The sequence below is a fragment of the Diceros bicornis genome, chromosome 4 (genome assembly GCF_020826845.1).
Source record: "Diceros bicornis minor isolate mBicDic1 chromosome 4, mDicBic1.mat.cur, whole genome shotgun sequence".
In the NCBI taxonomy this organism is placed as follows: domain Eukaryota; kingdom Metazoa; phylum Chordata; class Mammalia; order Perissodactyla; family Rhinocerotidae; genus Diceros; species Diceros bicornis.
In genome coordinates, this window is record NC_080743.1 from 61645755 (window position 1) to 61717843 (window position 72089).

Here is a 72089-nt window from a genome sequence, read left to right on the forward strand (position 1 = left end):
GAGCGTTCACAGAAATACCGGAAATAGTCCCACATGGTACAGCTCTTGCCTGACTGGGTGATAAATTCTTCCATATGTGCTGAGATAAGCTGATGTTCTTACAGACGTTGATAAGTGATATTTATGTCCTAGTCAAGCATCTTTCCGTCTTTCCATAATTTTACCAAGAGCTCTTTTGCAATCATACGTAGCTGGCCAGACTGAGGTGATGGTCTGGCTGTGGGGGAGGGAAGGTGTAAGTTTTCCGTGGAGAAGCCGTGAACTCTCTAGTGACTCTGTGGATTTCTGCCCAGGGGAAAGGAGGCTCTCCTGAGTTCATCTGTCAGGCTGAGGACACTTGCCATCATTTGTCTCGAGACTTTTTTGTTTGTTTTTTTCTGTTTGATCGTTTGTTTGAAAGAACTTGTTTATTACTTAGATTGGCAGTCTTGTGAAAATAGCTTTTCACAAAGAATAAAATATAGGTGTTACTCTAGAAAATATGTTGTGAAAGACTTTTGCACCTAAGTGGGGAGTTTTTGAGGCTTCGGACACTACATCATCAATTACCAAAAAGTTGACATTCCCTCTGGGGAAATGGTTTTTAGCTCCATATGACAGTAGCAGGCTGACCCCAAAAAGGACCTGTGAGAATTTGTGTTGTGCATCCTTACACAGCTGCACTATCTGACAAGTTCTTCAAGTCCACATGACAATATTTTATTATCATGTTTTAATTTTTTGGTTTTGTTTTTTGGTTGGTCTTTTACAAATGGCCTCTAACCAGATGGGTGGAGGTGGCTGGGGGTGGGAGGGACTGGGCAACGGGAACCTCTGAGAAGGGCACTGTCAGCATCTGTTAGGGGCTCAGTAACCAGGAGCCCGGTTTTGAAATGATCAGTGAGGACTTTTATGTGTTTGCTTGGAGTGTACAGCAGTCCCCTTATCTGTGGTTTCGTTTTTCACGATTTCAGTTACTCATGGTCAACTGTAGTCTGAAAATATTAAATGCAAAATTCCAGAATGAAATAATTCACATAAATTGCCTGACATTCTGAGTAGCATGATGAAATCTCACATCATCCCACTCTGTCGGGCTGGGACGTGAATCATCTCTTTGTCCAGCGTATCCACACTGCATACACTACCCGCCCCTGGTAACTTAGCCGTCTCAGTTATCAGATGACTATGGTGGTATCACAATGCTGGTGCTCAAGTAACCCTTAGTTTTCTTAATAATGGCCCCAAAGAGCAAGAGTAGTGGTGCTGGCCAACGGATGTGCCAAAGAGAAGCCGTAAAGTGCCTCCTTTAAGTGAAAAGATGAAAGTTCTCGACTTAATAAGGAATGAAAAAATCATATGTCGAGGTTGCTAAGGTCTACAGTAATTCTTATTATAGTATACTGTTATAATTATTCTATTTTATTATTAGCTATTGTTGTTAATATCTTACTGTGCCTAATTTGTAAATTAAGCTTTATCATAGATGTGTACATATAGGAAAAAACGTAGTCTATATAGGGTGCGGTACTATCCACAGTTTCAGGCATCCACTGGGGGTCTTTGAACGTTTCCCCATGAATAAGAGGGACTATTGTATTTTTCTCAAGCTTCGTCTCAGTCATTCAGCACTTCCTGTGATGGAAAATCTTGCTCTGATGCTCGAACATCTGCCTATTCCCACTGACTCTTCTAGAAAACACTGTTGATGAAGCTTCTCTCCGGAGCCCTGACAGTCCTGCCTCACTGGCTGGCCACACAGCCACCACACGTCCTGCTTTGGTCACTTGAGTCCTGCACCTGTTATGTTTCCGCATCCCTGTATTAGTGGTCTGTGCAATTCATACACACCACACGGGGCGAATAGCTCTCAGCGGTCTTAGAGTAAGGACAGAAACCGAAGACTCTTTCTGTTTCGAGGCCGGTGACCTCACGAATGTGGCTTCAAGTCCTGCTGTGGATTGAGAGTCTGAATAGTGTCTGGTGGTCCCACGGGCCTTCCTGTAGGAATCCTGGCCCTCCGTGACCCCCTTCCCTTCCCTCCCACAGGACTGAGGGCCTAACTTATTTTTCTTTCCTTTTAAAGCTTTCACCAGCCATGTTAACTGGGGTTTTCTCTTCCCTTGACCCTGACTTTGGATCCAGCTGCCTTGTGTTTGCATGTTCCTGGGCCCTGTGTTTTCAGGGTTTTACTGGTCTTTATTCTGGGGATACAGACTAGGGATACAAAAATAGGCAAGTTATAAAGTTCAGGACTCCTACAGGTATAACCTGAGGCTTAATAGCTGCTGGGAGTTTTTGTGAAAACCTTATGGTTTTCATGCAGGCCCTGGGGTACATACCAACGTGAGAAAGGGGAGACTGGGTGGCAAGTCACAGCCAAAAGCCTTGGGGGTATTTTTCCACTGCTAGTGGGAGCTGGAAAGAGGGCAGAGTTTGTTTGAGATGTGAAGACAGTGATTACCAAAGGAAATCACTACGTTGGCTTTAGATTTTAATAAAAAATTCAGAAATCACTTAAAATTTTCTTTTGTTGGAAGAGAACAGTGAAATTGTTCCCTTGACACCACAGTGATATTTTCAGCATTAAAAATAAGTCTTTGAATACTATGCACTTAAAAAGTTTGATGTTTACTACTGAGTTGTTGGTATCAACCTATGTAATTTTCCAAATCACCTTTCATTTTTACCCTAATTATTTTCTTATGACTTAAATAACTTATCTAAATATTTCAGTCCTTCCAACTATTGAAATGTGAAAGTTTTAATGTGTATTATGTGAGAAAAAATGAGCAAGCTTCATTGGATTAAGGGAGTTCTCTTTATCATGGTTTGTTAGGAGTTTGAATATAGTGAGTGCAGTCAAAGCAAAACAAAATAAACTGAAAATAAAACCCAACGACAACAAATTTTTGCCCTGAGACCCTTTCTTTAAATCTTGATCCCAAGAACTTTACTGATTAGAGCTGTTTTAGTCAACTAGGGATACTGTGTTAGTTAGGGCTCTCCAGAGAAACAGAACCAATAGGATGGATGGATAGGTAGGTAGGTAGACAGATAGATAGATAGATAGATAGATAGATAGATAGATAGATAGATAGATGATAGATAGATGACAGATAGATAGATAGAAAGGGATTTATTATGAGGGATTGGCTCACTCAGTTATGGAGGCTGAGAAGCCCCACAATCTGCCTTCTGCACGGTGGACGCCCAGGAAAGCTGGTGGTGTAAGTCCCACTCTGAGCCACAGACCCAGAAATCAGGAGCACTGATGTCTGAAGGCAGGAGAAGATGGACGTCCCAGCTCAAGCAGAGGGCGAGTTCACCCCTCGTCCACCTGTCTGTTCTATTCAGACCCTCAACCGATTGGATGATGCCCACTCATACTGCTGAGGGGGATCTTGTTACTTGGTCTACCAAGTCAAATGCTAATTTATTCTGGAAACACTCTCACAGAACACCCAGCATTAATGTTTTACCAGCTATCTGAGCATCTCTTGGCTCAGTCAAGTTGATACATAAAATTAACCTTCACAGCTGCCGTAACAAAATACCACAGGCTGAGTGGCTTAAACAACAGAAAATGATTTCTCACAGTTCTGGAGACTGGCAGACCTAGATCAAGGTCCTGAAGGGTTTGGTTTCTGGTGAGAGCTCTCTTCCTGGCTTACAGAATAGGCTGCCTTCTTGCTGTGTCCTCACGTGACATGGAGAGACAGAGAGAGACAGGGACAGGGACAGAGAGAGAGAGAGAGAGAGTGAGTGAGCTCTGGTGTTTCTTCTTATAAAGGCACTAATTCCATCATGAGGACCCCACCCTCTTGACCTTGTTTAACCTTAATTACTTCATTACTACAAACACAGCCTCTCTGGGGGCTAAGGCTTCAATACATGAATTTGGGGTTGCACAAATATTCAGTCTTTACCATTCCACCTGCCCCCCCCAAGTCATGTGAAAAATGCATTCATTTCATCCTAACAGCCACGAAAGTCTTAACTTGTTGCAACATAAACTCTAAAATACAAACTCTCATCTACATATCATGTAAATCAGATATGGGTGAGATTCAAGGTACGATTCTTACTGAGGCAAAATTCCTTTCCACCTGTGAACTTGTGAAACCAAACAACTTATGTGCTTCCAAAATACAATGATGGGACAGGCATAGGATAGACACTCCATTCTAAAATGAAGAAATAGGAATGAAGAAGAGGTGACGGGAACCGGGCAAGTCCGAAACCTAGCAAGTTCCATTAGGTTCAAGAATAATCCTCTCTGGCTCAATGCTCTGCCCTCCAGGCCCACTGGGGTGGCAGCCTCACCCCCATGGCTTTAGGTGGGGGTCCTGGCCTCCACAGCTCTGCAGGGCAGTCCCACCACACAGGTTTTGGGAGGAGGTCATCTGGCCTGTTGAAACTGAGGTGATGGCCCTTATGACCTCTGAGTTGCCTTTGGGGTTGTTTTTCCTCTTCTGGAAGAGTAGCGTAGTTAGCAGCCCTGAGAGAGGAGGTGAATCTGGGCAGGGGAACTTTAACTTAGAGGAGAAATGACATGCAGGAAAACCCAGGTGAGGAGATGAGAGAGGAACACAAGCCAGAAATAGATTTAGCAGATGTGGAGCTCATAATCATTTTTAGGTGGTTTATCTACTGAAAAGATGTGTGTTATCACATTGTGTTATCACATTGATAACGATGAGGCTCTTGTTTCACCTCAAAATATTTTGGGGGAGGTAGCAGTATTTTCTCCCTTAGGCCTCCTTAGAGTTATAACCATTCATTTCTCCTGCATTATTTCTCAACATATATCACTTTATTTAACCAGTTGATCTTAACCTTAACCACAGATAATAAACTAGAAAAGTTTTATTGAGGTAAAATTGGTATATAACATTTTATAAGTTTCAGGTGTACAACATTATAATTCGGCATCTGTATATACTACAAAATGATCACCATCATACATCTAGTTCCATCCATCACCATACAATTGACCCCCTACACCCATTTCGCCCACCCTCTAATCCCTTTCCCTCTGGTAACTACCAACCTGTTCTCTGTATCTATGAATTTGTTTCTGTTTTGTTTGTTCATTTATTTTGTTTTTTTAGATTCCACATAACAAGTGAAATCATACAGTATTGTCTGTCTATGTCTGACTTATTTCACTTAGCATAATACCCTCAAGGTCCATCCATGTTGTTGCAAATGACAAGATTTCATTCTTTTTTATGGCTGAGTAGTATTCCATAGTATATGTATACTACATCTTCGTCATCCATTCATCCGTTGATGGATGTTTAGGTTATTTCCAAGTCTTGGCTATTGTAAATAATGCTGCAATTAACATAGGGGTGCATATATCTTTTGGAATAATGTTTTCATGTTCTTCTGATAAATACCCAGATGTAGAATAGCTGGATCATATGGTAGTCCTAGTCTTAATTTTTTGAGGAGCCTTCATACTGTTTTCCATAGTGGCTGTACCAGTTTACATTCCCACCAACAGTGTTCAAGGGTTCCCTTTTCTCCACATCCTCGCCAACACTTATTTCATATTTTTTTGATAATAGCCATTCTGATGGGCATGAGGTGATATCTCATTGTAGTTTTGATTTGCATTTCTCTAATAATTAGTGATGGTGAACATTTTTCATGTGCCTGTTGGCCATCTGTATATCTTCTTTGGAAAAATGTCGACACAGATCCTCTGTCCTTTTTTTGATCGGGTTGTTTGTTTTTTTGTTGTTGCATTGTGTGTGTTCTTTATATATTTCGGATATTAATCCCTTATCTGATGTAATATTTGCAAACATCTTCTCCCATTCAATAGGTTGCCTTTTTGTTTTTATGATGGTTTCCTTCACTGTGCAGAAGCTTTTTAGTTTGATGTAGTCCCATTTGTTTATTTTTGCTGTTTCCCTTCCCTTGGGAGTCATATCCATAAAAACATTGCTAAGATCGATGTCAAGGAGCTTATCATCTATGTTTTCTTTTAGGAATTTTATGGTTTTAGATGTTACATTCAAGTCTTTAGTCCATTTTGTGTTAATTTTTATGCACTGTGTAAGATACTGGGCTAGTTTCATTCTTTTGCCTGTGGCTGCCCAGTTTTCCCAAAACCATTTATTGAAGAGATCATCCTTTCTTCATTGTATGTTCTTGGCTTTTTTGTCATAAGTTAATTGATCATATATTTGTAGGTTTATTTCTGAGCTCTCTATTCTGTCCCATTGATCTATGTGTCTGTTTTTATGCCAATAAAACATACTGTGTTGATTACTATGGCTTTGTAGTATAGTTTGAAATCAGGAAGCATGTTACCTCCATTTTTGTTCTTCTTTCTCAAGATTGCTTTGGCTTTTCGGATCTTTTTTGGTTCCATACAAATTTTAGAATTATTTGTACTAATTCTGTGAAAAATGCCATTGGAATTTTAATGGGGATTGCATTGAATCTGTAGATTGCCTCGGGTAATCTTTGTGATTGGACATTTTCACAATTTTAATTCTTCCAATTCATGGGCACAGAATATTTTTCCATGTATTTGTGTCTTCAATTTCTTTCATCAGTGTCTTATAGTTTTCAGTGTACTAAACTAGAAAAAAATTTAAGGAGATAGACATGTAAAGTATTACTTGGTATCAGCCTTGAGTTTCTGTGTCCGCACCAAAGCTTCTGAGTGTTAGTAAAACTCGCCGTAGTGGTGAGTCTGAGTGTTGGACTCTGCAGTCCGTCTTCCTTCACAGGCACCAGCAGGCTATGAACAAAGGTGCCTAAGGTGCAGTCTGTGTTAACCTTTTGAGAGTAGAGCTCTTATTTGCCCCTCATATGGGTGTGTGCGTGTGGGAGGGTGGGTGGGTGGAATGTGCATAGAGGCTGAGGATGGACAGAAATGCACACGGGTTGTATTTAGGGAGGAGCTGAGACTTGGTTGTAGAAAGACTTGGGTTGTAGTTTGGCAGGAGCTGAAAGCAGAGAATCAGGAGACCTATTTGTCTCTCTGCATCCCCATTTCCCCTCTCAGCAGGGCTGAATTCCCGGCATCAAGGAAAGGTCCCTCATCACATGGGGGAGTTGGCCCACAGCCGCATGATGGCCTGCAGCCCCCATGCCTTCTTGGGTTTTGTAGCAACTGTTTTATGCATGGAAAGCCAGAACAATATGACCTGCCTGTGGCTGAGCCTTTGCAATGTATGTGGTCCTTCAGAGAAGAGAGGTCCACTTACATTACCCCCAATGCCATTTGTCACTTTAAGAAAGTTGACATATGGACTGGAGCTATTACTACTACCAATAGTGATAAATATAATTATATATAATGATGGTAATAGCTAATGTTTCATGAGTTCTTTCTATGTGCTGAGTACTGCTCTAAGCATTTTACTCATTCATCATTCATCAAGTACTTAATGAGCTCCTACTGCATACCAAGTATGATTCTAAGAGGAGGACAGGCAGAGAACAGGACAGACTCAGCCTCATGGACGGCCCCTTGGAGCAGGGCAGAGGGCAGATAAACAAAGAAACAAGCCTGTGCAACATGAGGTCATGCTATGATACGTACCACGAAGAAACTAAAAACAGGGCAAAGGGGCAGGGACTGATGGAGGGAGGGGCGATGTGTGGCATCATTTTTGGTAGAAGGGTCAGAGCCAGCCTCTCTCGGGAAGTGGCATCTGAGTAGAAATCTGAATGCAGTGCAGGAGTGAGCCCCACAAAACTCTGGGGGAGGAAGTGGGGGGCACAGCAAGGGCAAAGTCTCCCAGGCAGGAATAACCTGGACTGAAAAACAGCTCCCCCTCCCATTTAAAAATTTACTCTTCTTAGTGTATGGTCTGCGAGTTTTGACAAATATACACATTCATATAACCACCACCACAGTCAAGATAGAACATTCCATCAACCCCAAGAACCCTGTGCCCCTTTGTAGTGAACCTTTTCTTCCCCCCGGCTCTTGCAGCCACCGATGTGTTTGCTGTCCCCACAGTTTTGCCTTGTAAGAATATCATAAATGTGGAATCATGCAATGTGTAGCTTTTGAGAATGTCTTCTTTACCCTGGCACAGTGCATTTGAGATGCATCCATGTTGTTGTATATATCAGCAGTTTTCTCTTTTTTAAATTGCTGAACAGGATTCTATTGTATGGAACTTGTCCATTTTGTTATCCATTTCCCAGTTAAGGAATATTTGGGTTGTTTCTGGTTTGGGACAACTGTCAACAAAACTGCTAAAAACATTCACTTTCAGGTTTTGGTGTAAACGGAGCTATTCATTTTTCACTTGGGTAAATACCTATGTGTGGGATTGCTGGGTTGAACAGTAAATGTGTTTTTAACTTTATAGGAAACTGCCAAGTTGAGAAAGAGTTGTTTTTTAATTTTTTAAATCTTAGTCTTCACAACAACTGTTTGGGGTGGTTACCATCATTATCCCACTTTCCAGGTAATGGTACGGAGCCCTCTTGGGTTAGGCAGCTTGCCCAAAGTCACAAAGCTGTTCTGAGTTGGATCTTAGGAATTTGGTCTCAACTGTCTCCCCTGATATAATTGCTTCTCTCTGCCCATTGGCTTCTGTCTGTTCTGTCTCACTGGCTTCCTCTGCTTTCTCACAGTCTCTGCCCCTCCTAACACGTGCAGACTGGCCCAGGCCCAGCCTCTCTGTGGCACCTTGTCCATCAGGACGTGTTCTCCCCTGGTGGTGCCATGGGGGGCTGCCAGCTGTCTGCCCCTCATTGTCCAACCTGAAGCTGCCCATGTCGGGGGCAAGGTTGGCTGTGTGCAGAATGCCAGCTTCTGCTGCTGGCAAAGCCACTGGTCTCCAGCTGCTGCCTCCCTCTGCCCTCTTCCCTGTCAAGGTCCCAAGGAGGCAGGAGGCAGCTCCTCCGGGTACTAAGCAGTGTCCTGGCCTTGCACCAGCCTGGGGACACAGTGACACCTAGAGGTCACTAGTAAGAACTGCGGCTTCACTTCGAATTTCCTACATGTTAACAATAACAGCTCTGATGCTCCCCCATGCTAAATAGACACATTCCTGTATACAGGATACATGTTTCTGTTTAACAAGTCAACCAAGAGATGAAAGTATACAATAATAGTGAAGTATCTCCTCCCTATTGCTCCAATTTTACTCCTGCAATAAAAAATTTCTGTTTTTACTCATCTGGTTATTAGCACACAAATATAAATAGCGTGATAATACATGTAAATTATTGATTTATCAACTTTAGATAGTACCTGTTAACTATATTGTGTGAAAGATAAAGACTTTAGGGCATTATATGACCTTCTTTTCTTCCTGCCCCCTCTGCTTCCTGGTTTTGGTCTGTAATATTAGTAGGTTTTCTAGTGGTTAGATTTATACTTAAAAAGATGTACTTAAACCTCTATTTCTTGAGGTATCATCTTTAGCCAAAATCTGTTGATACTCCATTACACAGAACAAGGAAATTACTGCATATAGACTTCCCTCTGCTCTCCTCCAGAATTCTGTCAGCCATACCATCGCTTTCATATTGAGCATGTTTATAGTATTTAAATACTGAAGCAACCGTAATTAAGTGTTCTCTACTTTGGGTTGATTCTGAAAACTGAAAGCCCTTAAACAGTGTTTAATGCATTGTGATTATGTAAACATTATTCACTGCAGAACCAAGTCCTCTGATTAGACTCATGGAAAAGGAAATAAAATACCATATAATTAAACTTTGGGCACTCAAGGAGAATGTTCTATGAATGAAGCTCTCTTTTCTTCCACTCTGTCATTTACCCACAATTACCCCACACTTTAGTTTGCATCAAATTTGAACCATGAATTTCTTAGACTGTCTTGTTTTTCCCAGGGTTTCTAGTTGCCAATTTATTTGTTGTTTTTAGAGAATCATATATTTTCATTTTAATGTTTAGAATTGACTAAGACCTGCTTAGGATCTTTATTTTGAGTTCTTATTCATATAATTTGTATAGTAGAAGGGACTTGCTTCCTGAGCACCATCTTCACAGAGCCCTCTAACTGTCTGTGGACCAATTGCTTTCTAGGGCTGCAGTGTGGTTGTCAGCTTGGAACTTTTTTCATTGCCCACCTGAGTCCCACATTTTCTTGGATCTGGGGTTGTTTTCTATTTTGGATTTCATTGTTATTGCTGAAGTTTAGATTTGCTGGGGTGCATACTCCATCAGTATAGCACAACAATTAAGAGTTGGTCTCCTGAGCTGGAAACCTGGCTTCACCACATATTAATCTTGTGCTCTTGAACAACTGTGTGCTCAGGGCCTTGGTGTCCTCATCTGAAAAATGGGCAAATACAGCACCCACATTGGTTATTTCAGGATGGGATAACAGTGACCAATAAACAATAAAAATTAATATTTTGGTGGATTCTGGGAGGGAGAGGAGTAAATCGATGTGCTCATTTGGCGGCCCTGAAGCATGGCAGACAAGCATATTTCTGAAGTAGTCATGGAGGACCACTCTGCCACAGTGCTCTCCCTTGATGATCTCGTGCTGTCTTTTATGCCAAAGACTCCCACATGCGTGTCTCCAGACCTCCCTCCCAAGCCCTGACTCCCATCCCTGGCTGTCTCCTTGATGTCTCTGCTTGCATGTCCAATAGGAATCTCAGATGCAACTGGTTCACAACTAAACTCCTGATCTTCTCCCAAAAACTGGTTCCACTCACACCATTCTCCAGCTCAGGATGGGGTTGCCATTCTTCTAGTTGCTGAGGTCAAACATTTCAGAGTCATGTTAATTCTTTTCTTTCTCCCTTACTCCACATCTAATCCATCAGGAAATCCTGTGTACCCTATGCTGTGTATCCCACACTTCTAACCACCACCACCACCCTCACCCTTGTCTGAGCTGTCATCACCTCTCTCCTGGACCGTGCAATGGCCTCCTAACTGGTCTCCCTGCCTCCACTGTTGCTGCCTGCTGTCTATCCTCAGACTTGTCAGGTATGATCCTGCCTTACAGCCTGTGCCCTCTTCATGGTAGTCTCCTCCCTCAGACGCCCAACGGCTGTGCAAAGGGCCATGGAACCTTTTGTGCCTTTGCTCAGCTGTCTCCTCAGTGAGGACTTCCATGACCCCACTATTTATAACTGCAGCCTGCCCTGGGCACTCCTGATCCCCCTGATTCTGCTCTACTTCTTCTTCTTCTTTTCCGTGGCACACGCCACCCTCTAAATCACTACACATGTTACTTATTTATCAAGTTTATTGTTTAGTATCTGTTTTCCCCTACTAGAATGTCAGCTCCTTGAGGGCAGAGTTTTGACCTATTTTGTTCACGGATGTATCCAAATGCCTAGCACAGTCCCTGGCTAAATATTTGGTGAATGAATGAGTGAATGGCAGTGGGGAGAGCTGAGGTTCTCCCACATTGGCTTGCTCCACTAGTCCAGCTCTGTGATGTATAATACCTGGAGGGGTTAATGTGGTTAATAAGTCCAGGGAGCAGAATCTTCTTAAGGGTCAGAGTCACAGGGAGGTGTCTTGCAGAGTGCAAGAAGGGTAACAGGAAGCATGAGGGTTTCCCGCTCAAGCATTCACTCTACCAGTTGGTCTCAAGGGTTCTCTCCAGCTCTAACCTTCTGTGATCCCAGACCCTATGAGGTGCTGAGCTCCCTGGCCCTGGAGACATTCCAGCATAATCTGGATGATGTCTCAGTAAGGATAATGTGAAGCTACTCAAGCATGAGAAAAGTATCAGGATTGGATGATTTTCAAGTTCTCCTCTAATAATAAGATTTGATAGTTAAGTGACTGACCTCCCCCTGGTCTCTCCCATTCCCCAAAACCTGAGTCACAGCTCTGGAATCTCTGGCCTTTCTGGGTGCTCCTGAGCCATTCCCTGACCCTCCCTACACTCCTATTACTCCATGGTTATGGCCACAGAATCTCGTTTCCTTCCCACACAGAACTTATTCTATTTTTGACAAGGCAACATGAAGTGTCCTCGACTGAGAGAGGACAGCCTCCACAGAAGGAAGGAAGGCCAGTGAGGGACACCTGCCTCCCAGCCTTCCTCTTCCATCTCTTCTCCCAATTCTCGCTCCTTGTCACTAACATGTCTGCATGGCTGGCTCTGGACCAGACCTATCCATCCAGTTTACATTGTGGTTCTCCACGTGGAGAGGCAAGCGGACATGTGGGTTCACATGTGTGGAGCAAGCACGGGAGAGATCTGGATGAGCACAGTGATGACCAGATGGGAAGGGAGACTGGGGCTGGGGTGTGGAGAAATGGCCCTGAGGGACCTATCAGCCTGAACACTCTCATTTTATCTCTTTTCATCCTAGTCCTTGATCTCTTCAGCTGTCTGGTGCCAGGACACCTAGCACTGCAGGGTATACTGGGCCTCTGCCCAAGGAATTGGTATTTATTCAAAACCCTTTTGTGAGCAAATATACTCTTTTGTTGGGAAGAGACCTGGAAGAATGTGTCTAGGGAAATCATGCCTTTGCTTTTATTTCTTTGGAAAATGACCAAACAACACCCAAATCACAAAGGTCGATTGCTGAAATGCTAAACATATGTATTCTCACACCTACCACCTAATTATCCCACTCCCCTCATGTTAGAAAGGGTACCAAATGATTTTCCGTCATTTTTTTCTGGACTATCTTTTTGGCAATTCAGCAGCTGCTCCAGTGTAATGATGGGGTCGGGACCAATAAAGGTAAACAGAAACCATGGCAAACTCTGTAATGAGCATAGATACCTCACCACCTGCTTCTGGGACCAACTGCTCAGTGTTTATATAAACCTTCTTTCTTTCAATACGTAATCCAGTCAGCAGCTGTTATTATTTTTTCCTGTTTTACAGATGAGGGAACCAGAGCATGGAGAGGCTACATAGCGAGTGGTGGAGGCCCTTACAGAAGCCAGGCCTTCTGATTCCAAGTCTCATGTGCTCCTCTACTTCTTCACAAATGCCTCTGTCCACATGGGACTAGCGATCCAAGGGGGTCATTTGGTGAAGTTGCTAAGAGCATGGAGGTGGGTGCTGAACAGCTCAAGCTCCAACTTACTAATGTGTGGCCTTAGGTAAATTGCTTAATCTCTCTAAGCCTCGGTTTCCCCAGCCATAAAAGGGACAGTAATGGATACTCATTACATAGGTTTGTTGTCAGAATTAAATGATTTATACAGAATGCCTAGCATGATGCCTGACACTTAGTAATTCTTCAATAAATAGCAGCTATTCTTATGAGCTAGGACTCTGTTGAGTGGGCAGAATTGATTAGAGGGGTAGGAGGAGGGAAGACAACACGGTTGGCTGGTTGAAGTAGAAGGAGTTAAATCAGGAGACGTGCAGATCAGCCAGATATCAAAAAGAAAAATGGAGCTTGAGGAGGGATAGAGACAAAACAGACAGAGAAAGCAGGTACGACCTTGATGTGGTTGACATTCTTTGAACCACAAAGTGAGGGAGGCCAGGCAGGCACCTCTCCTCTTTGAGGAGACCCCCAAATAATACCCCTCTTCCCTGTCAGAGTTCTGAATCAACTGAGAAACAAACCAAAAGATTTAATGGTACCAAAAGACCACCTTAATGATTCTGATGGTGAATCTTGTGTGTCAATGTGACTGGGCCATTGGACACCCAGACATCTGTGTCTGTGTGGGTGTTTCCGGATGAAATTAGCATTTGAATTGGCAGACTGAGTAGAACAGATTTTTCTCCCTAATTTGGGCGGGCCTCATCCAATCAGCCAAAGGCCTGACAGAACAAAAAATGCTGACCCTCCACCAAGGAAGGGGGCATTTCTCCTGCATGAGTAGCTTCAAGTTGGGAAATCATTTTTGTTCCCACCTTGAACTCAAACTGAAATACTGGCTCTTTCTGGGTCTTAAACCTGCTGGCATTTGGACTATAACTACAGCATCAGCTCCTCTGGGTCTCCAGTTTGCCAAGTGCAAACTTTGGGACTTGTCAGCCTCCATAAACACGTGAGCCAATTCCTCATAATAAATCAATCTCTTTCTTCTCTCTCTCTCTATAAACATACTATTGGTTCTGTTTCTCTGGAGAACCCTAATGCAATGATCAATAAAGCTGAGGTGTAAGAGCCAAATGGGCTGGCTAATTGCCTACTCTCCAGGCTGGACCTTGAGACAGGCCACCTGAGGGAAATTTCCAGTTTTCAGAGAAGACATGTTTCTCTAGGTTGCAGACTCACACCGGTCCTGGGTAGTGAGGACAAAAGAGAACAAATCCCCATGCTTAGGACTTGGATAGAGTAGATTCACCCTAGTGAAGACAAGTGAAGCAATGGCTGTCACCCACTAATCAGGGAAGAGCAAGGGGGTGTTTGGGGAAAATGCTAATTTTCCATAGCCTTTTTTTCAGACCATTGTGCTCATCCATTAAGCCTGTGGTCGATTAGGGGTGAGCTCGGCAGAAAGAGAGCTGACCACCAATGTGGGACTGCTCCCCCAAACCAAATATTCTACTTCTGTGAATCCTCCTGGGAACACTGCTGGGCAGGTGAGGTTTTGTCCCTAGAGAGCTCTGAAATGTGTCAGAGCAGTGAACTAATTAGAGTCCACTCCAGATCACCTGCACCTGAAGCTGAGACCTTCCCCTCTGTTCTATTACCCATCCTGAGTTATTTCATCTATATTTTCTAACAGTTAATCAGAGGTTCTACAGTGAGAGTCAATGACATCATTTAGTCCTCCAATCGTAACACACCAGCACAAAGATACTCTGATGATGAAAATAAACTCCATTCCATTAGGAAACCCTCAAGGAAGAATGACAGCTCCAAGATTAAATCCGCAAGGAAATTAAAGCAAAATATTTTAGATTAAAAACCCAGTCATCGCCTTCAATGTCTTGCCTGGCTCTGTCCTTGGCCTGGCAGTTCCATTGTCTGAGCCAAGTAGAGTTCTTTCTGCACCAGTAGTGGGAAAGGGTGGCCCGTAAGATTGGGGGATGTTCTGTCGGCACCTCAGGGCACCTATCAATTCAACACTCAGTGTCTGAGGTGCTCCATTCTCTCTCACTCAATGTTTTAATTAAAAAATTTTCAAATTTCAGAAAAGTTGAAATAGAACAATGCAATGAACACTGGTCTGCCTTTCCTTGCATTCACCAATTGTTAATTTTTGGGGGGTTACTTTGGCCTCTTTTTCTCTCGCTACACACACACACATTTTAAAATTTTTACTGAATCATTTGAAAGTACTTCAAATATTTTCAAAAATATTTCTAAAGTAATATCAGATTATTGATTCAATAGTGTCAACAATATATAGTCCATATTCAACTTTCCCTAATTGTCTCCAAAATTTCTCCCATGGCTTTTTTTCTGGATCCAGAATCCAATCAAAGTTCCTCTGAGGTTGTCATGTTTCTTTAGCCTCCCTTAGTCTCACTGCCCTTGTGTTTTTGTCTCTCATGACTTTGACAGTTTTGAGGAGTATCTCTCCTAATGGCCCATGTTCTGAATTGTTTGTCTCCTCCCATAGGTTCTGGGTTAGCTTCTTTGACAAGAGCCCTCCAAGGGTGAGAATGGACTTGCACCCATCAGAGAGCACGTAGGGTCAGTGGTGCCTACTTCTAGTGATGCCATGTCTGATCACTTCATTAAGGCTGGCCTTACCAGATCCCTCTGTTGTAAAGGTACAGTTCCCCTTTTGATTAACATGTTCTAGCAGTGGTAATGCATTGAGACCGTGTGGATCTCCTGTGGCCAGAAACCTCTCCTCCAGTAATTTTAACATCCATCGGTGATCTTTGCTTGAATTAATTGTTACCAGAGGATTGCAAAGTGGTGATTTCCTAATGTCAGCATTCCTCCAAAATTTATTATCTGTTGTCTTCTGTAAAGAATAGATTTTGCCTGCTCTTTTTTTTGCTTTGAGAATAATTATCTCATGAATTCTTTTCAAGTTTAATGTGTTATAGCTAATTACCATCAATATTCTTTTTCATGCTCAGTTATCCCAAGGTTAACTAGTAGCTGATGTGTCTTACAGTTTGCTACATATTGAATGTTTGTGTCTCCTCCAAATTCATATGTTGAAACCTAATCCCCAATATGATGTTATTAGGAGGCGAGGCCTTTGGGAGGTGATTAGGTCATGAGGGTGGAGCTCTCATAAAGGGGATTAGTGCCCTTATAAAATAGACCCCAGGGCGCCCCCTTGCCCCTTCTGCCATGTGAGGACATGTCTGTCAACCGTGAAGCAGGACCTCACCAGAAACTGACTCTGCTGGCACCTTGATGGTGGAAATCCCAGCTTTCAGAATTGTAGGAAATAAACTTCTGTTGTTTCTAAGACACCTGGTCTGTGGTATTTTCATTATAGCAGCCTGAGCAGACTAAGACAGTATTTAAAAGAATCTAGGGAGTTAATAGCACAGGTCAGAGTATCGCAGCACTGGCCCTAGACTCACCCACTTTAGAAAAGAAGCCAATCTCAAGCTCCTGAAATAGTTATCCCAATGAAATTGTGTCCCCAGAGGCTAGCATTTAGTGTTGCCAGAGAGACTGGTGTCTGAATCATGGAAGGTGGATGGAAAAGGTCTTTTTAGTGTTAGTCTTGCCAGAATGACATCAATCTTTACATCTGTCTAGAGTCTATAATTTTAACTCAAGTGGAAGAAATCTTTCAGCAAGAGATGTGCTTTGCCACGATGCATTTACCATACCAGGGAAGGGGTGGGAATCCACCTAGGAGGAGCCTTTTTTTCCCATTGAGCAATTTTAAAATTTCCTTTTTGGAGCCTGCTGCTTCTGCCTTCTCACAGCTGCACTGGTTGTGAGCTTTTTTTGGAAATGGTGGCCTCCATTAATAGACTGGGAACAGAGGTTTTCCTTTGGTTGTGAGCTACTCTTCCTGTTGGCGTCTCTTGATTTGCAATTTGGCCTAAAATCCCACCTCCTGGGGAATGCTTTTCTCTGCTCCATCTTTGTGTTAGCTACAGTTCTGTAGCAGACACAGGGGCACGTCTCTCCCTCATGCTCTGTGAGGCAGCACCTGGCTGCAGTTCAGGCTCATGTCTCTGGTGTCTGGTTTCCTGTTTGAAAGACTCAGCTGAGGTTGGATCAGCAGACCCAGCTCTGCCTATCTCAGCAAGGACCCAACACATAACAGCTTGAAAAGCTCTATGACACACAAGGAGTCAGCTGCCTTAGATTAAAAGCAGAAAATATTGCCCTGGCTCCTAATATGTCAAAGGCCTTTCATGAACAGTTTCTTTTTTTATGGTTGAATCTTTGCCACAGCCATAGCTGTTCCAGAAAGCTACATCTGTTGAAGGAAAAGTGGGTATTTTTCAAGGCTGCTTGCTTTGCTGATGCCCTCTCTACCCCCTCCCATCTGCTGAGGCCCTTGACCCCCCCTCACCCTTGCTGAGGCCTCATGCTGGGCATCTGACTGTTAGCTCCCACATGGCCACCATTTGGCTGAAACACTCTGTAGCTTGAGGCCTATGGAACCTGCCATCTTAGCTCTGGTTCCCTAGAAAATAGCCTGAAACAAAAGCTCATGTGCTTACCCATTACGGCAAGTACAATCCCAGGGCAATCCCAGGAGTGAGAGGGGATGGAGAGGCTGGGAAAGAAGGAGGACACAATTGAGGGTGTGTGTACCTAACTTGGTCATAGCTTTGCAACAAGTAGATTGCTTGTTCTCTCAGGATGTCCAAAGGGATGCCACATAAGGCATTTGTATCTCTGAGTAGTGCATTGAGGAAGCCATTAGAGAGGAGAAAAGGAGGAAAATTTATCCACTGACTCCAATATCCCATTGTCTAGGTCAACTTCTCTGCACATCTGCACTTCAGCCCAAGAGAGGAGCCCCAGGGCGGAGGTGGGAGGTACATGATGTGTGTGTGAGGGAGGTGCTGTGAGGTCATGCCCGCAAGTGCCAGGAGGAACTGGGACCCTTAATAGGCAGGAGAAGCTGGCTGAATTCACAACCAAAGGAATAGTGCAAGCCGTATCTAGGGCCACTCCAGCCGAAGAGTCCAGGGCACCTGCTCACCATTGCTTAACGGTCAGTGTGTGCATCCCTGGCCCATAGCCCTTGGTCAAAGCCTGTCCAAACTCTAGAGGCTTGCCACAAAACACTACAGCCTAAGGTTTAGAGCTCCTTTCCCAGGTTCAGCAGCCAAAAACCCACTCAGTTCCGAACAGACTGGTGGCTCTCAGTCAATTGCCATAAAAAATTGCAGTAAAACCCACAGGACCTGAGCCTGGTAAGTACCTCCAAAGCATAAAGCCATCTGCCCCGGTTGGAGCAGAAGCCTTTGTCTCTTGCTGTGCATTTTGCTCCCCTGACTTATCTATTTTTATTTCTCAAGGTTTGAAGCCTCACGTGTCAAATATTCAGGTTGGGGTTATGCCTGTGAAACCATAACCACCCCTCTGTAAATGCAGGTCCTTTTCAAACTTAAAGCAGAGGAGAACACAAACTCCTGTGGGCTGCTTTTGGCAATCAGAAATGCAGACGGAGGGGTGGGACCATGTATGCCCATGTTCTCCTTCTAAACACACTAAACCTCACTCAAGAGTGTTACACTCCCTCCCCATGGGAGGAAACAACAGAAGTGAGGAAGAAGATGTTCCTCTCTGACATTCTCAAACTCCAGGGCACTCATGTCAAGATCTCTTAAAAGTTTTCTCATTGGGCTTTCCTCTGGAGGCCACTCCAGGAGGGCCAGTGACTTCCTGAGGCTCAACAAGTCTCCTTGAGTGGTGAGGTGCTGTCTTCCCTTCTCTAAGCAATTATCTAGGAGTCCTGTCTTCCCCTGGCTGGAGTTCAGATAGGAGGTAAAATGCCCAGCACCCCTCACTGGATCACCATCTCCTCCCTTATCATCCCCCTTGATGAACTCTAGACATCAGCTGATAAAAGATATATAAGGAGCCAGGGAAGTGCTCAAAGGTGGTGTGGCCACTTTTTAGTCAATCCTGTGGGGATGTGTCTAGAAGCTTCTCTTCAGAACATGGGGGTAACTATCAACTGTTGAGTTCAGCTTGGGGTTTCAAGTGTTATTCTGAGAAAACAGGAAATGTCCCATTCATCACCATTGCACATTCATTGTTTCACTAGGAATTGAGCATTTATGATTTACCAGGCCCTGTGCTGTGTGTTGGGGGTAATGTGAGGGGGGAGGATTATAAACTAGAACTAGTCATAACACTCAACCCTGGAGAGGCTTTAAGTAGTCCAGGGAGAGAAGCGCATACACACATGCACACACACACTTGCACGAGCACACACACACATACTCTTGTAAGGACAATAAGAAATGTAGATTCAAAAGGTTATGAAAACCCAGAGGGAAAAGTGAGGCTTTACTGAAAGGTGACATTTGAACTAGGTCTTGAAGGATGAGTGAGTTTGACAGAGGGGACAAAAAAGAGGAACGTCACTAGGAAAAGGTATAGCATGTGAAAAGCCATGTCTGCTTGGAAGGAAGTGGTTTGTCCAGGAAATGGAGAGGTTTGTGTGTCAGGAGCACATGGTATGTGGTCCTTTTGGTTAAGGGGAATATTGGAACATGAAGCTGAAACGTAAGTTGGAACTAGAACATGAAGACCCTTGTGTCCCATGATAGAGTCTAAACTCCAGAAAATAGAAGGTTTTCAAACAGAGGAATAAATAGGGTTGGATTTTAGAAAGATCATACTAGCAACCTTGTTGGGGATGGTTGTGTGAGGAGAGAGTCTACAGTTAGGGAAATCAGTTATGAGGCTACTACAATAGCCCTGGTGGTAGGTGGTGGAGGCCTGTATTAAGGCAGGGACAGTGGGGACAGAAAAGATGACGTGATTTGAGAAATATTTAGGAAATAAAGTTAACCGGATTTGACTGGGTGACCAATTCAATGTAGGGACTCAGATATGGCTATGTATCTTCTATCCTGGGTGACTGGGTAGAGGCTGGTAACTTCATCTAAAAGAAAGAAGGAAGAAAGTGGGGAGAGAAGGAAAGAAGGTGGGAGGGAGGGAAGGAAGGAAGGAGGGAAGGAAGGTAGGAGGGAAGGAAGGAAGGAGGGAAGGAAGGAAGGAGGGAAGGAAGGAAGGAAGGAAAAAGAGTGAATACAGGAGAGGAACAAGTTTTATAGGGACAACATTGGGTTTTATGTTGTGTCTGAGATACCTACATGCATATTTTGAAAAAGATATAATATTCATCTTAAACTGAGAGGTGGATTGGTAGAAATGATTTTACTGGTATTCTAAAAAACTCTGAGATCTCAGTACACGTATTGCACTTCTTTGGATTAAGAGGGAGCGGGTAAAGATATAGATGAATTTGTGGAGATAATGTTTATTCAGCAGGGGGACTTAATTGACATTCAATATGACAACAATTCATTGAGCACCAATTGAATGCCAGGCACCATGCTGGGATTTGCATATGCACAAATTGGACTTGGGCTTTTCTTTTAGGGAACTCTCAACCTCACTGGGGAAACAGAAATGCCCAAGTCCCTGTATCAGAGGAGCTGTGTAGAGGAAAGAATACTGCCCTGGGTGTTGGGAGTCCTGGGTTTAGTTTAGTATGGCCTTTGCCACTAATAGTTGTGTGATTTTCAGCTAGTTGCTTCTCTTCTCTAGTTCTTAATTTCCAACTACAAAACTAGAGAGTTGGCCTAGATAAACTCTAAGTTCCCTCCAAATATTAACCGTTGGTGATTCCAAGTATCATCGTGTAAAAGTGCAATGGGAACCCACAGGAGAGATGGATTAATTCTGGTAGAGGATGAGCTTTGAGTTGGGGCACAAAGAATGAGCAGGATTCCAGTGATGGAAATGACGAGGAAAGGCTTTCTAGGAACAGGAAGTGTGGAGAGGCTGTGTTAGGGAATGGAGCAGATCACCCTGTGTCTGGGTGCAGGGTGTGGAGGGCAACAAGGGTGGGAAAGGCTGAGGGGTAGGTAGGTGGCACCAGATGGAGAAGGACCTTGAATGTTATGAAAGATTTTATTCCAGTGCAATGGAGCTTAGAAATGATCCCTACTGAACAATCCACTGGAGGTGGAGATCTAGATAAGGTGTGATGGGCATCATAAAAGTTGTTTTATGGAACAAAACATCCCACAGCACAGAGGTGGGATAGATCAACTTTGACGGGAGAAGGCTAAGGGGTAATATACTTATTCATAGTATATTCCTTCCCTCTTTTCATGAGAAAGTATGAGGCCTGAGGTGGGGAAACAAAGATGGTGGCAGCTGCATTTCCTCCACCCAGGGTGGCTGATGAAACCCAGCACGTCATGGAGAAGTTCTCTGAGGAACAGCAGCTGGTGGTGTTCTAGCAGAAGGACAGCACAGGGAGCAGTGTGACCTGCATGAAGGGCCCCCATACAGTTAGGCAGTGGGCAGCCAGAGCTCACACTGCTTCTCCACAGGACTCTGCCAAGACCCACTGGGCCTTGGTACTCAGTCTGGTGCTGGGACCAGCAGCATCAGCATCCCCCGGGAGCTTGTTAGAAATGAAGGATCTTAGCTTCCACCCAAATCCACTGAGTCAGAGTCTGCATTTTAACAAGATCCCCATGGTGACCTGTAAGCACATTAAAGTTTGAGAAGCCTTCCCGCTTGCTGAACAGAGCTTTCCTCACTCAAACTCCTTCTCTTAGTTTATTTCTTACTCAGGGAAGACAGAAGAGTACTTCCTGGATTTCCTAGGGAGCACACTGGATCAAATGCCAGTTGGAGGGTAGGAATGCTTCACAATTACCCCTTGTATCTTCCTCATTCATTCATTCATTCATTCAATTAAATAGTAATAGAGCACCACCTATATTCCATTATGCATTCTCTCTGCATTCCTGGTCCTCCCGGCCATGAATGTGCTGGGTTACTTCTGACAGGATGGGAAGCCAGGGGTGTGAAATCCACTTAGTTGGGCAGGCAGATATTGGCACATGGGCAGGAGAGAAGTTATCCTGGTGTCAGGGGCTGACCTTAGAGTTTCAGATAGATGGGGGAGTGTGAGATGCAGTCCCATTATGGAGAGGTCCATAAGAAGCCCAGTGTATGTGCCTCCAGGGGCGGTGCTGTCCTGTTTGGCAGAGCACCATAGTAGCCCCACCAGGCTGACAGAGATTGAGAAATGGACCCACTGAGAGAGGATGTCCATAGCGGAGTTCAGGAGCAGTCCTCATAGAGGAATGGTGGGGGTGTGTATGGGAGTAGGACTCAGAATAGTGACCAAAGCTGAAGCCCACTAAAGAAGCCAGGGGACATGATGGGCCCTGGGTTGGAGCAACATGTCATCAGACAAAAAGACCACGAGGGGAGGGCTGTAACTTGGGAAACAGGCGGGAGTCCTGCAGGGCCCTGTCAGACTGAGGTGCGGGCACTTGACGCAGAGGCCACTGGATGCAGCATGGGGCAGTTTAAATCTTCCTACTTCGACGTCCCCTCTCTCCCAAGGATGGCTTTGGGGTGCAGAGGCTGAGACAGCAGTCAGGGAGCTCTGCAAACTCATCTATGAGGAGCTGAGGAAGCCGAGAGCTGGGGCCGAGAGGCTGGCGTTGCAGCCACCTTCACCTGGGAGTAGATGACAGAGGAATCCTGGGGGAAAGAGCACACAAGTGAGGCCAGAGGCTGGTGGGCCATGGTGAGAGGGCACACGGGTCACTGGACTCACCGAGTTCTTGAGAAGCCCTGGTGTGGAGGCCACTGTGGAAAGAAGGATAGTGTTCAGCTGTAAAAGGCCCGCTCAGAGCTCTCTCCTTGCATCTGTGCTGTTAGCCCAGCCATTGCTGTCTCTCGGGGCCCCCTTGCCTTTTGTAGATGTCAGCCATTTCTTTGGTCCCCTGCCTGTCCTGTCACTGCACCTTTCCTAAGATCCTGAGCCTCACGGCTTTGACCAGCTCTCTCCTCAACATCACTTCACACTTCATTCCCCACTCTGAGCTCCCTAGGGGCTCTCAAAAGAAAAATATAGCTTTTATCTTATTAGCGCTTTGATCGTAGATTCATAGTACTTATCATGGAGAGGCCGCCTGGCCTGGAGCAGAGGCAGGACAGTGGTTTAGAGAGTGGATTCTGGATCAAGACCACCTCAGACAGAGCCCTGGGTCAGCTGTGCAACCCTTGGGCAAGTCACTCAATATCTCCTGCCTTGGTTGTCTCATCTATATGATGGGAATTATAATATCATCTCCTTACAGGGTTATTGTAAATTGAGTTTATATGTGTGTGTGTGTGTGTGTGTGTGTGATTTCTAACAACTATCATGTGTTGAGGAGTTCCTACATGCCAGGTACACTTCTGAGTGCTATAAATAAACTATGAATATATATGTGTGCATATATTTATGGCATATATATTTATGGTGTATTTATTTACAGCATTCAGAACTGTACCTGGCACATAGGAACTGCTCCACACATGTTGATGTGATGTTACAAGTTATTATTATTGTTATATTGGCTTAAAACTGGAGTGAAATACGACATTCTTCAAACAGGGTTGTCTCCTTTTGGCTTGGAATGAGCTTCAAGGCTCCCTGGAGCTACACTGAGGAGCAGAGCTTGATTCAGAGCCCAGACTCTGTAGACAGACTGTTCTGCAATTTACTAGCTATGTGGCTTCGGGCCGGTCATTTAAGGTCTCTCTGCCTCAGTTCCTGTATCTGTAGAATGGAAATAATAACAATCTTCACCTCAAAGGGGGTTGTAAATATGAATGAGTTCATATGTGTTAGAGGTGGGCCATTGAACCAAGAATGGGGCACAAACACAATTCATTTGACTTTATATAAGATGGATCAGAAAACCAGAGAGGGAAGTCAAATGGCTAAAATCACATAGCGCTTTTTATAGAGCATAGTTAGGAAGAAGTCTGCCCCAAAGGCTGTTGTTTTCCTTTCCTGCTCGTAGCAGGAGGAAGTCAGGCTGGGATCCATCATCAAAGACCGTCTACCCTGAGTGAAGACTGACCACATAGCCAGACAACCAGCATATAGTCATCATCAAAGCTGCTTAATACTCTGTTGTTGTAATAGCATTTCCACATCTATTTTCTCATTTCATCCTCACAATAACCCTATGAGATAATGTGGTAGGCAGAATAATGCCCCCCTCCCAAAGATGTCCAAGTCCTAATCCCTGGAACTTGTGAAAATGTGATTTTAGATGGAAACAGGGACTTTGCAGATGTGATTAAGATCAAAGACCTTGAAATGGGGGGGGATTATCCTTAATTATCCAGGTGAGATTTTAAGGAGAACTTTAGAATCAGAGAACTTTTCCCAGCTGTGGTCAAAGGGAGATATTACTATGGAAGAATGGTTAGAGAGATGCAACATTTCTTTGAAGATGGAGGAAGGGGGCCATGAGCCACAGAAAGGTGTGTCCTTTAGAAGCTGGAAAAGGCAAGGAAATAAATTCTCCCCTGGAGCCTCCAGAAAGAAACTCAGCTCTGCCGATACCTTGATTTTAGCCCAGTGAGACCTGTCTTAGACTTCTGAGCTACAGCACAGTAAGATAATAAATTTATATTGTTTAATCCCACCAAGTTTGTGGCCGTTTTCCACAGCAGCAATAGAAAACTGATACAGATTGGAAAGGAATGATAGTTCTGTCTTGTTGTACAGATGCGGACGCTGAAGCTCTGAGAGGTTAAGTGACTGCCCAAGGTGACAGTTTTGTGACTCGGGTTATACTGAGGCATCTGTGGAGAATGGAGAACGCAGCACTGTGTGGTGGGCTTGGATCAACCCCAGCAGTGTAGGTGGGCACAAGTTAAGAAGACCAGGGACCCAGCATGGGGTGTGGTTCTGTGTCTGGCTGACCCAGACCTACCAAAGGGGTGGATACTGAGCAATTGGCTGGGCTGTCAAAACCAAAGGTCCTCAGGTCTTACCTGCATGTTTCTTTCCCTCCTGAATACTCCGGACTTCCGAGTATACCACGTCTCCTCCTTCAGGGTTTACTTGGAAAGAAGTTGAAGTTTGAGAGCATTCCAAGGTTCCTGCCTCTTGTCTGAGTTCCCCCCCTTCCCCCAGCTAAAGCTTGTTCTCTGGAGGGACTGGAGCCCTGCAGGCCCCTGCATAGGCTGGTCCTCATTTCCTGCCACCTCTTCCCAGGCCCACCCTGTGGTCCTTGCCAAAATGGAGGGTCCTTGTTCCTCACCATTGCTGTACACTGGTTGCAGTTCTATCCAAGCTGGTACGTTGTGGTAGGTGGGCTCTTGGGGGTCTGAGTTTGAAGGGTTCCTATGATACAGAAACGTTGATATTTCCCAGGAATCCTGACAAAGTAGCTATAATGATCATTCCCTATTAGTGAGTCTTTACCACAGGGTGGCTGCCAAGTCTGGAAACAAAGATAACTATATAACGAACGGTCCATTGTTATGGAATATTATATTACAAATCATGATAAATTAATATTATCTGTGTTTCCAGATTTTATGGCCACATGGTAGGTACCAGGCACTGTGCTAGTGCTTATAACAATATTAACTTGATTCTATTATTATCCCTATTTTATAGATTAAAAAAATGGAGTTTCCAAGAGGTGAAGTGACTTGCTCAAGACCATGTAACTAGAAAGGGAAAGAGCCAAGATTCAAACCTGGCTCCAAAGCTTCCACTCTCAGAGAGATCAGGATCTCAGAGAAATCAGTAATTAAAAGGCTCTGAGGAACCCTGCATGGTTTGGATCCTGCTACTATGGGCTTGCCCAGAGATAGTGAGCTGTGGTGTGGATGCTAAAGTCATCCTTTGGGATCCAAGATGGCAGCCCCTTCTTCACACGCACCACTTGCTATTGGCAGATTGGTCTTTCTGGGTTGCCAAGTTGTGTGATTCCATTCTCTTGGCTGTCATCGTAATAGGTATTGGTTAGGTTGGCCATGTCCAGAATTTCTAGGTCAATTAAGTTAATATCATGTTAGGACATGGATGGATTCAGTGGTCATAGCTATCACTCAGACAACCAAGGGGACAATGATACAAGCATGTAAGTTAATAAATAAAAAGCAATTAACACTTGATGCAAGAAAAAGGCCTATGTTGCTAATGTGGTGGGTGAGAAGCTCCTGGGAATTGCCTTGAGATATCCCAAGGGAGGTGACAATATAAAATTGGTGTAACCTGTCTCAGCGACATGAAGCAGTGACTGTGCTCTCAGTGGTAACTGACTCAATTCCATTTTTATACCCTGCAGGCATTTCATTAACCACACACAAGTACAGCCCAGATCTTACCTGGAACTGTCAGAGGTAAGCCTTCCTCCTGCAAAGGAAAGCAGAGGGGCATTGGATCCAGGAGAAAGAGGCCTTCACAAGGAGCTCAGCTCGTAGGAAGCTCACCTAGAACCTGCCAGGAGTTGCTGTCACTAAAGTGTGAACCCTTCTTTGCTATGCCCAAGGGAGGTGGCAGATTGGGCAAAAAGTACGGACCCTGGCTTCTAAAGGGGTATAGTTTTAATGTGAAACGGGAGCTCGCAATCCATAATCCTTTAACCTGGAGTTTGTAAAGAACAATGGGCAATAGTTGCAGGTGGGAAAATAGACTTGATCAGTTATGAAAATACTGGACTTTTAAAAAAATCAGTAAGTTATCAAAGCCTATTTGGTTTCTGTTTTTGTTCCTATCTCTCAGAGTCTTTCTTCTCCTCTTCCCATTCTTGGGGGTCTTTAAGGGGAGAGAGGGAGATACACTGCAGTTTATGATGTTGGATAAACTATAGCTCATCAAGGCATCTTCCACCCAATAGGGTTGTTTTAGGAACTTTGCGTTTGGTAAAGACAAATTCTGGAGGATCTAGAGGGGAAGATAGGTAGTGTGGGATTGTGGGGGGAGGAGCTGTTGAGATCTTGGGGGTGTCTGAAAAGCAGCATGAGCCTGAGGGAATGGAGATGGGAAAGGCATGGACTCCAGCAAAGGTTAGCCAGGGAGTTACCCACCTGGTTTTCTCAGGAGTCGGTAATAGAACAGCAGTGCCACAGCAGCAAGGCCCATGACGCTGAGCAGGCCCCCAGTGACGCCTGTGGCAACAGGGGCACTTCTGCTCCCTGTCGCCCCTGAAGAGGAAACCGCATGCATCAGCCAGAGGGAGAGGCTTGTGGTCTGGAACTGCCCCTTCCCCTGGAGCAGATGCATGGGCCTGGGAGAGAGGATGAACTTAGGGGACCAGGGTTCCTGAGGCTAAGTAGGTGCTGGTGTGGCACAGGAAATGGCTCTTCTCTTTGTGACGTAGCTTGTCTCTGCGGCTGAAGCAATGGGAGAGGGTCTAGATGGACAGGGCCAGCAGATGGGCATTAAATTCAATGATCCTCTTCGGCCCCTCTCCTGCTCAATTACCATCACTTCAGAAACACTTCAGAAAATAACAATTTAGAGAACTGCCAGCTTTGTGTACCTGTCCCTGAGAAATGTTGTCCTGGTCAAGTATCATGAGGATTGTCAGAGTATCCTTGGAGGATATATTTTGTCCACTTCTGTGGCCTGGGCACAGGAAACTTACCTGTGATTGAAAGTGTCACTACCTCACTGCGCTGGGCCCCCAGGCCATTGTCGGCCTCACAGGAGTAGTTCCCAGAATGTTCTGCAGTCAGTGAGAGGTTGAAGGAAGCTCCTCCTCCAGAGGGGGCCGAGCTGCTCCCCACGGTGACATTCTCGTGATAAAACTGGTACAGGATCGGGGGAGAGCCTCTCTGGGCCTCACAATGAAGCTCCACCACGTCCCCCACCACAGCTGGGGCCCCGGGAGCCCTGAGGGTGAGGACAGGGCGAGACACTGGAACTGAGGGAGAAAAAAAGTCAATAGAAGTTCCTATTTATAATATACTCATAAAGGAGTATATTATAAAAATATTATAAACAAAAATATTATAAACTAATGGCAGAAGTCAGATTTCAGTCTTGGAAAATACATTGAAACACATATGACAGACAAAGCTAACGACTTTAATCTACAAAGAGCTCTCAATGAACAAAAATATCCAACAGAAAAGTGTGAAAACGGTATGAACCACTGAATACTTCAAATAGTCAATATATAAAAAGATTATCATCTTCATTACTAATTAAATTTATACAAATAAAAACACCTATCAGATTGGTAAAGCTTAACAAGATAGATGATGCTGATGAGGTTGTAGAAAAATAGGCATCTCGATGTGCTGTAGGTAGGAATGCAAATTTGAGACACTTCCTAGAAGGGCAATTTGGCAATATCTACCAACTTTAAAGTGCACATAACTTTGACCCAGCAAATCTACTTCTAAAACTATTTCCCTTAGGGACACTGACATAAGATATGCAAAGATATTTGTACAAGGATTTTTATTGTAGAATTTTTATAATAGCTAAAAACTAGAGATAACCTAATTGACTGGCTAATACAATATGAAAGATATCCAAGGTGTATTTTTTTATATTAAAGTTAAGATGTATTTTTAAGTAAAAAATGCAAGTTGCATAACTATATGTGTAATATGATTCTACTTTTGTGGAAAATTCTATGCCTTTATGTTTATGATATATTTGAATATTTCTAGAAAATATACACAAAACTATTAACAGTGGTTATGTCTTGGAAGTATGTGGATCTGAAAGCGTGCAGACGCAAGTAGAAAGAGATATGTACTGTTCGTCTCGTCCCTTTTGTACCATTTGATTTTTTTATCATGAATATTTATGTATTCTTTCAGAATAATTATTAAAAACTAAAAAATTTTGTTAAAATGTGGCCACAAAGGATGAAGAAATGTCATAACGTGGACTTACATGAAGAGTTGGATAAACCCATGGTTCAACCTGGCTTTACCATTGCTAGCTGCATCTGTAAACTAGTTACTTCACCTGTCTAAGCCTCAGTTTCCTCTCTTGCAATTTGGGGATAAAAATGAAATCAATCATTTTTATCCTCATTGGTTTATCTTAAAGATTAAATGAGATATTGCATGTCTCAAGCACAGGGTCTGGCACATGTGAGAGCTCAGTAAGTGTTGATGATGATAATGATGACGATGATGATTGTGGTGGTGGTGACAATGGTAATGAGAAATATTTCTTTTTCTTGCAGATCTCCATGATCCGTATCCTAGTTCCAGGACTCAGACACAATTCATTTAGGCTGGGCAAGAAGTCCTTTAGGTGTGATAGCACCAGCAGAAATAACATGTATCAGGGAATCATAGAAACAAAGGAGTGGGGATGAGCAGAAAATCATGAATACAGAGTGTAGGAGGTATGATGCGCTGCTGGTGCACTGTGTTATGAAGAGAGAAGGAGAAGCATTGGGTCAGTGGTGCATGCCTATGTGGTGTATCTAAGAGGTAAGTGTGTCAACCTTGTGGTGGGATTCCCTGTGAATCTCAGAGGAAAATTGGTTGAGGTGGATGCTGCCTGCCAGTAGGGGAAGAAGAAGGAACTGGTTGAATAGAAAAAAATCAAATCTGAAATCAAGTTGCCTCCTGGATGCCAAAGAGATGGCTGCACCAGCCACTTGGAAGAGATGCTGAATCCTGGGGTGGCATCCCCACACCAACCTGCTCACGTGACTTTCTCCCTATTCCTTATGACACTCAGGGACCCAGGCAAGAGAAACTAAGAGGATCAGTCAGTATTTTGCTTAGAGGGTGTTTGCATGCCATTTCATGGCCTCCTGTTTCTCTGGGATGTATCCCAGGAGCAAGGACTCCCAGCTTCTCCTTCTGTATATCTCCTTCCAGGAACCTTTGAGTCTGAAATACTCTGTATTCCCAAAATCGTAGAATTCTAGGGCTGGGGATGACTGTGATGTCCATGGAGTCTGATTTTCCCACTTTATGGATGAGGAAATTGAGGTCAATATAGGGAAAGATGCTTGGCCAACATCATACAGCTAGTTATCTTCAGAGTCAAGGCTAGAACATCCATCTCAAGCCCTTAGCATGATTTTGTTATACCCTAGGTCTCTCTAAACAGGGGTTTGGAGGTTTGGTCTGTAGGAGGTCATCACAAAACAGATTCAGAGCTCACAAGTAGTTTTCCTTTGGATATTACACTTAAAGGCAAGAGGTCAAAAGAGAGCTTAGAGAATGAAGGAATTTGATTGATGGGTGGCCATTTCCATTCCATGTCATCGTGATTCCACCTTCTCAGTGCTGCTTCCCTGTGTCTCATTGCTTTAAGAATCACTTGGTACACTAACTTGGACTAGTTGTATCTCCTGAAAGGCTACGCACATAGCTAATATCAATATAGAATTTTTAATATGGAAATGTGAGGCCTATTTATATTCCTGCTAATGAAAGAAGCTCAAGAGTAGAGGCTTGTTGAGAGTCAATGAGAGAAAAACCTGGACAAGGAATGGCCAAACCTTTTTTGGAACAGAGACTCCCCAAGCTCAGAATTCTTTAGTTTCCCTTTTGTATCATAATGACAGATAAGAATATAGGCTGTGTTCTAGAAAGTCTTCTTTGCATTTTTTAGTGGAGTTTTGGTCACATTCAAGAAGACTACTTGAACCGTGCTGCCGGGAAGATTCAGGTTCTAAAGCTGAAACCATAGGAAGGATCCCAGACTTCCAAGTGGAGATTCTGTAGGTAGGAAGTATGCTGGGATACTTCACACCAGCAAATGGGGGTGCTGGAGCTCCATTTCAGCTGCTGGGAAGAGAAGGCAGTCAGTCCTTGTTGTGCTGCTGGTGGGCAGCACCAACTCACCTAAGACATTGAGTGTCACCATCTTACTCTTTTGGGCCTCCAGGTCATTGATGGCCTCACAAGAGTAGTTTCCAGAATGTTCTCTGGTCAGAGAAAGGTTGAAAGATGCTCCTCCTACAGAGTGGGTCGAGCTTATCCACAGGATGACATCCTCATGATAAAACCGGTACAGGATTGGGGGAGAGCCTCTCTGGGTCTCACAATGAAGTTCCACCACATCCCCCACCACAGCCTGGGCCCTGGGAGCCCTGAAGGTGAGGACAGGGCGAGACACTGGAACTGAGAGAGGAAAAAGAGTTAACCATCAGTTCCTGCTATTTAAATATATTCCTCCATAGGAAAGACATTTCAAACAGAAAAATGTTTTTCTCAGTATTGAATCTGAAGAAACAATACTGTTTGTGTAGTGCTACATAGAGTTTGGAGTACTTGGATATACAATCTCAAATATGTTTGGAGAATCTAAAAACAAAGATTAAATTGAAACCGAAGTATCATCTGAGAAAATCAAAAGACAATTGGGGAAAAGGAGAATTCAGGTCAATGGAAAATAAGGAAAAGGAGAGACCTGTTGCCGACATTGCCAAGGATGTAACTGAGCCTGGGCCGCATCAGAAATGAGGCCCACAAGAGAATGAATATTGATTAATTTATTTTCTCACTTTTGTATTCATTCATTCATCAAAAAATAATTGAGCAATTAATAAGTCTCAGGAACTGCACTACATGCTGGAGATTCCATAGTGAGAAAGACACAGTCTCTATACTCATGAAGCCTACAATCTAGAAGAGATGATGGGCAGCAATTAAACAAAAATACAAATATAGAATTAAAACACTGATAATTAATACAAAATAAAGAATAAGGTGCTATGAAATGTATAATACTGGCACCTGTAACTAACTGGGTTAGTCAGGGAGTGCTTCCTCACTAAGTGACATTTGAAACTAACCAGATGAAGAGGGAAATGAAGAATGCACAAGGCAGGCAAATAGTATATGCAAAGGCCTTGAGTTGGGAAGAAGGTTGGAAGTTTTGAGTTACTGAAACAAGTTGATAGCAGCACTAAGAGAAGGGCTTGAAGACTGCCATGAAATAGGAAGCTGGAGAGCTAGGCAGGGCTCCATGAGCCACAGTAAGGATTTTGATCCTTCTTCACAGAGATGATCAAATCTATCTTTTTAAAAGACCATTCTGATGTCAGTGTGCAAAATGGATTGCAGTGGGACAGAAGTGGAGTGGCATTGGAGTATAATTGAAATGATGGTAGGTTTGTCTATCAGTGTGGCAGTAGAGAGAGAAAGAAAAGGTCGAAGAAATATTTAGGAAGTAAAATCAACAGGACTTAATGATTAACTGACTATGAAGTGCAATGGAGAGAAATATCAAGGAAGACTCCTGGGATTCTGCCTTGGATATCTGGATGAATGGCTGTGTCTTCACAAATGTTGGGATGCTTGGAGGAGGAACAGGTCTTGGGGGAATACCCTGAGTTCAGTTTTAGAGATGTTCAAGTTCATGAGCTTTTAAGATATTTGAGTGAAGATATGGCATGTGCAAGTGCTCAAGTGGGATGTTTCCTTTGGAGATATAAGTTCAGAAATCATTTAAAGATGACATCCTCAGGATCATCCAGAGAAAAAATATAGATAAAAGAAGAGAGTGCACGCAGGACAAAGTTCCGGAACACACCAACAGTTAGTTTGTCTATTAAAGGAAGAGCCAGTAAAGGTGACTGAGAAGGAGTGGTGGAGAGAGGAGAGCCAGGAGAGTGTTGAGTTATTGAAGCCAAGTGAGAGTGGGTTTCAAGAAGGAAGAAAAGGTAAACAATATGGACTTTCTGAGAGATCAGGTAAGATGAGGATTGGAAAATGGTCATTGGATTTAAAGTCATGGAGGTCATTGGTGACTTTGTGAGAAACACCTTGGTAGAAAGTCAGAAGAAACAAAAGGATTAGAATCTAGTAGGTAAAAAGAAAATGGAGACAACCTGTTCAGCTGACTTTTTTTAGAATCTTAGCCATAATAGAGCAGTGGCTGGAGGCATAAGTAGGATCAAGTGAGGGTTCTTCTTAGACATGAGAGAGATGTAGCATGTTAAATGTCAACGGAAAGGATCCTATATAGAGGGAGACATTGGGGGACATAGGACAGAAAGGGAAAAATGGTTGTGCAAAGTGTCTGAGAATGCAAGAAAGGATGGAATCTAGAGATCAGATGGAGATTTTGACCTTTCATAGGGAACACAGTCCTCTCCTCCATACCTTAGGAGGAGAAGGAAGAGTTACTGGACAGATACAGAGACAAACACTCAATATGGTGGGAGTCGAGGGTGTCATTGTCTGGGAGGGAGTAGAGGTGTTAATGAACTGAGGGTTCTGTTGAGGTCTGAGAAGAATAGTGATTAGAGGAGTTGAAGAAGCAAGTAGAAGGATAGGAGATTGTGGTCAGATATTTGCAGTAGTGTGTGTATGTGGGAGTGGATGGCTGATGTGAAGAGGATGACAAGCCATCGTGTTCAATGGATCATCCATGTAGACATTAGAGTCACGGAATGATGGCAGAATGTAGGGTATAGACTACATAGACTGTGAGCCTATATTGAAAATAGGCATGACTAGGAGGTCAGCTTATGACAGGGCCAGGTGAGACAGTGCTATAGCTGAGTGCATTAGGGACATGTAAGAGGTCAGGAGAATGATGTTGGGAAGTCCTCTAGCAAGAGTTCTGGGTGGGGTGCTGAGCTGCTCTGGGACAGGGGCAGGAGAAGCTAGAGAGAAATTAATGAGCCAATGAGAGAATGAGTTGGCCTTTTTATTGATTGACAGACAGAAGAATCGCCAACTAAATCTTTTCTGAGGTGAGACATGCTGAACTTTTTAATTTCCTTTCTTGCTGATCCTTGTTAACTAGGATGTAATTTGTGTTGTGAAAGCCCTTACTCCTATGTTAGGGAAGTTTTTGTCACAATGGCTGCAGTATTGCTACCAGGAAAGGCATAGCAAGCAAAGGGAAGGTGCAAGTTCTTGAAAATGTAGAATCCAGAACTCCTGGATGGAGGCTGTATAGGCAGCAGGCCTGCTGTGATGTCACACACCACATGGCCCTGTGGAACCTCCAATCTTGGCTCCTGGGGAAGATGGGGAGATGGTCTGTCCCTGGTTGTGCTATAGTTGGAAGAGTCAACTTACCTGTGACACTGAGTGACACTGTGTCACTGCGCTGGGCCCCCAGGCCATTGTTGGCCTCACAGGCATAATTTCCAGAATGTTCTTCAGTCAGAGAGAGTTTGAAGGAAGATCCTCCTCCAGAGGGGGCCGAGCTATTCCCCACGGTGACATCCTCATGATAAAACTGGTACAGGATCGGGGGTGAGCCTCTCTGGGCCTCACAGTGAAGCTCTACAATGTCCCCCACCACAGTCTGGGCCCTGGGAGCCCTGAGGGTGAGGACAGGGCGAGACACTGGAACTGAGGGCAAAAATGAGTTAGTTGACACCAATATCTTTTCCTAGTTTTTTAATTTTCATTTTCCCGAGATTATCTCTGTTGAGTATTTGGTGACACTTTCTAGATCTTTTCTACGTATAAGAACACTCACTCATAGCAACACACTAATAAACATATTAAAACACACACACACGCATGGGATCACAATATGTGTACTGGTCTACAACCTGATTTTTCCCTTAAGCAACATATCATGGGCATCTTTCTATGTTATTACTTAAAGATCTATCTCATTCACTTTTAAAAACTTGCTTTACTAGGGCATAATTTACACACAATAAAATGCAACTCTCTTAAATTTACAGTTTCATAACTTGGAATAAATATTCCTTGGTTATTTTTAATAATCACAGAACATTCCATTGTATGGATTTACCATAATATATTTAAGCAATACCCCATTAGTGGATGTTTAGATTGTCATCGTTTTCTAATTTCAAATAATGCCACATGAAACAATCCCGTACCTATATCCATGTACATTTGTGCATGCATTTTCTAGAAGAAATTCTTAGAAGTGGAATTTGTGGGATGAGAGATATGGGCATTTCAAATAATGATATACAATGCTAAATTGTTCTTCAAAATGTTTGGACCAATTTACACTTGCACTAATGGTATATAAGAGTTTCTGTTTCCCCATTTGCCGATCAATTATAGTCGTATAAATGCAGAGGTTTATTTTTATTATTTATTCTCTTTTCCTAGTCTTCAACTCTACAGTTGTTCCATCTGAACATTTCACTCATTCTGTCATCTGAACAGGTCACTCTAGTGATCCTTCAGTCTACTGGTTGATTTTTCATGGATGGCTAGTGAACTATAATCTATTAACGATGAGTTACCGTACACGAAGTATTCAAATTATTTTCAAAATGGAAATTTTGAAATCTATCATTAATTTTTCAAAATTATCAAGGCAATTCTTTTTTGTTCACCCCTATGAAATAATAATAATATTGACAAAATTATTGTTCTTTTATTTCTTCTTCTCCCTCTGACGAATTGATTTTTTTGTGATGTGTTTTTACATTTTCAGCATTTATAATAGTTGCTTTCTATTCTGTAACTGTAATTCTAATAGTTGATTAGCTTTTGTTTTTATATCTGTATCAGTAGTTTTCAACCCCATCTGAACAATAGTCTCATCCGAGGATGCGTTAAAAAAATTTGGATTCTGAGGCCCCATCTGAGAGATTCTGAATTTAATTGGTCTGGAGAGGGCTTAGTAATAAGTCTTTTTTCAAAGTTCCTAGGTAATTCTAATATGCAACCAGGGTTGAGAACCACTAATTTAAATCGATTCAGTACTCACATTTCATACCATGGTTTCCTCATTTTGAGTCCTTTATATTGATTCATAGCTTGGCTGACTGGATTTTGTCATCAAGTAATTTTTTCAGGGAGAGTTAATGGGTACTAAGTTCTCTGAGTCCCCGCATGTTTGAGAATGCCCTTTTGATTTGATATAAAATTCTCAGTTCTCATTCCTCCCCAGAAAGTGCAGTCTGGACACCACTCCTCTCTTTTAGCAGTGAATTCTGTGGAAAGGCTAAGACCAACTTCATATTTTTCCTTTCTGATATAATGACTGCTTTTTTTTCCCTTTTGCCATAATTATCCACACACACATGTATTTTTAACCTTGACATTCAATAACCTCATTAGGATATGTCTTTTGATCTACATATTCTTTTACTCACCTCAGGAAAATTTTTTGTCACATCTTTGAGCTTTGTTTTTCTCTTCAGTTTGGTTTTCTAACTAAGAGACACTTAATTATCCACACATGGGGTCTCCATTGCCTGATCTCCATACTCAAATTTTTTTTCTTTTTGCCTTTATTTCCGTGTCTTTCTACTTTGTGTTCGTACTATTTTCTCAAACCAATTCTCCGTTCAATTAACAGTTTTCAGAAGTGTACATTCTATTCTTACTGCTTCAAATTTGGGTCTCATTTCTAAAATAACTTTGTTATTTTCTTTGGTTTTCCTCTTGAGCTTCACTAGAAAATTTTTTAATCTTTTTCTGTTATCATATCTTCTTCAATCTTGTAAAATTCCTTTTTGTACTTCTTTTTTCTGGAGTCCATATTTTCTTTAATTGTATTTAGAATATCCAGAAGAATTTTTTTTTCTATTTCCTATAGCAATTCTTCCTAAAAGTTTTGTGTATTATGTTCCTTTCTTTCCGTTTTATAATTTTAAATACATAAATGCAAAGATTCCCATATTGGACTTTTTTTGCTTATAACTTATCCTTCAATAAATAAAGTTATATTCAGAGTATTGTATTTGCTTCAGAATGCTGTGTGTGTGTGTGTGTGTGTGTGTGTGTGTGTGTGTGTATTTCAGTGACTCAGGCCTGTTGATAGAGTCAAAATGGGTAATTCATATCAGAACACATTCCCATGAAATCTCTGTGTCTTCTCTGTGGGGTACATTCCCTCAAGAAAAGTAGATTGTTCTGCCAGAAAGTCTGCCTGGCTCACAGTGAAGCTTCTCAGTTCACAAACAACTTGTTTGCTAACTTAGAGCTCATTTATTTCTGTCCAGTTGATATAAGCAGATGCAAAGATCAGTGTTCTTTGCCTGCTTTTCTCTCCCTCATCTCACCTCAAAGACTGTTTGTTCATTGAATTACAAATGCTGACTGAGGACTTACTCTGTGCCAGACACCAAGTAGGCACAGGGATGTAGTGGACACCAAAACTGATGAGGTTCCATTTTCATGAAGCTTATATTCTGGTATTGAAGGAGATATACAAGATACAGGAAATAAAGAGGTTTTAGATATTGCTAAATTGGAGAAGAAAATAATGGGATAGAGGATGCCTTAGGGCTGGGGGCTTTCCTAGATAGATTGGGTTCTGGCTTTGGAGTCTGGGTCTCATAAAATTTAACTTTCTTAAATAATCTCTTTACCCAACAATTTATATTGGAGGAATGTCTTCCTTTGGTCATTCTTGATTTCTATTACCTGAAACAAGAGCTATCAAGGAGCAAGTGATCCTTCAGATTCATATGTTCCAAGATAAGACCATAGTAATAGGAAATCCAAATGGACTCATGTGTTGCTAAGACCACAGACTCTTCCTGCAACTCGAGTAGTTTACAAATTCTGACCACACCCCACTTCTGTTACAATCACACTGGGACTAATTTCCGCTTCTGGAACCCTATAAGTACCTCCCTCCCCTAACTCTCCTCTGTGAGCCATGATGAGACTCTGTCAGGGTCGTGCTCTCTCTTGCTTTGCCAGGTAAATAAGCCCAGCTCTGTAGCACCCACAGGATTCTCTGGCCGTCCTGTGTGGGGCTTTGACAAATGCTTCTCAGCCTCTTTCTCGCCTCATTTCTTCCAGACCTTCATGAATTCCTGGCCTTTGGATTCCTGTTCCAACTCAAATCACAGAATTCTGGGGCTAGAAGGATACTTCTTATCTTATCTAACTTTCAATATAAGTGAAAACAGTAAGACAAAGAAAGTTTAAATATTTTGCCCAAATTATGAACTAGCTATTTTCACAGCCAGAGATAGATTTTAGGTTTTCTGACACACACTTGTACCAGACAACCCAAGCAAGGTGTTTTTCATGTACACTGGTCCTTTCTAGGAAACCTCAGAGTCCCAGCCATGGATAGTGCTTTTTTTATTACCCTAAAAAAAGTATTTTCTTAAGCATAGTTCATTATGTGTCATGTTGTCCCAAGTGACTCTGCTATTTTGTCCATAATTTGCTGAACTAGAGGTGGGCAGTTGGTTTAAGAACAACCCATGAATAGACTTGCCAGTGTTCTAGGAGATGGCTTAGGGGCTAGGCTGCCCTACCAGTTATAGTAGTTAGAATCACTGCTAGACCAGTTAGAACCACTAGTTAGCAAATAGTCATACCCATAAGCCCAAGGCATTCGATGCTGGGGTTAGCAGAAGCTTTGAGTAAAGAGAAGTTACGAGATAGCGGGATTGAGAGTGGAGAGCACTTAGGAGCTGCAAGGGCAATGGGGCAAAAGGACACAGAAAAAAATAGTTGATGGGCCTATGAGTAGAGAGTAATGGAAGCTTTCAGCTCATCAGGGATCAGCATAACCTATTTTTGAGTAACGAATTATTTTCTGAGAGATCTCTCAGTTCTCCTTCCATGAGTGTGGATATGCTGTCTTGTTTTTCTTACTGCCTGGATAGCCATACAAGAAACACTCACTCACTGGGGACACCTGGGGTCTCTGCTTTCTTGTGATGTAAAATAGGCTGATGAACTAGACTCAAGATTTTTCTATCATACTTCTGCTTCTCTGAAAAGAAAACTGAACTTTCTCTCTTTACTAAACAAAGATCCAAGTGTAAAAAGAAGCAGTTTCACTACTAAAATGACGCTCATTTGATGGTTATATGGGTAACCATAAGCTGTAAGCCTATGGTTTGTATACTTTTCTGAATGTATGTTGTACTTCAATAAAGTTTTTAAAAACATAATACAATAAAATAGCACTTAGTTTAATGGATTGAGACAAGAGATCATAGGAACCCCAGAAAACCAAGGAGCTGGTTCCCAGGAAGCCATTTCCTCCCTTCTCTTCACCTTCATCCCTCTTCAAACCTGCTGTGAGAGCTTGAACTGCTTTGGAACTGTTTGGAGAAAGTAGGGTCTTGCTCACTATTTGTCCATAAGACTGTGCTTGTAGCTAAGTTAATATGTAAGTGTTAGTGGGGAAATATGAGATGCTTCTGTGCATCGAGTTAAGAGAAATTGGCTTGGGAACTGAACATACAGGTTATGAGAAGATAATTTGAGAAAATACATTCATTTGGCAAAAGCTGGGGAGTGTCTTGAGCTACCTTAGGGTTCTGGCTGAGCCAGGGCTGGATGAGGACTGAGGCCCACAGACAGCTGGTTCTATGAGAGAGGAGCCAAGTGGGACATTAGGTTGATTGGGGCAGGAAACTGGAAGGTACACAAAGACTTCTGAAGGGGTTAGTGCATGAGGGGTCAGGGATGAGTGACTGGCAGGAATCCATGGCTTGCCTGTGGCAGAGAGACTCATGGACTCACTGAAATGGGAACCAAAGCCATTGTCAGCTGTACAATGGTAGTTCCCAGAATGCTCTGCGGTCAGAGAGAACCTGAAGGATGCTCCTCATCCAGACGGGATTGAACTGCTCCCTAGGGTGACATTCTCGTGATAAAACTGGTAGTGGATGGGAGGAGAGCCTTTCTGGGCTTTACAATGAAGTGTTATCATATCTCCCTCAAGATCCCGGGGCCCAGGAGGGCTGAGGGTAAGGACGGGATGAGACACTGGAACTGAGGGAGAGAAAAAATTCATCAGCAGTTGCTTCTGTTGTTTACTGTCAATTTCAACCAGTGGCTAGTGAAACGCCCAGTCTCATCTCCATCGGTCCTCAGGGCAGCCCAGCAGCCTCCAAGGCTGTTCTCACCAGCTCTCTCCTGTCCTCATGCTGGTCTTTTTCCTCTCCCATCAGACCTCTAGCCCCTTCCACTCTTCTATCTCCCGTTGTGAAGTGACATTACTCCCGTTACCCAGAGGTAACACAACTCTTGGAGAAGAAGTCCTTTATCTTGCTGCCATCAGACCCACACCCTTACCTACAGCAGCCCCTCGCTCCTTCCCTCTGCCCATTGACACTGGAAGAGCCGTCTCTCCTTCCACCCAAGGCGGACTCTCCCTTCTCTTGACCTTGAGCCTACCTGCCTCTGTCCTGGATGTAAATTTTCTGCTTCTATTGGCTTCTTCCCAACACCATTTAGATGCACTTAATCTTCTCCACGTTAGAAAAACAAAAAACAAACAAAGACAACTCTATGTGCATTTAATTTTCCCCATGGTCACTTCTCTTTTCTGCGGAAAGATTTCTGGTAAAAGTGGTCTACATTTATTGTATCCACTTCTTTACCTCACGTTTATTTTTGTCCAGCACAAATCATAATAGTAATCTGGTTTTTATCCCCACCAATGTACTAACGTTGATTTTTCATATTTATGATTATATTGATAATCATAATGATATTAATATTAGATACTTAAAATGATAACGTAGTGCCTTTAACTATGTGTCTGGTACACATGCATTTGTCAGATATAATTTGTAAATATATGTATGCAGACGCATTTAACTATCAAAACAATCCTATGAGGCAGGTACTATTATTGTCTGTATTTTACAGATGAGAAAATTGAGGTCCAAAGGGGTTAAATTGCACAGTTAGTAAGTAGTGAGCCAGAAGTCAAACCCAGTTATTCCAGTTCTCATTTGTGTTCTTCCGCTTTTGTATTCAGTGTTTTGTGACTAAATTCAGGGGAGGTGACTCAGTCCTTAGCTTCCATCATCTATCACCTCTGCCTTATCTGAATTAGCCTGCTATCTTTTGCTTAAAACACTCTCTTCCTTTGTGTTTTGTGGTACACATTTTCACAGTGTCTCTTCTCTCAGCCACAGTCCATCTCAGTGTTCTTCCTTCTCAGTGGGGGCTGGCCTGGGGGTTCTGTCTGACTGGACACTCTCATCTTGGGCTATCTCCTCCATGCCTAGCTGCTCTCCAGACTGGCACTTCTACCATCTGTTCTTCACCCTGTGACTGGAGTGATGTTCCCCAGTATTAAAATCCTTCATGGACCCCAGATTACCCTTTATAAAGAGCCCAAGCCCTTACCATTGCTTCGAAGGCCTCATAACCTGGGCCTGCCTCCCTCTCCCATCTCATACTGCCTCTTTCAACCATTTCCCTCTATGCTGCTGTCAATGAGAAAAGATCTCCTTCCAGTTCCCGAACATTTCTTCCTTCCATCACCACAATTCATTAACACATGACTCAACCTGAAACATAGCCTCTTTCTTCCTCCCTCAAACTGTCCCTTCTCCTCCGGAATGTTCCTAATCACCGTCAGGCCTCTGAAAACACGTGAACTCTTCTAAGAAATGTCCTATCATCTCCCAACTGAGGTTGGGGTGCTCTCCCATCTGCCCCCACAGTCTCCAGGTACTTCTATCCCTTGGTTTGGTGTTTGCCCTATTGCTCATGTACATCTGCTATTAGACCCTGAGAGCTGTGTGCACAGAGCCATGTTGGTCTAGTCTCATGTATCCTTAGTCATTGGTGCAGTCTGACATACAGTATATACATAACCATTATTTATTAGGTGAATAAATGTCACTGTATAGAACTTTATGCATCTCTGAGAGCATTTGATAATGACGTCACTGTCTCCAGTTTCCTTTGGCCTCTGGATTCAGGGGTGTAGCCTCTCTGTCTCTTTCATTTGATGTCTCCCCCCTGGGTTTTCTGATCCTTTCCTTGATAATCTTTTGCACATCTTTTGTGGGAGGGGCTAGATTCTGGCTTGTCTCCAGCCTTGTTCTGTTTTTTTACAGAAGAGGAAACTGAGGCTGCTTCCAGCACCAGCCAGAACTGGACTCTGTGCCACCAGTGGAAACCCAAATCACACTATCCCCTAAAGTTGGGCTTAGAATTAGGCTGCACATAGATGGCATAAAACTAAGATTCAAGGCTCAACAGAAACCATTTAACTTTATAACTAGTAAACAATCACTTTCACGGCCTTTGAGGCACTGAGGCTTGCAAGCAGAGGTGAAGTCATCTCTGCTCATGAGGGGCTATCTCTTGCCCTGCTTCCAACCTCTCCCCCGTCTGTTTCTCACTCACACTATTGCCTATACAACTCTGAGGTGCTTAAGCAAGAGGGACATCGTTGAGTAACTATGATCCTGCTACCTGTCTTTGAAGCTACCTGTCTTTGTATCCTTCATGGTTTTGTATACTACTCATGATCAAAATCTGATATGAAAGGGACAAGAGACACCTCTGTGCCCCTGGCACCTGATGTTGTAGCTACTGAGAACAATTGACTGAATGAAAATCAGGCATCTGAGGATTCAGACAAGTAGAGAGAAAATGAAAAGCATTTGGCTCCTTAGAGTTTGGGGGCCAGGAGAGAGAAGCTGCTGTGCAGACAGCCAGGGGTGTGATGGCACCTTGGCTGCCCAAGGAATGAGGCTCAAAAGCAGCAGACAGCTGTTACAGTGAGTCTCAAAGGATATTGGTTTAGCCCAAGAAAGAAGCAGAGGAAATTTGAGGGTGGGAACACATTTGCAGAGGGGTTGGTGAGAAAGGACAAGGATGAGTGATTGACAGAACCTAGGGCTTACTGGTGATGGAGAGGTGCACTGAGGTGCTGCGCTGGGCCCCCTGGCCATTGTCAGCGGTGCAGTAGTAGTTCCCAGAATGCTCTGTGGTCAGAGAGAAGCTGAAGGAACTTGTTCTCCGTGAAGTGGCTTCTATCTTCTTAAGAATTACACCTTCACGAAAAAACTGGTACTGGATGGGAAGAGAACCTCTCTGGGATTCACAATTCAGTGTCATCACTTCTCCTTCAGGAACCCGGTCCCCAGGAGGGCTAAGGGTGAGGACAGGATGAGACACGGGGACTGAGGGAGAGAAAAAACTAGTCAATAGTTGCTTCTGCTGCTTACTGTAGATTTCAACCAGTGGCCAGTGAAATGCCCAGTCCCATCTCCACTGGCCCTCAGGGTGGCTCAGCAGCCTCCCAGGCTTTTGTCGCCAGCTCCCCTCTCCTCACGTTGGCCTCTTCCTTCCCATCAGACATCTGACCCCTTCTCTCCACTTTCCCCTTGTTAGTTAACCTCACTCGTTTTCCAGAGGGAAGACCACTCTCAAGAAAGTAGTCCTTTATCTTCCTGCTATCAGACCCACACCCTTACCTACATCAGCCCCTTGGTCCTCCGCTCTGCCCATTGACCCTGGAAGAGTCATCCCTCCTCCCACCCAAGGAGGACCCTCCTTTTTCTTGACCCTGAGCCCACCTGCCTCTGTCCTGGATGTAAATTCTCTGCTTCTATCGGCTTCTTCCAAACACCATTTAGATGCATTTAATCTTCTCCACGTTAGAAAAACAAAAAAAGAAACAACAACAACCCTATGTGCATTTATTTTTCCCCATGATCACTTTCAACTCTTTTCTGTGGACAGACTTCTGGAAAAATGGCCTACATTTATTGTCTCCACTTCTTTACCTCACGTTTACCTTTTGTCCATTACAAATAATAATAATAATCTGGTTTTTATCCCCACCAATGTACTAAAGTTGATTTTTCATGTTTATAGTTATAATCATGATCATAATGATAATAATAATAGACACTTATAATGATAATGTAGTGCCTTTAACTACCTGTCTGGTGTAAGTGTACTAGTCATATACAATTTGTATATATATGTACACAGACACTAATTTAGCTATCAAAACAATCCTATGAAGCAGGTACTATTATTGTCTCTATTTTACACAGGAGGAAATTGAGGCCCAAAGGGGTTAAACCACACAGTTAGTAGGTTGTGAGCCAGCAGTCAAACACAGGTATTCCAGTTATCGTTTGTGTTCTTCTGCATTTGTATGCAGTGTTTGGTGACCCAATTCAGGGGAAGTGACTCAGTTCTTAGCTTTCATCATCTATTAGTTCTGCCATTTCTGAATTAGCCTGCTATTTTTTGCTTAAAACACTCTCTTCTTTTGTGTTTTATGGTACACATTTTCACAGTGTCTCTTCTCTCAGCCACAGTCCCTCTCAGTGTCCTTCCTTCTCAGTGGGGGCTGGCCTGGGGGTTCTGTCTGACTGGACACTCTCTTCTTGGGCCATCTACTCTACTCCTGGCTGCTCCCCAGACTGTCCCTTGTAGCAGCTGTTCTTCACCCTGCGACTGGAGTGACGTTCCCCAGTGTTAAAATCCTTCATGGACCCCAGATTACCCTTTAGAAAGAGCCCAAGCCCTTACCATTGCTTCTAACGCCTCATAACCGGGCCCTGCCTCGCTCTCCCACCTCATCCTGCATCTGTCAACCATTTCCCTCTATGCTGCAGTCAATGTGAAAAGATGTCCTTCCAGTTCCTGAACATTTCTTCCTTCCATCACCACAATTCTTTAACATATGACTCAACCTGGAGCACAGCCTCTTTCTTCCTCCCTCAACCCCTCCCTTCTTTTCCTGGAATGTTCCTACTCACCGTCAGGCCTCTGAGCACACATGTACTCTTCTAAGAAATGTCCTGTCATCTCCCAACTGAGGTTGGGTTGCTCTCCCATAAGCCCCCACAGCCACCAGGTACTTCTATCCCTTGTTTTGGTGTTTGCCCTATTGCTCATGTACATCTGCTATTAGACCCTGAGAACTGTGTGCACAGGGCCATGTTGGTCTAGTCTCATGCATCCTTAGACGTTGGTGCAGTCTGACATACAGTATATACATAACCATTATTTATTAGGTGAATAAATGTCACTGTACAGAACTTTATACATCTTGAGAGCATTTGATAATAATGTCACTGCCTCCAATTTGGGCCTCTGGATTCAGGAGCACAGCCTCTCTGTCTCTTTCATTTGATGTCTCCTTCCAGGGATTTCTGATCCTTTCCTTTACAATCTTTTGCACATCTATTGTGGGAGGGGCTAGATTCGGGCTTGTCTCCAGCCTTGTTCTGCTTTTTTACAGAAGAGGAACTTGAGGCTGCTTCCAGGACCAGCCAGGGCCAGACACTCTGCCACCAGTATGAGCCCAAATCACACTTTCTCCTAATATTGGGCTTGGAATTTGGCCACATATATGGCACAAAACTGAGATTCAAGGCTCAACAGAAACCATTTAACTTTATAACTAGTTGACAATTCCTTTCATGGCCTTTGAGGCAGTAAGCCTAGCAAGCAGAGGTGAAGTCATCTCTGCTCATGAGGGGTTATCTCTTGCCCTGCTTCTAACCCCTCCCCTATCTGTTTCTCCTTCACACAATTGCCTAAGCAACTCTGAAAATGTTTAAGCAAGAGGGACGTCTTTGGAGTAATTGTGATCCTGCTACCTGTCTTTGTATCCTCCATGGTTTTGTACACTACTCATGATCAATATCTGATATGAAATGGAGAAGAGACACTTCTGTGCCCCCGGTAACTGATGTAGTAGTTACTGAGAACAATTGACTGAATAAAAATCAGGCATCTAGGGATTCAAGTAGAGAGAAAGAGAAAAGCATTTGGATCCTCAGAGTTTGGGGGCCGGGAGAGGGAAGCTGCTGTGCAGACAGCCAGGGGTGTGATGGCACCTCGGCTGCCGAAGGAATGAGGCTCAAGAGCAGCAGACAGCTGTTTCAGTGACCCAGGGAGTCTCGAAGGATATTGGTTTAGCCCAAGCAAGAAGCAGAGGAAACTTGAAGGTGGGAACACAATTGTGGAGAGGTTAATGAGAAAGGCAAGGATGGGTGATTGACAGAACCTAGGGCTTACTGGTGGTGGAGAGGTGCACTGTGGTGCTGTGCTGCGCCCCCCGGCCATTGTCAGCGGTGCAGTGGTAGTTCCCAGAATTCTCTGTGGTCAGAGTGAACCTGAAGGAACTTGTTCTCCGTAAAGTGGCATCTATCTTCTTGATAAATACACCTTCACGAAAAAACTCGTATTGGATGGGAAGAGAACCTCTCTGGGCTTCACATTGAAGGGTCACCATTTCTCCTTCAAGAACCCGGTTCCCAGGAGGGCTAAGGGTGAGGACAGGATGAGACACCGGAACTGAGGAAGAGAAAAATCTAGTTAACAGTTGCTTCTGCTGCTTACCGTAGATTTCAACCAGTGACCAGTGAAATGCCCAGTCCCATCTCCACCAGCCCTCAGTGCCACCCAGGCGCCTCCCATGCTTTTCTCACCAGCTGTCTACTCTCCTCACGCTGGTCTCTTCCTTTCCCATCAGACCTCTGGCCCCTTCTCCTCTCCTGTCTCCCCTTGTTAGGTGACTTCACTCCTGTTTTCCAGAGATAAGGCCACTCTCGAGAAAGAAGTCCTTTATCTTGCTACCATCAGACCCACACCCTTGCCTACATTAGCCCCTTGCTCCTCCCCTCTGCCCATTGAGCCTGGAAGAGCCCTCCCTTCTCCTACTTAAGAAATACGCTCCTTTATCTCGACCCTAAGCCAACCTGCCTCTGTCCTGGATGTAAATTCTCTGCTTCTATCGGCTTCTTCCAAACACCATTTAGATGCATTTAATCTTCTCCATGTTAGAAAAACAAAAAACAAACACAAACAACCCTACGTGCATTTAGTTTTCCCCATGGTCACTTACTTCTCTTTTCTGTGGACAGACTTCTGGAAAAAGTGGGCTACATTTATTGTCTCCACTTCTTTACCTCATGTTTATTTTTTGTCCATAACAAATAATAATATTAATCTGGATTTTATCCCCACCAATGTACTAAAGTTGATTTTTCATGTTTATGATTATACTGATGATGATGATAATAATAATAATAGTTACTTATAATTATAATGTAGTGCCTTTAACTATGTGTGTGGTGTATGTGTGTTAGTCCTACACAATTTGTATATATATATGTATGTAGACATTAATTTAACTATCAAAACAATCCTATGAGGCAGGTACTACTATTGTCTCTATTTTACAGATGAGGAAACTGAGGCCTAAAGAGATTAAACCCCACAGTTAGTAAGTGGTGAGCCAGCAGTCAGACCCAGGTATTCCACTTCTCATTTGTATTCTTCTGCTTTTGTATTCAGTTATTTGTGACTAAATTCAGGGGAGGTGATTCAGTTATTAGCTTTTCGTCTATCAACTCTGCCTTATCTGAATTATCCTGCTATCTCTCTTCCTTTGTATTTTAGGTACACATTTCACAGTGTCTCCTCTCAGCCACAGTTCTTCTCAGTGACCTTGCTTCTCAGTGGGGGCTGGCCTGAGGGTTCTGTCTGACTGGACACTCTCTCTTGGGCCATCTTCTCTACTCCTGGCTGCTCCCCAGACTGGCCCTTCTACCATCTATTCTTCACCCTGTGACTGGAGTGATGTTCCCCAGTATTAAAACCCTTCACAAATCCCTGATTACCCTTTAGAAAAAGCCCAAGCCCTTACCATTGCTTCTAATGCCTCATAACCTGGCCCTGCCTCCCTCTCCCACCTCATCCTGCCCCTTCAACCATTTCCCTCTATGCTGCTCTCAATGCAAAAAGATCTCCTTCCAGTTCTTGAACATTTCTTCCTTCCCTCACCACGATTCTTTAGCACGTGACTCAACCTGGAACACAGCCTCTTTCTTTCTCCCTCAACCCCTCTCTTCTCCTCCTGGAGTGTTCCTACTCACTGTCAGGCCTCTGAGCACACACGAACTCATCTAAGAAATGCCCTCTCATCTCCGAACTCAGGTTGGGGTGCTCTCCCATCGGCCCCCACAGCCTCCAGGTACTTCTATCCCTTGGTTTGGTGTTTGCCCTATTGCTCATGTACATCTGCTATTAGACCCTGAGAACTGTGTGCACAGGGCCATGTTGGTCTAGTCTCATGCATCCTTAGACATTGGTGCAGTCTGACATACAGTATATACACAACCATTATTTATTAGGTGAATAAATGTCACTGTATAGAACTTTATACATCTCTGAGAGCATTTGATAATAATGTCACTGCCTCCAATTTCGTCGGGCCTCTAGATTCAGGAGCAAAGCCTCCCTCTCTCTTTCATTTGATATTTCCCTCCAAGGTTTTCTGATCCTTTCCTTTATAATCTTTTGCACATCTATTGTTGGAGGGACTAGATTCCAGCTTGTCTCCAGCCTTGTTCTATTTTTTTATAGAAGAGGAAACTGAGGCTGCTTCCAGGACCAGCCAGGACCAGAGTCTCTGCCACCAGTATACGCCCAAATCACCCTGTCCCCTAAAATTGGGCTTGTAATTTGGCCACACATAGATGGCACAATACTGAGATTCAAGGCTCAACATAAACCATTTAACTTCATAACTAGTTCACAATTCCTTTCACGGCCTTTGAGTCAGTAAGCCTAGGAAGCAGAGGTGAAGTCATCTCTGTTCATAAGGGGCTATCTCTTGCCCCGCTTCCAACCTCTCCCCTGTCTGGTTCTCCCTCACACAATTGCCTAAGCAATTCTGAAAATATTTAAGCAAGAGGGACATCTTTGGAGTAACTGTGATCCTGCTACCTGTCTTTGTATCCTTCATGGTTTTGTACACTATTCATGATCAATAACTGATATTAAAGGGACAAGAGACACATCTGTGCCCCTGGGAACTGATGTTGTAGCTACCGAGAACAACTGACTGAATAAAAATCAGGCACCTAGGGATTCACAGACAAGTAGAAAGAAAGAGAAAAGCATTTGGCTCCTCAGAGTTTGGGGGCCAGGAGAGGAAAGCTGCTGTGCCGACCGCCGGGGTGTGATGGCACCTCGGCTGCTCAAGGAACAAGTCTCAAAAGCAGCAGAGAGGTGTTTCAGTGAGCAAAGGAGTCTCGAAGGACATTGGGTTAGCCCAAGCAAGAAGGAGAGAAAACTTGAAGGTGAGAACACATTTGTGGAGGGGTTGGTGAGAAAGGCCAAAGATGGATGATGACAGAACCGAGGGCTTACTGGTGATGGAGAGGTGCACTGCCCTGCTCTGCTTGGCCCCCCGACCATTGTCAGCAGTACAGTAGTAGTTCCCAGAATGCTCTGCAGTCAGAGTGAACCTGAAGGAACTTTCTCTCCATGAAGTGGTTTCTATCTTCTTGATAATTACACCTTCATGAAAAAACTCATACTGGATGGGAAAAGAACCTCTCTGGGCTTCACACTGAAGTCTCACCACATCTCCTTCAAAAGCTCGGTCCCTAGGAGGGCTGAGGGTGAGGAGAGGATGAGACACGGGAACTGAGGGAGAGAAAAAATTAGTCAACGGTTACTTCTACCACTTACTATAGATTTCAACCAATGGCCAGTGAAATGGCCAGTCTCATCTCCACCAACCCTCAGGGTGGATCAGCAACCTCCCAGGCCTTTCTCACCATATCTCTCCTGTCCTCACTCTAGTCTCTTCCTTTCCCATCAGACCTCTGGCCCCTTCTCCTCTGCTGTCTCCCCTTGTTAGTTGACCTCACTCCTGTTTTCCAGAAGGAAAACCACTCTCGGGAAAGAAGTCCTTTATCTTGCCACCATAAGACCCACACCCTTACCCTGTTCCGTCCCCCTGCTGTATGACTGTAGAAGAGCTGTACCCCTCCCTTCCCAAGCCATTTGAGTCTTCTTCTCAGTCCCTCTTCTCTATTTCTCCATTCACTGGGGTTGACCTCAGGGCTCTGCCCTTAACCCTTTTCCTTTCCAGATTCACATACTTTTCTAGGACCTTCTCCTCTGTTCCTACAGTTTCCCTACATCCAGCCTGACTCTCTCTATTTACAGGTGAGAAAATTGAGTCAGCAAGAGGCTAGGACGCCTAGCCTAAGCCAGCAGGCTGGTTTCCAGGGCCATCCAGGGGTTGGCTTTGTATCCTGACTGCTGGTCCAGTGCTGAATCACATCATCTCCTTAACAGTGGGCCTGGAGTTTGCCATGAATAGAGGGGATGGCCCAGGGCTCCACAGAAGCTGTTTTCCTCTCACCATCATAACTACCTTCACAGTTTTGAGGACAGGATGGCATCATATACTGGTAAAGGAGGTGATGAAGTCTGGGGTTCTCCCTACCTCCGTAGTTACATCTTTGGAGTATCAATGATGTTGCTACCTGTCTCTGTATACTACAGGGATTTGCACATTGGTTACTGTCAAAAATTAGCTGTTAATTGGGACAACATATGAAGGGATACCTCCATATCCCTGGTAAAAAGAAATGATTTGTGAGCTACTGAAATTGATTCGGTACTCAGACATCTGCGCATTCAGAGGACAAAAGAAGAAAGAGAAAAAAACAGAGTTCTACAGATGTCGGGGACCAGACAGAGAGAGAGAGATGCTGCAGACACATTAAGGGGTGTGATGGCATCTGGGCTGGTTGAAGAATGAGGCCCACAAGAGATAGACACTTGTTCAAAGATCTGGGAGCCAATGGGGACATTAGGATGGTGTTATGAACTGAGTTGTCTCCCTCCAAAATGCATATGTTGAAGCCCTAACCTCCAATAACCCCCAATGTGACTATATTTGGAGACAGGCCCTTTAAAGAGATAATTAAGGTTAAATGAGATTAAATGGGTGGGGCTCTAATCAGATAAGACTGACGTCCTCCTAAGAAGAGGAAGAGACACCAGAGACCTGTCTCCCTTTCTGACCTCATATAGAGGAAAGGCCATGTGGGGACACACTGAGAAGGTAGCCAACTACAAGCCAGAAAGAGAGCCCTCATTAGGGCTCCCACCAATCCTCCTGGCACCTTGATCTTGGACTTCTAGCCTCCAGAACTGTGAAAAAATAAATTTCTGATGTTTAAGCCACCCAGTCTGTGGTATTTTGTTATGGAAGTCTGAACAGACTAATGCAGATGACTTGGGGAAGGAACAGGAAGCAGGTAAGTGAGTAGAGATTTGTTGGAGAGCAGTAAGAGAAGGACTAACCAGGAGTGGCTGTACTTTCGTTGATTGACAGAAGAATCAAGGACTGAGTATCATCTAAGCCAAACAAAGCTGAACTGTGTAATTTCTCTTTGGCCAGAGATTGCTGAACTGACAAATTTTGAACTCTGAAAAGTTTCAAAGCTATGTTAGTGGAGTTTTGGTCAGATGGTACATTTTCCCATTGATGATTCACTCTAAGGAATTCCTGAATTCCTGAATTCCTGAGAGTATGGTCACAGGAAGGAGCTCAGAACTGCCAAGCAGAGGCAACAAGCCTGCTTTGATCCCACGTGAGCCAAAAGCCTGTAAATCTATGTAGCTGGAGTCTCTAGACTGTGGGGGAACATGCAACCTGACCCTCGCTGTGACTTCTGGTGGTCAGAGTTAACTCACTTCTGATGGAGAGTGGCCTGTCCTTGCTAGCTGGGTCCCCAGGCCATTGTCTAAGCACAGGAGTCATTCCCAGACTGTTTTGTGGGCACAGAGATTGAGGGATGCTCCTCAGCTATAGGGGTCTGGGGTCCTCAGGATTTCAGCCTCATGATAAAACTGATATAGGATGGGGGAGAGGCTCCCTTGGTTTCACAGTGAAATTCTTTGCAGCATCCTGTGCCCCAGCGGCCCTGAGGGTGAAGAAAGGATGTGTCACTGGGGCTGAAAGACACAACGAGGTGGTCAGGGAGGGTCCCTGCACATCCTTAAATCCAGGAGTCTTATCGAGAGACGTAGAGCCAGATCAGACATGGTTCTAACATCCTATTTGTTCTGGTTTTATTCCCAGGTGTGATTTCCTTAAACTAAGAGGGAATTTGTAAATATAAAGGGTTTATACATGTGCCAATCACCGAGCCTGTTCTCTAACCTCCATTTCTAAGAGTTCCAAAAGTTCCCACTGCCCACAGATCCTTCTGTGCCAAACTCCCCCTCCTGCTAGTCTCTGTCTAACTCATGGTAGGTTATTCAGAGTATTAAATTATTGTTAACTATCGATATCCATTCCCACCCAACTGCCTTATGATCTTCACTAAGTTTGATAACCCATTCCTCAGATAATATCTGGCAGACTCACCTTTCACATTGATGGTCACTGGCTTGCTTTGAAGGATGAGGTGACCGTTGCTGGCTTCACAGTTATACTCTCCAGCATCACTGTTTTTCACCATCGAGATCTTGAATTCTGCGTTCAGGGAATTCTGAATCTTTGTTTTCATACGCTGCTTATTTGATCCTTTGTACCAGGAGATTCTGACGGTCCCTGGGACTCCAACTACTGAGCAGGTGAGCACCAGTTCCTGCCCTTCAAACACCAACTCTAGGGCTGGGCGGGTATGTATTTGAACATTGGCAACAACTCCTAAATGAATAAAAATGACATATGGGACTCTTGGCAGTGGGGTACTCATTGCTGGAAAAGAGTCACAGGATGGGAAGGGCTAAATCTACTGATCCAATGTGGGATGTTGGCCTGGAATGGAATTGGGCTTGGTCCTTGAGAAGAAGGAGGAAGTGATGGAGAGACTGTGTTCCTTCCATTGCTTGGGAGACCTTCTACTCTCTAATGATCTTGCAGAGCATCTGGCTTAACGAATAGAGGCAACACTGCCCACCTTCCCTCATGTCTTACCTATCTCCTGATAAAGCTTGGACCAGTCATTCCAGATATTACACTCAGTGCCCAACAGTGGCATTGCTTGAGGGAAGTAGTGGTGGTGGTGAAGGGTACAGGGAGACTTGGCATTAGAGGTACTTGTCCTGGAGCTGTGGTAACTGCAGCGGCTAGTTGGAAATCAATCATTCGCATATACAGTAAGCTTGCCCTCAGGAAAGCACTTCTTAACCCCTCTAGCTTGTCAGTTACATGGTCAGAGAAGGTGAACCCAGGACAGTTCCCCTAAGTGGGGAAACCTGTGATGAAAGGTTTCCACGCTCTAGGTGTGTGTGGTTTCACATAATGAGGTTGGCTTAGAGCAGTGCTTTTTTGAATCATCCTGGAGTCTTGAAGATCAAGATACCTGAACAGAGTGGGAGTAGAGCATGAGGTTGGGGTTCCATCAGTTACATTGAGGGAGATCCTATGCTAGAAATTACTGTGTTGCAATTGTTGGATAACACACTCTCCACCTCCCCTGAATTCTCATTCTTTAAATTGGTGACCTAAGAAACACCTGTTACCTGTGATTGGAGAATAGAAGATTAATAAAATCTAGGAATTTTAGAAGAAACAGAGTTATAGAACCATTTTTTTTTCTTTTTGGCCTAGAAATGGGAGTGAATTTTTGGAGCATGCTACCACTTTCACTCCTTTATCACTCAGGAAAACACGCACCCCAGACTATGCATCCCTTCCTAATGCTCAAGTAGGTTTCCCATGAGACAGGTCAAATTTAATTTGGGGAGGCATTTGACCATTGATTAGAAGTCATGCTTGAAACCTATACAACTTCAGAGACTTAGAGAAAAGCAATAGTGGGTACACAACCATCTCTAGTGACATCAAGTTGTAACTATTTATTCCCAAAGATTTTGTCCTTTGATTTTGTTGTTCTGAAGTGTTCTTCTCCAGGCATCTAGCATTCTAGGAATCTGTCCATCTGGCTGAGCAGAGTCCCTCCAGCCCAGCCAGAGGGCTCTGTCATAGCCCACAGCTTATGCCTATGGGCCTAGCAGGAAAAAAAAGTGATGTCAAGGAAGAGAGCTTTCAGAGGGCAAAGAAAGAGTTGTATCTCATAGCACTGAAAGAAAAAATAGTCTTCTCTTAGAGTTTCTTGTTTCTAAGCTCCTCTAACATGTCCACAAGAATTGAGGTTTCTTCTCTCATACCTTTCTCCATCCCATTCCCACAGGTATAAGAAGCACTTTCGACATGGACCAGTGGCCCAAGAAGATGTGCAGTTCTGCCTGGTTCTTCCCAGCCCCAGTCCCAGTAAATCTCAGAACCCACTGACACTCACTCTGCACATATATCTGGGATGTCTGGCTCTGTTTCCAGACACGGGAAGTCACTGTCTGTGCCTCGCACGAGTAAGACCCTGAGTCTTCTCTCCTTATGGCAGTGATCTGGAATTCTGGGGAGCTTCTCCACCCTGACCCCAGGATCTGTCCACCTTTGAAGAAGTGGAACTGGAGCTGGACATCTGACCTCTGTGGAGGGAGCTGGGTCTCACAAGTCAGGGTCACTAGTTTCCCCTTGGTGGGCCAAGAGGATCTGGCTTTCAGCACGGGAGGTGGAAACAGCTCTAGAGAGAAGGATCACAACAGTCCTCAGAGCAATGAGGCTTGGAACTTCTCTGGATAAAAACATAATTCATCCTCAGCACCCACAAGCAGAGCATACAGAAGCAGGCAAAGAAAGAGATGCCACTTTTGATTCCTAACATCCTACAGCCCAAAGCACAGTTGCACTTTCTCTGTTCCTTGCAAGAATGTGCCCTGAGGTTCAATAGTACTCCAGTCCACCCTTTTCTTCCTATTCTCCCTCCACAACCTCAGGGACCCTCCTTTTGACTAACCCACTTCACAAATAATGAAGGCTTTACCTTGGACTTGGATGTTGACTGTGTTTGAAGTAACAGAGCAACACTTTTCCTTAAATCCACTACAGCGATATTTACCACTGTCCTTCATATCTGCTTGATGAATGTGAAAGTCAGAAGTTTTATGAAGGGATGCCAGGAATCTATCATTCTTGTATAGTGTCATATTATTCACTGCTACTCCCGCCTTTGCTCGGCATCTCAGAACCACAGAGTCGGCTTCAAACACGGGAAGTGGAGCCTGCAGGATCAGGTTAGCTGTAGGAAACACAAGACCAGTTATGTGTTTCATCCCATTGTTTCTCCTTTCTTTTTGTTATCAAGTAGATTTTATAGGAATGAGGATGGGGAAAAAGGATTCTTAAAATAATTGTCAATTCTGCTTTCTGATATTAAAATAAACACATATGCCTTGAGAAAACTAGGAAAGCAGAAATGTACATAAAAACCTCCTATCATCTCACCACCCAGATTTTGGCATACGTTTTGACAGTTCTCTTTTCCATGTGCATGTATGTGAGAGTCTGTGTGTATTTTTTTCTTTTTACGAAATTGTAACATTATTTATCTATTTGATAGCTTGCTTTTCACTTGCTATGCAATGAACACTTTTCTGTTGTCAATATCATGACCGGACCTAGTTTTCAATGGCTACAAAATTTTCCTTCAATGGCAGCAATGTAATTTATTTAATGAGTGTTCTTTTCTTGACCATTTAAGGTCCTTCAGTTTTGGGGGTGCATATCTATGATTGTTTCAGTAGGTAAATTCTTAAGAGGGGAATTGTCAGGTCAAAGAAGATTAGCATATTTTTTGCTCCTTGCTACTACATTGTTTCCTTGTTCACTAAATTAAGGAGCATTATAACTAGGGAGATACTGCTTCAAATTCAAAACAGGTGGCTTTAGGACAAAAAAGGAAATGTTTCTTCTTTTCTCTCTCTCTCTCTCTCTCTCTATGTCTATCTATCTGCCTATCTGTGTATATCTATCTGTAAATATGAACAATCCTCATACTGCTTATTATTTCAAGTAAATTATGTAGTCTTAAAACCATACATAGATTTAGGAACCATTCAAATAAATTGCTTCTCAAATTTCTTTTTACTTGAGCAGCTTGTAAAAAATAGAAATTCTTCAGTCCTCTTCCTATAGATTTTGAAGGAGTAAATATTGGGTAGGTTCTGCATAACAATATGATTTCAAAAATTTTTAATTCTTTCACTTTTTTCTCACCTGTAGAAAAGAGTAACCTCACAGAGTTACTCAGGAGTGAGTCAGAGGCCTGACATCTATACTCCCCAGAATCATGAACCACATGGGTGTTACTTAGGGTTTTGCTTGACATTTTCCCCTCATGGTACCAATAGTACCATGTTGCTTTCTGTGCTGAGTTGAAGCGAAGACCATTGCAAATCAGTTTCACCGTCTCTCCTTGGAAGGCAACGGTCCATGGAGCGTGGAGGGAAACCACAGATTTTGGCGCAGTTGCTGAGGAGGAAAGAGAAAAAGTCTGAGGTGGAGTTGCCTGCAGTCCCCATCACGATGGTTTGTAAGGGACAGACTGGAGGATCTGGCTTTGGAAAATCCCTAAGAAAGCCCCCTGGAAAGTTCACTGAGAGCTCAAGGCTGCCTGTCAGCCAAAGAACTCACCTTTCCAGGGGACAGTGATTGCTCAGGGGATGGCAACGAGCAAAATGATTTTAAGAGGGCAATACCAGCACGATTCACTACCAAATGTTGATGAGAAAAAATGGCTAGTTAGCCTGTTGTGGAATTGGATCCTAGAGAAAGTCACCGCCTGCCCCTGCCACTTCATCGTGTTCATAAACCCATAAGAACTTCCCAAGGAGTTGTTAAAGCACAATTTTGCACTTTTCGCAAAAGGATAAATTATATTATCTTAAGATTTTAGCACTGAGAAAAGCTTGAGAGATTAACTTGTCTAACATCTTCGTTTTATACATGATTATTCAAATGCCCAGAAAAATCCCATCATAGCTAATTGTGGCCGAGCAAGGAATGGACAAGTCATTCACTGGAGTCCAGAGGTGACCTAGACAAGAATGAAACCCTAGGGCAGCTGATTTTGGACAAGGAGAGAAACTGAAGAGAGTTCTTGCTATTCATGGGTCCTCAAATATCCAAGACATTCTCTGACCCAGAAGAATGGCAAAAAGAGTCAGAACTAAGAAAATATGTGATATAGACAATTTGTATTCTCCCCTAATCTCCCCTTTTTGTGCATTTCTTCCTTTTAAGGGCTCAGTTGTTGGATGTTCTTCTGCTTCCCACACATTTCCTGGAGGATTTTACTCTTGAAACTGTATAGGATGCAATATTCCTGCTGGTATCTCCACAGCGTGATGTTTTCAGAGGAGTTTTTCTGGCTTGCTGATTGGAGAACATCCTATCCCAAGCCTTGCACATTTGTCCTGGAGTTGAAGATGTCCTGTTTGGTTAACTGGAGTCCATTTGTCATAAGAGTAAGTGCAGGGCAAGGCAAAGGCCAGGAGCTGCTTATGCACTTGCCACTTCTTCCAGGGAGGTTCGGAGGGTGACCATGAAGCTATCTTGACCCTTGGGCAATGTCAATAGACCAGGTGACACTTTCACATCTCCACTGGTCTTGGCAAGAAAAACAGGAGATATTGGGGATCCTCAAACAGCTGTTACAAATGTTTCATATTTATCAGGGAGACGTTCTAATTCAGAGACACTGAAGAGCAAAAGAAAGGAGAACTCACCAAATTGTCCACCGACAGGAGCTGCAAAATATAAACGAATAAATAAAGAACCAAAGATAAGCACATGGCAAGAATTCTTTGGCTTTTGAAAAATAATGCCTATTTTTTCTGTCCATTTATTATTTCTTTCATTAAAAATTCATTTTTTAAAATTTAATAGTCATTTATTAAACGTCTATGTACCTTAGGCATTGTGCTCGGACCTCTAAGATGAATGAAAAGTGGTATCTGCTAGTAAGAAGTTGACTGGTGGGGGAAACAGAAACATGAAGCAAAGTAATAGAACTGTCATACAGGTGTAAATGCAGTAATAGAATACACAGAATGGCCACCCATCCCAGTGTGTATGGTGTGTGTATGTGTGGTGAAAAATGTGAGTGAACCATGAAATGTACCTGAAGGAAGTGATGTTTGAGCAAACTGAATGAGAACAAATGTGCAGGGCTTAGGATAGGATGTTCTCCAATCAGCAAGCCAAAAAAACTCCTCTGAAAACATCACATTGTGGAGATACCTGCAGGAATATTGCATCCTATACAGTTTCAAAAGGTGTTTGTGGATGGCAAGAGATGATGGGGAGGGTAATCAAGGCAGAAAGGGCACAAAAGTAAAGAAATAGCATTGGTGTTCAGGAGTTGGGGGGGGTCTGGAAAGTAGGGAGTAGTAGGAGAAATCAGATTAGAGAGGCATGCAGGGCCCAAGTCATGGATGGTAAGTAGCTCAGATTTTGTTATAAAAGCAATGGAGATCCATGGAAAGGTTTCAAGTAAGAGAGTGTCAAGGTTAGAATTTGTAATTTAGATGGATCACTCTGTCAGGGAGTAGGCTTCAGTGAGACCAGATGTGAAGCAGAGAGACTTGCTAGAAGGCAGGCAAGAGACGATAGTGTTTAATTTTCTTCAGAGTGTTTATCTGAAATTACCTAAATTACTTACTTGTTTACTTTGTTTACTTCTCCCTCTCTAGAGTAGAAATTCTGTGAGATCAGGGACTTCTCCTGCGTTCACTATGTGTTCCCCAGGACATATAACAGTGCCTGGCACATATGAGATATTTCATAAATATTTGTTCATTATGTAATCAATTAGAGAACTAGGTCAGTAAGTAGAGAAGGGAGGATATAGGTTTGAGAAATGGGTAATGGGGAGAGAAAGGAGGCAAAATTGGCAAGTTTATAAATTGATCAGACATTCCAGATGAGGGACAGATTGTTCATTCATTCAACAAAAATTTTTGGAATGCCAACCACATGCCAGGAACTGGACAAGGCAATGGAAATCCAGCAGTGAGAGAGAGAGAGAGAGAGAGAGATATTGTCCCTGTCCACATGGGGCTGGCTGATGGAGGAGCAATCTAAACCTAAGCGTTTTATAGGGAACAATGGATTATTTGCCAATACCTAGATATCTTGGTCACAATGGATTTTGTATTGTTTTAAATGTAGTTTATATTTTTCTGAGTGTATTCTATGTGGTAGACATTCACATATATTATTTCATGTAATCTTGTCAATATCCCTATGAGATAAGTTCTATGATTATCCCCATTTTACAGATGAGAAACTGGTTAAGTAGATAGTACGTGACAGGATGGAGTTTTGAGCCCATTTGTTTAAACCCATCCTGTTTGACTCCAAAGTGCATGCTCCTGTCCATTACCTTGTTCTGCCTTTCTGTATTGGTGCTACAATGGGATGTGCTTCCTATTTCTGAAGTATTTCATGCAGCTTCCAACTAGGGAGTCCTTTTTTATTACCTTGTGCTCCACTCCATTCCTGCCCCCTCCAGCTCCCATTTTCTCTCTGTTTCATAAAGTCATTACCAGCTACTTGCAGATAGTTTATTATCTGCTTGCACCATCACTGGCAAATTTTCCTAGACAATTATTTAACCGTGATCTTGTTACACAGCTGTTTCTTGTACGTTGACCTTGCTGGGGGCCCTTCTATATAATGAGCTTCCTGAGCACAGAAATACTGCCTCCCGCATCTTCCCATTATTCTCAGCACCTAGTAGAGTGCTGTGCATAAATGTTACTAAAAAAATTTGGTGAACAAATGAATAAATATATTTTATTCTAATATTTTCAACTTTGGTAACAAACAACCTGTTTATATGTATGAATTGATAGAGACTTATGCATACTCACAGGCATAATTAGAATGTCGTGTGCTGGGAGTAACATGAGCAAGGTGGAGGAACAGGAGGTCTCCACCTTTTGTTCCCCCTGACAGAAACAAATATTTGGCAGCAATCTATAGACAAAAGTGGGAATATCTGAGATCCAAGTAGGGGATTGTGAAACCCCAGTGGAGCCAAAGACCAAGGACAGCCACTTTGAGAAGGCAGGTATGTGCCCTGGCGGCAGGACCACTGATTATAATCCCAGCTGCAACGTGAAAGCTGTCCCATCCCCCTGTGGATTCGACTCTAGCCCTGCTTGTCCATGTTTCTGCCACCAGCCCCTTCTGCCATGGGACGCAAGAGGAACCATGCCCATCTGTGCCCTGGTAACATGCCCACCGACCTCAGACCTGACTGCTGTTGCTGAAGCAATCCTGTGACCTGGCTCCAGTCCCACTCTACTGCAGTCCAAATGTAGTCCTTGCTGCCCAAGGACCAGCCAAGAGACCCAACAAGAGCATACTGAGACCCAAGAGAAATCACACACATCCATGCTCCTGGTAACAGCTTGCCAACTGTGGACCCAACTGCAGACCCAGCAACAGCCACAAGACCCAACTCTAGCCCTGCTCAACTGTGATCCTAGAGGCAGTCCCATAAATCAAGGGAAGCAGTGGGAGAATATATTTATCTGCCAAAACCAATCTGTAAGGACTGGATGAGTGTCTGCTCTTCTAAATACACAGGCACTGATGCAAGGCTGCACAAATCATGAAGAGTCAGGCAAACATGACAACATCAAAGGAAACTAATAGGGTGTTAGTAACTGACCTTAAAGAAATGGAGATCCATGAACTGCTTGACAAAGAATTCAAAATAATTGTCTTAAAGTAGCTCAATGAGCTATAAGAGAACAAGGACAACTAAATGAAGTCAGGAAAACAATACATACACAAAATGGGAATTTTAACAAAGAAATAGAAAACATAAAAAAGAACCAAACAGAAATCTTGGAACTGAAGAATACAATGACTGAACTGAAAAATTTAATAGTGACTTTCAACAGCATAATCAATCATGTAGGAGAAAGAATCAACAAACTCGAAGACAAGTCATTTGAAATTATCCAGTTAGAGGAATAAAAAGAAAAAACAATGAAAAAGAGTAAGAAAGCCTTGGTGACTTATAGGTGTCATTACAAAAACCAGTATAAACACTACTGGAGTCCCAGAAAGAGCAAAGAACAAGGGCAGAAAGATTATGTCAAGAAACAATGACAGAAAACTTCCCAAGTCTGAGGAGGAAAATGAACACCCAGGTCCACGATTCCCAAAGAACCCCAAAATAAGTTGAACATCAAAAGGTCTAAACCAAGACACATTGTAATAAAATTCTCAAAAGTCAAACACAAAAAGAGAATTTTGAAATCACAAGAGAAAGATGACTCATCATATACCAGGCAACCCCAGTAAGATTTACAGTGGATTTCTCAGTAGAAATATTACAGGCCAAGAGAGAGTGGGATGATATATTCAAAATAGTGAAAGAAAAAACTGCCAACCCAAAATACTATACCTGATAAAGCTGTCCTTCAAAAATGAAGGAGAGATAAAGATTTTCCAAGACAAACAGAAGCTGGGGGAGTTAACCACTGTTAGACCTGCCTTACAAGAAAAACTAAAAGAAGCTCTTCAAGTTGAAATGAAAAGACACTGATTAGCACATGAAAACATACAAAATTATAAAACTCTCTGGTAAAGATAAATATGTAGTCAAATTCAGAGCACTCTAATCCTGTTTCTTAGTCCATTCAGGATGCTATGACAAAAATACTATAGACTAGGTAGCTTATAAACAATATATATTTATTTCTCACAGTTGTGGAGGCTGGAAAGTACAAGATCAAGGTACTGGCATAATTATCTCTGGTAATAATCCACTTCATAATAGACAATCATCTTCTCACTGTAACCTCACAAGGCAGAATGGATGAAAAAGCTCTTTCTGATCTCTTTTATAAGGACACTAATCTTATTCATGAGGGTTCTGCCCTCATGACCTAATCACCTCCCAAAGGCCTCATCTCCTAATACTATCACTTTAAGGATTAGGACTTCAACATATGAATTTTTGGGGGAAGAAAACATTCAGACCATAGCATACTATAATGGTGGTATGTAAATAATGTTTAACCCTAGTATAAAAGTTAAAGAAGACAAAACTATTAAAAATAACTATAACTACAATAATTTGTTAATGTATACATACTATAAAAGTATATAAATTGTGACATCAATAACAACATGTGAAGGTAAGAGAAGAAAAGTGTAGAGTTTTTATATGTGACGGAAGTAAAGTTCTTAGTTTAAACTGACTATTTAACTATCAGATTTCTCAGTGAGCCTCAAGGTAATCACAAATAAAACAACTGTAGTAGATACACAAAAGATACAGAGAAAGCAATCAAAGCATTACCACCACAAAACAGTCATCAAATCACAAAGGAAGACAATAGAAAAGGAAGAAAGGAAAAAAGGAACTATAAAACAGTGAGAAAACAATTCGCAAAATGGCAATAGTAAGTCCTTACCTATTAATAACTACTTTTAATGTAAAAGGATGAAATTTCCCAATAAAAAACATAGAGTAGCTGAATGCATAAAAAAACAAATCTAACTATATGCTGCCTATAAGAGATTCACTTTATATTTTTAAGGACATATATAGGCTGAAAGTGAAGGGATGGAAAAAGATATTCTGCAAAGGGTAACCAAAAGAGAGTAGGAGTGACTCTACTCTTAGACAAATAGATTTTAACTCAAAACTGTAACAAGAGACAAAGAAGGTCATTATATAACAATAAAGGGGATAATTCATCAAGAGGATTTAACAATAATAAACATATATGTACCCAATATTAGAGCACCTAAATATATAAAACAGATATTGACAGAACTGAAGTGAGAAATAGATAACAATATAATAATAGTAGGGGACTTCAATATCCCACTTTCAACAATGGGTAGATCATTCAGACAGAAAATCATTAAAGAAACAGCAGAGTTGCACAACACTGTAGACCCAATAGTCTATATATCTAATATGTCTACCTAATGGATGCATACAGAACATTCTATCCTACAGTAGAAGGATACACATTATTCTCAAGTGAGTATGGAACACTCTCCCGGATAGATCCTATGTTAGGTCACAAGACAATTCTTAACAAATTTAAGAAGATTGAGATTATATCAGTATATTTTCTCACCACAATGGTATGAAACTAGAAATCAATGACAGGATGTAAAATTCACAAATAAGTGGAAATTAAGCAACACACTCCCAAATAAACAATAGGTCGAAGTAGAAATCAAAAGGAAAATCAGAAAATATCTTAAGAGAAACAAAAATGGAAACACAACATACTAAAACTTATGAAATATAGCAAAAGCAACTCTAAGAGGGAAGTTAATAGCAATTGAATGCCTACATTAAGAACAAAAGAAAGCTTTCAAACAAACAACCTAACTTTATATCTCAAGGATTTAGAAAAAGAAGCCCCAAGTTAGCAGAAGGAAGGAAATAATAAACATTAGAGCAGAAATAATCAAATAGAGAATTTAAAAAACAATAGAAAAGATCAACAAAACAAAGAGTTAGTTTTTTGAAAAGATAAACAAAATTGTCAAACCTTTAGCTAGACTAAGAAAAAAAGAAGAAACAAATAAAATCTGAAATGAAAGAGGAGACATTACAAATGATACTACAGAAGTATAAACAATCAAGGAGACCACTATGAACTTTATACACCAACAAATTGAATAACCTAGAAGAGATCAATAAAATTCTAGAGGCATACAACCTACCAAGGCTGAATTATGAAGAAATAGAAAATCTGAACAGACCACTAACAAGTAAGAAGATTGAATCATTAAACAAACCAGCCCCCCCAAAAAAGTATAGCCCAGGACCAGATGGCTTTCTTGCTGAATTCTACCAAACATTTAAAGAAGAATTAACTCCAATCCTTCTCAAACTCTTCCAAAAAAATGAAGAGGAGAGAAGACTTCCAAATGCACTTTATAAGGTCAGCCAAACAAGTACACTACAAGATAACAAAATTACAGGCCAATATCTCTGATGAGCATAGATACAAAAATCCTAAAACAAAATACTACCAAACTGAATCCAACAGTATATTAAAAAGATCATACACCATGATCAAGTGGGATTTATCCCTGGATGCAACGAGACCAAACATATGCAAGTCAATAAATGTGATACACCACATTAACAGAATGGAGGCTAAAAATCATACAATCATCTCAATAGGTGCATAAAAAGCGTTTGACAAAATTCAACATGATTTCATGACAAAAACTCTCAACAAATTAGGTATAGAAGGGAATTATCTTAACACAGTAAAGGCCATATATGACAAGCCCACAAATAACATCATACCCAATGGTGAAAAGCTGAAAGCTTTTCCTTTAAGATCAGAAAGAAGGCAAAGATACTCAATCTAGCCGCTTCTATTCAATGTAGTACTGGAAGTCCTAGCCAGAGCAATTATGCAAGAAAAAGAAATAGACATTCAAATCAGAAACTAGGAAGTAAAACTTGTCTCTGTTTGCAGATGGTATGATCTTTTATAGAGAAAACTCTAAATACTACTCCAAAAAACTGTTAGAACTAATAAATGAATTCAGTAAAGTTTCGGGATACAAAATCAATGTACAATAATCAGTTGCATTTCTGTACACTAACGATAAACTATTTGAAAAAGAAATTAGGAAAACAATCCCACTTACAACAGCAGAAAAAAGAATAAAATACTTAGGAATAAAATTAACCAAGGAAGTGAACAATCTTTATACTGAATACTACAAAACATTGTTGAAAGAAATTGAATAAGACACAAATAAATGGAAACATATACCATGTTCATGGTTTGGAAGAATTAATATTGTTAAAACGTCCGTATTACACAAAGCGATCTACAGATTCAATGCAATCCCTATCAAAATTCCAAAGGCATTTTTCACAGGAATAGGAAAAAATTCTTATACTCATCTGGAGCCACAAAAGACCCTGAAAAGCCAAAGCAATCTTGAGCAAGAAGAACAAAACTGGAGGTACCACACTTCCTGACTTCAAACTATATTCCAACACTATAGTAATTAAAAACGGATATAAAAACAGACATATAGACCAATGGAACAGAATAGAGAGCACAGAAATAAATCCACACATTTACAGTTAACTGATCTACAACAAGGATGTCAAGAACACATAATGGGGAAAAGATAGTCTCTTCCATAAACGGTGCTGGGAAAACTAAATATCCATCCTAAAAAAAATAAAATTGGACCCTTACATCACACCATGTACAAAGATCAGAGCGAAATAGATTAATGACTTAAATATAAGACCTGAAACTATAAAACTACTAGAAGAAGATAAGGGGAAAATCTTCTTGGCACTGATCTGGGACATGATTTTTTGGATATGACCCCAAAAGCACAGGCAACAAAAGAAAAACAGACAAATAGGATTGCATCAAAATAAAAAGCTTCTGAACAGTAAAGGAAACAATCAACAGAACAAAAAGGTAACCTACAGAATGGGAGAAAATGTTTGCAAACCACATATCTGATAAGGGATTAATATCTAAAACATATAAGGAACACTAACAAATCAACAGTGAGAGATAAATAACCTGGTTAAAAAACAGTTAAGAACCTGAATAAATATTCTCAATAGAAGACATACAAATGGCCAACAAGTATATGAAAAGATGCTCAACATCACTAATCAACAAGGAAATGCAAATCAAAACCACAATGAGATACCACCTCACACCTGTTAGAATAGCTATTATCTAAAAGACAAAAGATAACAAGCGTTGGTGAGGATGTGGAGAAAAGGGAACCCTTGTATACTGTTGGTGGGAATGTAAATTGGTATAGCCATTATGAAAAATTGTTAGGAGGTTCCTCAAAAAATTAAAAACAAAACTATCATATGATCCAGCAATCCTACTTCTGGGTATATATCGAAAAGAATTGAAATCAGGATCTTGAAGAGATATCTGCACTCTCATGTTCATTGCAGCATCATTCACAATAACCAAAATATGGAAACAACTTGAATGTCTACTGATGGATGAATGGATAAAGAAAATGTGGAATATATATGCAGTGGAATATTATTTTGCCTTAAAAAAAGAAGAAAACCCTATCATTTACCACAACATGGATGAACCTTAAGGACATTATGCTAAGTGAAATGTCAGACAGAGAAAGACAAATACTGTGTGATCTCCCTTATACGTGGAACCTAAAAAAAGTTGAACTCACAGAAATAGAGAATAAAATAGTGTTTGCCAAGTGGTGGGGTGTTGGGGAACAGGGGAGGTGTTGGTCAAAGGAAACAAGCTTTCAGTCGTAAGATGAATAAATTCTGGGGAGCTAATGTACAGCATAGTGACTGTAGTTAATACTAACCTATACTTGAAATTTGCTAAGAGAGTAGATCCTGAGTTCTCACCAGATACACACACAAAAGGCAACTATGTGAAGTGGTAGAAATGTTAATTAGATTGATTGTGGTAGCTATTTCATAATATATGTGTGCCAAAACGTCATCTTGTATATCTTAAATATGTGCAATTTTAATTTGTCAATTATACTTTAATAAACCTAGGAGGAAAAAGACAGAATGTCACGTGTCTTAGGTTTGTCCCTTGCCTTACTCACTTCCCCCTCTGTGTCTCTGTCCTCTCCTCCCCCTCCCTGTGTTCTTCATCTGCCACTCACTGCTGTGGTTTGCATTTGTGTGCAGAAGAAGGAGACATCTTTATGTTAGCAACTTTGCCTTCCCATGGCTAGCATCAGGATCTAGGCTGGTCATACAAGGTCTTCTCTGAATAATACGATATGAACAAGCAAACATAATCAATTTTCTGGACTTCACGAAGTAATATTTTTTGTAGAAAAAAAAAAAACAATAGACCCTTAACAGTTGTGGTCACTGTGGTTTCTTTCTTTGTAAGGTTGAAGGTTTACTCCAGCTCTGACCACTCCTTCAGCCTCAAGGGAGGAATCCCTGAGCTTTATGGTGAAGCCCAAGAATGTAATCTCCCCAGGCAGGAAAGAACCTCTGAGCCCCGAGAAAGGGCCAGGCCCGTGGTGGAGAGAGAGGCTGTCCCTACCCCACCCAAAGCCCATGTCAAGCGGTTCTACTCACCCAGGACCAGCAGTGACACCCACAGCAGCATGAAGTCCTGGCCTGCCCAGGGCTGGGACCAAAAGAGAGGTTTTCTCAGGTTTGGTCTTACAGTGTCACAGTGTCACACTGTCACACCAGCCCCAAGGAGCACATCTGAGAAATTGGTTTTTCGAAGAGCAGGATGCGTTAGTGAATTAGAAAGAAGGAAGTGGAAGTACCTATTTTTAACTACTAATCAAATTTTCCTGGCCTATGATCAATGTGAGAAAATATATGTTAGGATTTTTAAAAAGTGCATACCCTTGACCCTGCATTTTCTATTGCTGGGAAATTACCTTAAGGAAAGTAAGTGTATGAAGATAGCTCTAAAAGAATTTTTATTGTAGCATCATTCATAATTGCCAAAAGACTGGAAGCCACATAAAAGATCACGGACATGGGACTGTTTAAGAATATTCTGATACATCAATACAAAGACATGCAATGCAGCCATTAAGAATGAGGCATATCTGCACATGTAAGAAGGCAAGACCCTCCCCATCAATGTGAAGAGAAAAAACTGAGAGTAGATTGGTATTTGTACTATTATCCCATTGGGGTAGATGTAAAAAATAGAATATATGTGTATATAAACTGATGTAAGTATCCTTTCTTTCCCCTGGAAAGTATACCTGAAATAGTGGTTACATTTAAGAACTATGGATGGGAAGGAGACATTTCATTTAAAAAGCAAAGCTTTTTTTTTTTTAATTTATTTTTCCCCCAAAGCCCCAGTAGATAGTTGTATGTCATAGTTGCACATCCTTCTAGCTGCTGCATGCGGGACGCGGCCTCAGCATGGCCGGAGAAGGGGTGCGTCGGTGCGCGCCGGGGATCCGAACCCCGGCCGCCAGCTTCAGAGCTCACGCACTTAACCACCAAGCCACAGGGCCAAAGCAAAGCTTTTTTAAAAATTACTATGTGAGTGTATTGATTTTATAACTTTTTAAAAGTCACATTTTCATCCTGTCATACTGGTCAACCAAGATCCCTAAGACAGCTGCTATGAGGAATGCCAGTTTCTTCCTTTCAAATAATTTTTCCTACCCTTTCTTTCTGGGTCCATACCTTGGTCTTCCTAAGGGAAAATTTAATTTCATAACTACAAATCTACATCACATTACATATAATATGTCACATCTGACCTACTGCACTCTGAGACAAGCAAAGCATATAAGAGTAAATAGAGGTTAATCCATCTCAATCCAGCAGGAGGACTTCAAGGAGAACAAGGAGCCTTTGCATGCTTTTGGAGATAATACAAAGCGTGCTGCTACGAATATTCTTGTATATGTCTCTTGAAGCACACGTGCACACATTTCTATTGGGTATATACCTAGGCGTAGAATTCCTGGCTTGTAAGGTTTGCATACATTCAGTTTAGAAGGTACTACTAAATTATTTTCCAATGTGAATTCACACCCCACCAACCAGTGTGTGAGAGTCCTCATTGCTCTAAAATCTTTGCTGACATTGGTATTATAGTATTGTAAATTTTAGCCGTTCTGCTAGGATTATCTCAATGTGGTTTTAAATTTCATGTCCTTGGTGAATTATGCAATTGAGCATCTTTCCATATTTTAATCGATGATTTAGATATTCTTTATGTGAAATGTCTGCTTGAATCTTTCCCCATTTTTCTATTGGTTTCAATCTTTCTCATTTGTTTTGTAGATCTTTTAAAACTGTGGCTATGGATCCTTTTTTGGGATATGTATTGCAAATGTCTTCCCCTTATCTGTGGCTTGCTTTTTCGCTCTTTGATAATGTCTTTTGATGAACAACCATTCTAACCTTGATGTAGTCCAATTTATCAATCTTTTCCTTTATGATTACAGCTTTTTCCATCCCTTCTAAGGAATTTTGTCTACACCAAGGTTATAAAGACATTCTCCTAAGTTATTCTCTAGAAATTTTATTTATTTTACCTTTACTTTATATCTATAATATCAATGGAATTGATTTTTGTGTATAATGTGAGGGTTTATATTCACTTTTTTTTTATACTTACAGTTACTGTTTTATTATAAAGGAGACAATTGAGCAGCCAGATGAAGAGGTACAGAGGGCAAGGTCCGAAGAGTCCCAAGTGCAGGAGCGTCTGTCCCCATCGAGTTGAAGGTTATATGCGCCTTTTTTTTTTCTTTTGCTGAGGAAGATTAACCCTTAGCTAACATCTGTTGCCAATCTTCCTGTTTTTGCTTGAGGAAGATTTGCTCTAAGCTAACATCTGTGCCAATCTTCCTCCACTTTATACATGGCTCACTGCCACAGCACGGCTGATGAGTGGCGTATGTCCGTACCCGGGATATGAACCTGCAAACCCGTGCCATCAAAGCGGAGTGCGCTGAGCTTAACCACTCTGCCACACAGCCAGCCCCATGTCTTAAGGTTTATTTTTCTTATTAGATCACACTTATTAATCATGTCATTCAAATCTGCATCTTTACTAATTTTAGTCTACCTCAGCTCTTGATTTCTTTTATGGCATATCTTCTGCTTGTTATGGATGTATGTTTTAATTTTACCTTTTTCTTTCTAATTTTTCTAATGTTTTATTTCTCTTGATTATTATTCATTGGTTAGTACTATGTGGCACACTTTTACTGCTCACTGAATAGCCATATGCTCCACATTTCCCAGTTCCCGTATAGTAGAGGGCAACATAACTAGATGTGTCCAATAGGCTGTGAATTAAAGTGGTCTACATTATTTCCAGGCTGAAATATACAAGAGTAGGTGTGCTATGTCTGTTCATCACCTCCCTTGCCTCAGGATCCACATAACCCATACATCCAGACAGCGCAGGTACAAAATGGTGAAGCCTCTGTCAGCTTCACCATTTTGGGTCTCTGAGTGTCTGGAACAGAATCTGCTCCTCACTCAAGTTGGACATGTAAGTTGAATTAAAAATAAACTTTTGTGTGATGAGTCATTCAATTTTTGGAATTGTTTGTTACCACAGCATAAACTATCATCTCCTGACTGAAACATACTACCAGAACAATTCTAAACTACCATGCTTTTTTCCAGACTTACTGGAAATTATTTTAGTATTCTTCATTAAACGTGAATCTGACTTTTGTCTTGAGATATATAATCATTATCATATTAAGGAAGGCTCCTTCTATTTTTTGTGTGCTCCAGGACCATTTAAATAGCTTTGCAATTATCATTCTTTGAAAATTAGGAAAAGTTAGCTGTGAAACTATCTTGTACTGATGGTTTTTTATGAGGTTGTTCCTTGGCAACTGTCCAAATTTCTACTGTGAAAATTTATATGTTTAGATTTTCTTTCTTATGTGAGGACAATTCTATATTTTCTTCCGTGGTATTTGTTTTTATATATTTATTTCAAAATAATCAGTTCTTGAATTTAATTATAGTTCTTTTTCTTGTTTTCTAATTTGTAAATTTCTGCTTTCCTTAGGTATATTTTTTTCTAAATTTTTAAATTGAATGTTTATTTTCATTTTTCCTATTTAGTAATGTGAATGCTAAGGGTTATGAATTTTCTTCTGTGCTTTAGCCATATTCTGTAAGTTCTTATACAGTCTTTTCATTATAGCATGTTCTAGATAGTTTATAATTTCAGTTTTGGTTTCCGCTTTGAAACAGGAATTTTTAAAGAGTTTTCAAATATCTAGGTGGTAAATTTTTCTTTTTCTATTTTTGCTATTAGTAATGACACTTTATTAATCATTTCATTTTAGTCCAAGAGTATGGAGTATATATATATATTCTACTTTCTGGAATTTGTTGAGACTTTTTTCTCTGTGACCTAATACAGTCTTTTGTTGTTGTTGTTGTTGTTAAGTATTCTGTGGACCTTTAAAAAGGAGATGTATTCTTTATCTTCAGGATAGAAAGTTTTACATGTATTTACTATAGCCAGCTTTTTAAATGTTACATAGATCTTCTGTACTCTCACGTAATACTTATTTTTGGTCAATTTATAAATTGTAATATTATGTGATATGTTGTATGGAAATTCGTAACTAATCTTCATTGCAGATTATACTCTTTATCCTTATATGGTGCCCTTTTGGTCCGATTTAATAGTATTCTTTTACTTTGAATTGGATTTGATATTACTGTCATAATTAATTTCATGATATTAATGTACGTGTTTGTCTTCCTGGTATGCTGTTATCATCACTTTAACTTATCTCTTAGGTCATATTGTTTTAGAATTATTTCTTGCATGTAATATATGTAAAAATCTACCAGGTTTCATTTTTAGGTCCCAAATCTCTCTATTTCTTTTATAGAATTATTTATCACATTTATATATTCATATGACAAGTATGTTTGTTTTAGCTCTGTTATCTAATTTCATGTTATCAAATGTTCTCTTTTAATTGCTTTCTTTTCTTTTGATCCCTGGTCTATATTTTCTTTTAAAAATGCATTACATTGCTCATATTTTGAAAAGGTCATAGTTTCTTTTTATTTCTCTTTGTTGGTTAGCATTGTAACTCTAGTATTTTTACAGTTCTCTTTCTTGATTTGACAATATCTATTTATTTCCTGCTAAAAAAGGAAGAAAGCAGCCTACTTTTACCTTTTCCCATATGCTTTTGTCTTTTTCACCTCTTGATTTTTATTAGAAATAATTTCTATATTTTCAAAATTTATAACATTTATGCCAAATCCTATAACCATAATTCTCACAATTTCTTAATGTTGTGCTATATTTGAGTGGATTCAATACTCAGTACTAGTTCTAAGTCATGTTTTGTCTTAAAGGCTCATGGGGGCTAAAGTCACTGAATTCTTGCATGTTAGAAAGTATTCGTCTTTGCCTTTGTTCTTAAAAGATAGCTGGGTTTAAAATTCTTATGTTAAACTTTCTTCTCTTGAAACATAGATCTATCGGCTTCTAGTTTTGAATGCAGCTGTGGAGAAGTTTCAAGACTGCCTTTTCCCCCTTTCCACATGACTTGATCCTTTCTGGTTTGCCCAACTAAATTCTTTATCTTTGAAGAGCGGTAACTTCATTGGAATATATCTTGTTGGCGATTCTGTATCAGTGTTCTAGATGCTTTCTTCTATTATTTCTTATATTTTTAATTCGCATTTATTCGGTTGGCTTCTTTCAAAATGCCACCTATGGCCATATTGGATATCTTTTATGTCCCACTCATAAAAATTATTTTCCCTGTAATAACTTTAACCCTCTGTTCTTTCCTATTTTATTTTGCTTAATTTTCTCAAATCTGCCTTTTATTACTGAGTATGTTTTAGCAGTTTTTATTCTTTTTCCTTTTTCTGATTTTATTATGGCTTATTTTCCTTTTCCCTTTTTTGAAGTTATATTAATTTACTTTCAATCTTCTTCTATTTATTTTCTTCTATTTTTCAATCCCAATGTGTCCACTATATAAAAAAGAGAACTTAAAAAATTTCGTTTGATATCATGGGGAAGAGATCATCTGAATTTTTCCCCTTTGACTTGGTGGTATGGCTCTTCTTCTGGCTATACTCTTTGCCAGAATTACTCTTGTATACATGCCTGAATCCCAAGCTAGTAATCTTCTAGTTATAGCTTATCTCTGAATGAGGGTCATACTTTCCTAGCTGTCTATGAACTGAGGAACAGTGTGTGAAGTGATCAGGAGATGTGAGCTGGTGCAGCAGACAGCTTCAGCTTAGTGATCTTGTTTCAGGACATTTCCTCATCATCTCTGCCATGTTCTCTGTCTTGAGGGTAAAGAAGGGGTCTTCCTGGCTTGAAGTGAATCCTATATTTCATAGGACTTCTGTATAGGGATTTAGCATGTACTTCTCTTCAGCTCACAGCATTTGCACCTGTAGAACCAGTACCATCCACCATCTCTTCTGATGTCTGAA

The 72089-nt window shown here is 41.9% G+C and overlaps 1 protein-coding gene across 1 annotated transcript; it reads right to left on the reverse strand.

The window, feature by feature from the left end:
- Positions 1–20163: 20163 nt before the first annotated feature.
- On the reverse strand, positions 20164–57036 carry FCRL5 (Fc receptor like 5). The gene is made up of 18 exons (XM_058536514.1): positions 57028–57036; positions 56845–56865; positions 56626–56725; positions 55334–55588; positions 54102–54356; positions 51635–51919; positions 48610–48888; positions 45469–45747; positions 42327–42605; positions 33823–34101; positions 30631–30909; positions 27444–27722; positions 26884–27000; positions 26182–26209; positions 25104–25186; positions 24835–24903; positions 22613–22644; positions 20164–22536 (listed from the first exon to the last, which is right to left on the reverse strand). The coding sequence occupies exons 1-18, from the start codon at positions 57034–57036 to the stop codon at positions 22447–22449; spliced, it is 3018 nt and encodes a 1005-aa protein (XP_058392497.1). The 3' UTR covers positions 20164–22446.
- Positions 57037–72089: the final 15053 nt, after the last annotated feature.

Bases quoted from the DNA above. Each gene is read 5' to 3' on its own strand.
- FCRL5 (XM_058536514.1), bottom strand. The intron at 42,606-45,468 runs GTAAGCCCTAGG...TCTCTCCCTCAG, and splicing joins AGTGCACCTCTCCACCACCA to TCCCCGTGTCTCATCCTGTC. The intron at 22,537-22,612 runs GTGAGTCCAGTG...TCTTTCCCCCAG, and splicing joins CAGGGCTTCTCAAGAACTCG to GATTCCTCTGTCATCTACTC.